General features: G+C 45.1%; 1 protein-coding gene across 2 annotated transcripts; it reads right to left on the bottom strand.

The window, feature by feature from the left end:
- Positions 1 to 1,571: 1,571 nt before the first annotated feature.
- LOC124031585 (CTTNBP2 N-terminal-like protein) lies at positions 1,572 to 37,099 on the bottom strand. Of its 2 annotated transcripts, none has more exons than XM_046343007.1 (5): positions 36,976 to 37,099; positions 19,807 to 19,914; positions 4,195 to 4,428; positions 3,738 to 3,845; positions 1,572 to 3,651 (listed from the first exon to the last, which is right to left on the bottom strand). In XM_046343007.1, exons 1-5 carry the CDS (start codon positions 37,006 to 37,008, stop codon positions 2,386 to 2,388), a joined length of 1,749 nt encoding a protein of 582 aa, XP_046198963.1. In that variant the 5' UTR covers positions 37,009 to 37,099; the 3' UTR covers positions 1,572 to 2,385. The 2 variants fall into 2 exon arrangements, with proteins under 2 accessions (XP_046198963.1, XP_046198964.1); XM_046343008.1 differs by having other exon boundaries at positions 19,807 to 19,934; positions 36,976 to 37,068.
- Between the last annotated feature and the right edge of the window lie 23,849 nt (positions 37,100 to 60,948).

The raw sequence follows: 60,948 nt of genomic DNA, 5'->3' as shown, positions 1-60,948 counted from the left end.
TACCTGCTGGCTGGGGGGGGGCTCTACAGCGGACATGAGAGACAGTGAGAGAACCTTCGACTGCCAGGTAATGAGACAGTGACACCTGGTGGACAGAACCACAAGCAGCAGGATTCAAGACATAAAAACCAGAAGAGAGCAACAGACAGACAGTAAAAACAGAAAAGCATGGTTGATTTGTAAATGTATATTTAAAACTACCGGGTCAGAGTAATTGATCGATAGATATACATGTATGAATAGATGGCAGCAAAGGTTGAGGAAGTGAGTGTTCTCCTTTTATATCCATCATGGATAATGCAGTAACAAATCACATGATAAGCAAGGTATAAAACAAATCAACATTCAATCATATGCATGGAAGTCAAAAAGGTTTTGCAATGCAATACAGCACATACTAATCTGTAAAATATGATTTTGGGAGCACCAAAAACAGCACGCAGAGCCTTTTCTCTTTTCCCTGTCTTTGACACACTACTGATTTCTTCCGACTTTTCTCACATTCAATCAAATGAACAGCAAACGCAAGCAGAAATCACTAAGCGATAATAATAAATATATGAGCATACGGTTTTCTAATATATAATACTTTATGATATCCCCCCCCCCCCACACACACACAACTACCCCCTCATCATTGCCAAAACAGCTATGGGGTAAATAACACAAGCTATGACAGTAAATTCTCTATAATACTTGATTATCTTACTAAACAATGGGATAATCTCAACTGCCTACTCCTCGCATCCTCTCTCCTCGCCTCCTCTCTCCTCGCCTCCTTCTCAAAACCCTTTGGATGAGAAAGCCAGAGGTCCCTCCTCTCTGACCTCCAATGGGTTTTGAGACGGAGGCGAGGAGAGAGGATGCGAGGAGTATGCAATTGAGATTCTCCCCGTTCAGCAGTGCTGATTACTAGGCCTGATAGCCAAGTGATATACTAAGGCAATATTTAATGTACCATATAAAAACATAATTAAATATTTATAAGTGCAGTATAGTAGATACAGTTGAAGTTGGAAGTTTACATACACCTTAGCCAAATACATTTAAACTCAGTTTTTTCACAATTTCTGACATTTAATCAATAAAAATTAATTAACATGTAATCAATAAAAATTCCCAGTCTAAGGTCAGGTAGGATCACCACTTTATTTGAAGAATGTGAAATGTCAGAATAATAGTAGAGAGAATGATTTATTTCAGCTTTTACTTCTTTCATCACATTGCTCCCAAGGATGAACCAGACTTGTGGAGGTCTACAATTGTTTTCTGAGGTCTTGGCTGATTTCTTTTGACATCCCATGATTTCAAGCAAAAAGGCACTGAGTTTGAAGGTAGGCCTTGAAATACATCCACAGATACACCTCCAATTGACTCAAATTATGTCAATATGCCTTTCAGAAGCTTCTAAAGCCATGACATAATTTTCTGGAATTTTCCAAGCTGTTTAAAGGCACAGTCAACTTAGTTTATGTAAACTTCTGACCCACTGGAATTGTGATACAGTGAATTATAAGTGAAGTAATCTGTCTGTAAACAATTGTTGGAAAAATTACTTGTGTCATGCACAAAGTAGATGTCCTAACTGACTTGCCGAAACTATAGTTTGTTAACAAGAAATTTGTGGAGTGGTTGAAAAAAAGTTTTAATGACTCCAACCTAAGTGTATGTAAACTTCCGACCTCAACTGTATATGACAAACCAATATGCGGGTGTAAAAGAGATATATTGTGCTCATGTAAAAATATACATTCTAAATGTTTGACCAGACGATTGGTATGAGAGCAAGTATTAATAATACTGCATATACACAGAATTCTGCACATACACAGAATGCTGCATATACACAGAATACTGCCAACTTATTAAGCCTTGAAGATATGGAATGTTATAATCATGTGCCATTTTAGGAAATATAACATTATAATAATGTGTTTGTAAGCGGCCTTGGTTCAGTATTAAACTCTGCAGTTTAAGATAAGCTCACTTATTTTGTTCAGTATTAGGCTAAATCCCAATCTTGATTTAGAGAAATGCTTATTTCCAAGCTCAAATTCAAAAGCTGCATTATAAGTAGCAACATTTGATTGTCCCATGAAATTACATGCTTTTCTTAGCAAACTTTTGAAAAATACCCAGCAACTAACATGCATGTTGGCCCATTACTCTTCATTACTGCTTATTCTCCTTATATTATATTACCAACAAACCCAAAATGCATAAATACAAATACATATATTGTGCTACAAGAAGAATGAAGCAGATGCATGTCAAAAATAAAATAAATACAGTTAACTTGACAGTGTTTTGCAGCGTGCCTCAGCACAGGAACGTGTGAGCGGTATAAAAGAACACAGCGCTAGTAGCACTCAGTAGGAGGCTAGGCTAACTGACGGAGGAAACCACCATGTCCAGCTCTTTAACATTCTCCTGGCCGCTGGTGAGACCACAGCTTCCTGACAGCTCAGGAAAGTGGCTGGCTCTGGTACCAGGGATGGATGGCGCTGGAGACTGGGCCAGGCCAGGCTTCTTAGAGGGGATGGGGGGCGGGTTGCCCCTGTCTGCTCGGGGGATGGTTGGGGAGCAGACCCCCAGAGGCAGAGCAGCACCAGAGGCCCTGGGGATGACCGGGGAGGAGGGGGTCAGGGCCAGGTTACGGTAGTCAGTGCCGAAGGGAGAGCTGTTGGGTGGCGGAGGTTTGGCCCCCTGCTGGACTGTGAAGCGGGACAGGACGTGGGTGACGGTGCTGCGGGCCAGATGCTTGGCCGGGCTGGGGACAGGGACGGGGATGCACTCAGGGGATGGGGACAGGTCTCTAGGGGAGTGGGGTAGGCTGCCACCTCCTCTTCCCTCCTGCTGTGGCTCTGGATCAGTGTGGCCCTGGAACTTGTGGCGAGCAGCGTGGAAGCGCTGGTTGATGCCTGCCTGGTAGGAGGACTGGTAGCTGGGACTGGTGGCCAGGGCCAGCCGTTTGGCCAGCTGAGGAGAGGAGCACGGGGAGGAGGTGAGGGAGGAAGACCCTGTGCTGCAGGGGGACAGGCTCTGGTTCAGGAGGGCAGGGGACAGCAGGACAGGGCTGCTGTTCTCACTCCGGTTGTCCAGGCCCAGTCTGTGTGGAAGGGCGTCCTCCCTGAGGCAGTCGTGACCGTTGACTTTAGGCTCTTCACCCCCCTCCACTGGTGGTGGTCGTAGTAGTGGTGACCCTCCACTGATATCCACAGGAGAGTCTCTCCTCTCATCCTCCTCCTCATCTCCCCTCTCTTCCTGAAGCTCTCTCCTCAGCGCCTCCACCTGCTCCTGCAGCAGGCCGCACTGGGCCTCCTCCCTCTTGAGCCGAGAGCGGAGCTGCTCCTTCTCCGTGTCAAACTCAGCCAGCCGCTCCTCCACCCTGGCCTCCATCTGCAGGGCCTTCCTCCTCTCCTTCTGTAGCTCAGCCCTCAGGGCCAAGATCTCCCGCTGCTCCTTCTCCAGCCTACGGTTTGCCTCAGCCAGGCGGTGGTCCACCTCCAGGGCCCGCTGGCTGGCCCACTTGCACTCCTTGGCCAGGGCAGAGGAGAGCTGCTTGTGCTGCACCCGCTCCTCCTCCAGCTGCTCCAGGACCCTCTTCTGTTCCTTCTCCAGACGACGCACCTGGCCCCGCTCAAACTCCAGCTACAGGCAGAATAGAGTACAATAGGTTCAATTGTAAAAACGAATTCCTATAGCAGTTTTTACTCAGATATTGATGTTAACTCTACCTGTTGCAAGAGGCGTTCCCTCTCCTTTTCCAGGATGCAAGTGACATCGTCGCCCTCAGCGGTGTCCTCTGCATGCCTTCTCCTCTCCTCCTCCAGATCTGCAATGACCTGACACAACCACAGGGGGGAGATAGAGACACATAAATGATAAGATCAAAGGTCAGGATAATCTGCTAATAATAATAATAATAATATAATAATATATGCCATTTAGCAGACGCTTTTATCCAAAGCGACTTACAGTCATGTGTGCATACATTCTACGTTTGGGTGGTCCCGGGGATCGAACCCACTACCCTGGCTTTACAAGCGCCATGCTCTACCAACTGAGCTACAGAAGGACAACTTCCCAGGTGGAAAAGAACCCCTTCGGGAGCAAGCTAGTTTAGTTAATCTTTAATCTAATCAAAAGTGGAGGGGTTGGCATCTAAGGCCCAGCTGCAACCCCCAGCCCTACCCTCTTGTGACTGCTCTCGGCTGCAGCTAGCTGGGCGAGCATCTTCTCCTGCATCCTCCTGCAGTGGGTGACCACCTGCTTGAGCACAGCCAGGGGGCTAGAGTAGGCTGAAGCCTGGTGGACCCCAGGGCTCTGCCCCCCCATCGCCTCACTGTCCCTCTGCAGAGCCAGGAACGGGTCGCTCAGGTTGTACTTCCCATAGCGCTTCTCCACATATGTGTCTCTGCACTGGGCCTGAGGGAGGAGAGGAGGCGAGGGTTGAAAAACACAGGGGTAGAGAACTGTATGTGTGTCAAAACGGGCTATATTGTGTAGAATGGTTATTGTTATTGTTCAATCTGCTTTTACTAACAGTCACTTAGGTTTCTAGCTGAATAAACAGACTCTGTCCCTGAGATATTTGACCGTTTTGTAAGTATATAAGAAAGTCAAATATCCTCGTCAGACAGTCACTGGTACTATGCAGCTACATGTACTATAAACAATCCATGTACTATGGACAAGTATAACCTGGTTTCCCAGCAACGTAAAAAAGAAAAAGCCATAATCTGTTTCTTTTTCAGTTTCTGCATGCTGCCCTTTCCCTTCCTTCAGGCCTGCTGCAATAATCTTCCTTCCACTGCCTGCTAAACAGGAAGTCAGCCACAGCGGCAAACATAACATGCCAAGAGAAACATCAACCATATGTTCTATGGGAGTGGGGATTCCCATCCCTACCAGGAAGATTGAGATAGGAGAGAGAAAGAGAGGGTGAGAGGGAAAGAGGTAGAGCAGGCAGAGGAGGAAGAAGTAGAGAGGGGGGGGAGAAGAGAGCGAGGGAGCAGGCAGAAGAGGAAAGAGCGGTAGAGAGAGAGAGAGAGAGAGAGAGAGAGAGAGAGAGAGAGAGAGAGAGAGAGAGAGAGAGAGAGAGAGAGGAAGAAGCAACAGATGTTTGTCTGTCTTCAGTCAGAGCGTTTGTAGGGTGGCTGCTCCTGCTGGTGTCTGGGCCAGGTCTAACTAGACCTTTACTCTGCCAGTGCAGGGGGAACAATGGTGACTTCAGCAACTTGCCTCTGAGCTGCCTAGTGGGGACTATTCAGTAGCCTGATGGTCTGGGGATAGAGACTATTGGCCAGACTATCTATCAGTTTTTGCCATGATGCTCATATACTGCCCATGTCTGAGTGACGGAAGCGGGGAAAACAGACCGTGGCTCAGGTGGCCCCTGATGACCTTCTTGGCCTTCCTGCAACACCTGGTGTTCTGGTAGGCAGGCATTGTGCGCCCTGAGCAGTTCGGCTGAGCAGTCGGCTAAGCATGTAAGAGTCCGGTGTGTCTCTGCTGGGCAGGAACAAAACAAATGCCAATGTCATATATAATATCTATCCATCGGTAAAGATATCGGGATACAGAGGCTGTGAAGTCTTGATCATGCTGTTATTTGAGCCGGTCCGTTGGGATATGAGAGAGCAGATCAAAAAGGATGGAAAATAAGGAGAGGCAGGAAAGCACAGTAGTCCTTCAAGACCTGAAACATTTTTCTGAAACACACAGTCTGGTGCATGACAGCTAGTCATTAGCCATTACCCAATACCCCGGTCCTGTATCTGACCTGTATGACCCAGGAGAGAGAGGGAACATTCCTTAGCCTCACACATCATAACACAACCATCTAGCGCAATGGTCCCCACACCAAGCACCAAGCCTGGTCCCAGATCTGTTTGTGCTACAGCCAACTCCTCTGACAATCGTTGTCAACCATCCAGGCCTCGAACGTTTCCAGCTCACACACACGTACATGCGCGTGCACACACACACGCACACGCACACACACACACACACACTGCAGCACAAAGGGAGGCTGTTTTGTGTTCCAGTGGTGTTTTCGAGAAGGGGGGAGTGTGAGGAGGAGGAGGACTGACATTAAACACATTCCTGATGTAGTTAATGTTTAACAACCAGGTCAACCAAAGCTTATTCACTCATTCCTGCGCTAATGTGGTGCTGATAACAGGCACGAAACGGTCCCAATTCTAAAATGGTGTACTTCCTATTTTCCCACACTAGTGTGTGCCAAATATGGGCATCGCTGGGCTCCAACTTTCTGCAGCATGCCACAGCTTAAGGAGAATCAGGTAAGATGAGCCATGGATGGATACTGGTTAACAGTGAGAATAGCTTCAGGCATTATCATCAAACATTGTATAAACAGAACACAGGAATATCTGTCATATTAACCCAACTTGATTTCCCAGCAAACCATGCTATTATAAGAAATTAGTTTTTTTTTAAGGGAAAATAACAAACTTAACCCTTTAGACTCATTGGAAAAAGGAAATCACCCAGTGACTGACAGTGACACACATACAGCACCACGTCAATGGCAGCTTGTGGCTGCTCTGTTCAGCCACATACTCAATAGTTCTCATGACATACTGAGGTGATTCAAAATTAGTAAGAGACTGAGCGCCTTGAGCAATAGGAATTGTTCACATCATCTGCCGCTCTAAATATTGGCGAGTTCATATGCTAGCTGACACATGGTTCTTTGTTTTGTAGCGAGAAATGAGAACATACACCTATTGAAAACCAAAAGAGGAAAAGTTGTTATAGTCCTCTAAGCCTTTCTCAATTTGAGTAACTATGGCATCCATAGTTGTAATCCTGTGCACTCTTCTTTCACGTGAGTGCTAGAAGAGATTCCATATTCCAGTGTATACTGTTTTGAGGTCATCTCTGCGTTACTCTGGACCCTGATCTCTCTTTTGAAGAACATATCAAGACCATTTCGAGGACAGCTTTTTTCCATCTACGTAACATTGCAAAAATCAAAAATTTGAGGACCTCTGCGTTACTCTGGACCCTGATCTCTCTTTTGAAGAACATATCAAGACCATTTCGAGGACAGCTTTTTTCCATCTACGTAACATTGCAAAAATCAGAAACTTTCTGTCCAAAAATGATGCAGAAAAATTAATCCATGCTTTTGTCACTTCTAGGTTAGACTACTGCAATGCTCTATTTTCCGGCTACCCGGATAAAGCACTAAATAAACTTCAGTTAGTGCTAAATACGGCTGCTAGAATCCTGACTAGAACCAAAAAATTTGATCATATTACTCCAGTGCTAGCCTCTCTACACTGGCTTCCTGTCAAAGCAAGGGCTGATTTCAAGGTTTTACTGCTAACCTACAAAGCATTACATGGGCTTGCTCCTACCTACCTCTCTGATTTGGTCCTGCCGTACATACCTACACGTACGCTACGGTCACAAGACGCAGGCCTCCTAATTGTCCCTAGAATTTCTAAGCAAACAGCTGGAGGCAGGGCTTTCTCCTATAGAGCTCCATTTTTATGGAACGGTCTGCCTACCCATGTCAGAGACGCAAACTCGGTCTCAACCTTTAAGTCTTTACTGAAGACTCATCTCTTCAGTGGGTCATATGATTGAGTGTAGTCTGGCCCAGGAGTGGGAAGGTGAACGGAAAGGCTCTGGAGCAACGAACCGCCCTTGCTGTCTCTGCCTGGCCGGTTCCCCTCTTTCCACTGGGATTCTCTGCCTCTAACCCTGTTACGGGGGCTGAGTCACTGGCTTGCTGGGGCTCTCTCGTGCCGTCTCTGGGGGTGGTGCGTCACCTGGGTGGGTTGATTCACTGTTGTGGTCGGCCTGTCTGGGTCCCCCCTTGGGTTGTACCGTGTCGGAGATCTTTGTGGGCTATACTCGGCCTTGTCTCAGGATGGTAAGTTGGTGGTTGAAGATTTCCCTCTAGTGGTGTGGGGGCTGTGCTTTGGCAAAGTGGGTGGGGTTATATCCTTCCTGTTTGGCCCTGTCCGGGGTGTCCTCGGATGGGGCCACAGTGTCTCCTGACCCCTCCTGTCTCAGCCTCCAGTATTTATGCTGCAGTAGTTTATGTGTCGGGGGCTAGGGTCAGTTTGTTTATCTGGAGTACTTCTCCTGTCCTATTCGGTGTCCTGTGTGAATCTAAGTGTGCGTTCTCTAATTCTCTCCTTCTCTCTTTCTTTCTCTCTCTCGGAGGACCTGAGTCCTAGGACCATGCCCCAGGACTACCTGACATGATGACTCCTTGCTGTCCCCAGTCCACCTGGCCATGCTGCTGCTCCAGTTTCAACTGGCCTGGGCCCTAGGACCATGTCCCAGGACTACCTGACATGAGGACTCCTTGCTGTCCCCAGTCCACCTGGCCATGCTCCTGCTCCAGTTTCAACTGTTCTGCCTTACTATTATTCAACCATGCTGGTCATTTATGAACATTTGAACATCTTGGCCACGTTCTGTTATAATCTCCACCCGGCACAGCCAGAAGAGGACTGGCCACCCCACATATGCTCTCTCTAATTCTCTCTTTCTTTCTCTCTCTCGGAGGACCTGAGCCCTAGGACCGTGCCCCAGGACTACCTGACATGATGACTCCTTGCTGTCCCCAGTCCACCTGACTGTGCTGCTGCTCCAGTTTCAACTGTTCTGCCTTATTATTATTTGACCATGCTGGTCATTTATGAACATTTGAACATCTTGGTCATGTTCTGTTATAATCTCTACCTGGCACAGCCAGAAGAGGACTGGCCACCCCACATAGCCCGGTTCCTCTCTAGGTTTCTTCCTAGGTTTTGGCCTTTCTAGGGAGTTTTTCCTAACCACCGTGCTTTTACACCTGCATTGTTTGCTGTTTGGGGTTTTAGGCTGGGTTTCTGTACAGCACTTTGAGATATCAGCTGATGTACGAAGGGCTATATAAATACATTTGATTTGATTTGATCTCTGAACCATTGCTGGCCACGAAAGACTACTGCTTAGGCAACCAAGGAGCGAGTTAACAGATCAGGGGGATTTAGTGTCAGTGAAGACACACAGTCAGCCACACATCCTGACCGCTCCAGTTAAGGCCTTTGTTTATTTGTTCATTCCAAGTCTCCCTGCTCACATAGTAATCTTCCACCCACTCAGCACGGTGCATTAAACTGCCTTGCCTTAGATGGCCAGCGCCCAGGAGATGTGTAGATTGTGGTCTAGACACAACACATGAATGATCTAGGGGGCCTTGATTTCTGTGGTTTGTTCACCTGGATACAGTTTGTTGTGCCACTCAGGTCACTTTGTGTTTTACTTGGTACTAATCAGCAGTCACGGTGATCAATTTAAACTCAACATGACTTGTCGAACATGCAACTAAATCATAACACGTTAGGATGAGCCTGCAGCATTTTTGGCATATTTGAATTATGCTGCTGTTGTTCTGTTCATTGTCGTTTTCTGTAAACCACATTGTGTATATGAATGTGATCTTCCCGAGTCTACCTTAAAAAGGATGAATGGAATATATGGGTTATCAGGCAGAGACAATCCTCAGACTGCAGACAGATAGGAGGGTAATCTTCCCACAGCCAGACAGTCTGACATCCCAGGTACATGGACAGTATGCATTTGCATAAGTGGCTAGCACCGTGGCTGTACACTGTGGCTACTAAAGTAGAGCTTTTCCCTGGTTGGCTAAAGGACATCCTATCAATTAAAGTCAGGTTAAATCATGAGAGGTCAGGTAATGGGTAGTCTGTTTCATCTCTAGCCGTGTCATGTATTGTCATATATTGTCATGTCTTGTCCCTGTGCTTTCTCTTCTATTCGTTTCCCCCTGCTGGTCTTATTAGGTTCTTTCCCTCTCTCTATCCCTTTCTCTCTCTATCGTTCCGTTCCTGCTCCCAGCTGTTCCTCATTCTCCTAACTACCTCGTTTACTCTTTCACACCTGTCCCCTATTTTGCCCTCTGATTAAGTCCCTATTTCTCTCTCTGTTTCTGCTTCTGTCCTTGTCGGATCCTTGTTTGCTGTGCTGTGTTCTTGTTCCGTCCTGTCGTGTTTTGCCTTCATCAGATGTTGCGTGTGAGCAGGTGTCTCTGTCAGCTACGGCCTGCGCCTACCCGAAGGGACCTGCAGTCTGTGGCCGCTTATCCTGTTATTCCCCTCTACAAACTAGAGGATTTCTGTTATCCCCGTTTGGACATTTCCTGTTAAGGATTCAGGATTTGTTATTTTCTGTTTGGACTTGAATAAACTCAGTTTCTGTTAAGTCGCTTTTGGGTCCTCACTCACCTGCATAACAGAAGGATCCGACCAAGAATGGACCCAGCGACTACGGATTCTCTCTACTCTGCCGTCGAGTTCCAGGGAGTGATGCTAGGCAGACACGAACAGGAATTGTCTGCTGCTCGACATGCCGTTGAGACCCTGGCCGCCCAAGTCTCCGGCCTCTCGGAGGAGATTCACAATCTCCGCCTCGATCCACCGGTTACCTCCTGGGCTTCCGGGTCTCCGGAGCCCAGAATTAATAACCCACCGTGTTACTCTGGGGAGCCCACTGAATGTCGCTCGTTCCTTACCCAGTGTGATATAGTGTTCTCTCTCCAGCCCCACACGTACTCCAGGGGTATTGCTCGTATCGCCTACGTCATATCTCTCCTTACTGGACGGGCTCGGGAGTGGGGCACGGCAATCTGGGAGGCAAGGGCTGAGTGTACTAACAATTATCTGAACTTTAAGGAGGAGATGATACGGGTTTTTGATCGTTCTGTTTTTGGGAAAGAAGCTTCCTGGTCCCTCTCTTCCCTATGTCAAGGTAATCGATCCATAACGGATTACTCTATAGAGTTTCGCACTCTTGCTGCCTCCAGTAACTGGAACGAGCCGGCGTTGCTCGCTCGTTTTCTGGAGGGACTCCACGCTGAGGTTAAGGATGAGATTCTCTCCCGGGAGGTTCCATCCAGCGTGGATTCTTTGATTGAACTCGCTATTCGCATAGAACGACGGGTAGATCTTCGTCACCGAGCTCATGGAAGAGAGCTCAGGTTAACAGTGTCCCCCCTCTCCCCGTCACTACCATCTTCCCCCACTGGCTCAGGTGTTGAGCCCATGCAGCTGGGGGGTATTCGCATCTCGACTAAGGAGAGGGAACGGAGAATCACCAACCGCCTCTGTCTCTATTGCGGTTCCGCTGGTCATTTTGTCATTTCATGTCCAGTAAAAGGCCAGAGCTCATCAGTAAGCGGAGGGCTACTGGTAAGCGCTACTACTCTGTCCTCTCCGTCAAGTTCCTGTACTACCTTGTCGGTCCATCTACGCTGGACCGATTCGGCAGCTTCCTGCAGTGCATTAATAGACTCTGGGGCGGAGGGCTGTTTTATGGACGAAGCCTGGGCTCGGGAACATGACATTCCTCTCAGGCAGTTAGGGAAGCCCACGGTTATGTTCGCCTTGCTTGGTAGTCCTCTCCCCAGGATTCAGCGTGAAACGCTACCTTTAACCCTCACTGTCTCTGGTAATCATAGTGAAACTATTTCTTTTTTGATTTTTTGTTCACCTTTTACACCTGTTGTTTTGGGCCATCCCTGGCTAGTGTGTCATAATCCTTCTATTAATTGGTCTAGTAATTCTATCCTCTCCTGGAACGTCTCTTGTCATGTTAAGTGTTTAGTGTCTGCTATTACTCCTGTTTCTTCTGCTCCCTCTTCACAGGAGGAGCCTGGTGATTTGACAGGAGTGCCGGAGGAATATCATGATCTGCGCACGGTCTTCAGTCGGTCCAGGGCCACCTCCCTTCCTCCTCACCGGTCGTATGATTGTTGTATTGATCTCCTTCCGGGTACTACCCCCCCACGGGGTAGACTAGACTCTCTGTCGGCTACCGAACGTAAGGCTCTCGAAGATTATTTGTCTGTAGCTCTCGACACCGGTACCGTGGTCCCTTCCTCCTCTCCCGCCGAAGCGGGGTTCTTTTTTGTTAAGGAGGAGGACGGGACCCTGCGCTCCTGCGTGGATTATCGAGGGCTGAATGACATAACGGTTAAGAATCGTTATCCGCTTCCCCTTATGTCTTCAGTTTTCGAGATTCTGCAGGGAGCCAGGTTCTTTACTAAGTTGGACCTTCGTAACGCTTACCATCTCGTGCGCATCAGGAATGGGGACGAGTGGAAAACGGCGTTTAACACTCCGTTAGGGCATTTTGAATACCGGGTTCTGCCGTTCGGTCTCGCTAATGCTCTAGCTGTCTTTCAGGCATTAGTGAATGATGTACTGAGTGACATGCTGAACATCTTTGTTTTTGTTTACCTTGACGAGATCCTGATTTTTTCACCGTCACTCCAGAGTCATGTTCAGCACGTTCGACGTGTCCTCCAGCGCCTTTTAGAGAATTGTCTTTATGTGAAGGCTGAGAAGTGCGCCTTTCATGTCTCCTCCGTCACTTTTCTCGGTTCTGTTATTTCCGCTGAAGGCATTCAGATGGATTCCGCTAGGGTCCATGCTGTCAGCGATTGGCCCGTCCCTAAGTCACGTGTCGAACTGCAGCGCTTTCTCGGTTTCGCGAATTTCTATCGGCGTTTCATTCGTAATTTCGGTCAAGTGGCAGCCCCTCTCACAGCCCTTACTTCTGTCAAGACGTGCTTTAAGTGGTCCGTTTCCGCCCAGGGAGTTTTTGATCTTCTCAAGAAGCGTTTTACATCCGCTCCTATCCTTGTTACTCCTGACGTCACTAAACAATTCATTGTCAAGGTTGACGCGTCAGAGGTGGGCGTGGGAGCCATTCTGTCCCAGCGCTCCCATTCTGATGATAAGGTCCATCCTTGCGCGTATTTTTCTCATCGCCTGTCGCCGTCGGAACGTAACTATGATGTGGGAAACCGCGAACTGCTCGCCATCCGCTTAGCCCTAGGCGAATGGCGACAGTGGTTGGAGTGGGCGACCGTTCCTTTTGTCGTTTGGACTGACCATAAGAACCTTGAGTACATCCGTTCTGCCAAACGACTCAATGCGCGTCAGGCTCGTTGGGCGTTGTTTTTCGCTCGTTTCGAGTTCGTTATTTCTTATCGTCCGGGCACTAAGAACACCAAGCCTGATGCTTTATCCCGTCTCTTCAGTTCTTCTGTAGCCTCTACCGACCCCGAGGGGATTCTCCCTGAGGGGCGTGTTGTCGGGTTGACTGTCTGGGGAATTGAGAGACAGGTAAAGCAAGCACTCACTCACACTCCGTCACCGCGCGCTTGTCCTAGGAACCTTCTTTTCGTTCCCGTTTCTACTCGTCTGGCCGTTCTTCAGTGGGCTCACTCTGCCAAGTTAGCTGGCCACCCCGGCGTTCGGGGTATGCTTGCTTCTTTTCGCCAGCGTTTTTGGTGGCCTACTCAGGAGCGTGACACGCGCCGTTTCGTGGCTGCTTGTTCAGACTGCGCGCAGACTAAGTCCGTTAACTCTCTTCCTGCTTCTGCTCCTGGCCTTGCTGGGTCTCAGTCTGTCCCCAGCCACCGCATCTCTCCTGCCCTTGCTGTGTCTCTGTCTGTCCCCTGCCACCGCATCTCTCCTGGTCCTGCTCCTGCACTTGCTGTGTCTCAGTGTGTCCACAGCCACCACCTCTCTCCTGTTCCTGGTCTTAGCCTTGCTGTGTCTCAGTCTGTCCATAGTTGTTTCTCTCCTGGCCTGTTTGGTCCTGATTGCTCAAACTCTTACAGTTCTCTACCCGTGTCTCATTTTTATAATAGTAATTGCACTAGATTCCCTCTTCATCGTTTCCCGTTACGGTCCTGAGGAGAGGAGTTGGGTTCCATCTCGGGACGTGCTGGACCGTTCGCTGATTGATGATTTCCTCCGTTGCCGCCAGGGTTCCTCCTCGAGTGCGCCAGGAGGCGCTCGGTGAGTGGGGGGGTACTGTCATGTATTGTCATATATTGTCATGTCTTGTCCCTGTGCTTTCTCTTCTATTCGTTTCCCCCTGCTGGTCTTATTAGGTTCTTTCCCTCTCTCTATCCCTTTCTCTCTCTATCGTTCCGTTCCTGCTCCCAGCTGTTCCTCATTCTCCTAACTACCTCGTTTACTCTTTCACACCTGTCCCCTATTTTGCCCTCTGATTAAGTCCCTATTTCTCTCTCTGTTTCTGCTTCTGTCCTTGTCGGATCCTTGTTTGCTGTGGTGTGTTCTTGTTCCGTCCTGTCGTGTTTTGCCTTCATCAGATGTTGCGTGTGAGCAGGTGTCTCTGTCAGCTACGGCCTGCGCCTACCCGAAGGGACCTGCAGTCTGTGGCCGCTTATCCTGTTATTCCCCTCTACAAACTAGAGGATTTCTGTTATCCCCGTTTGGACATTTCCTGTTAAGGATCCAGGATTTGTTATTTTCTGTTTGGACTTGAATAAACTCAGTTTCTGTTAAGTCGCTTTTGGGTCCTCACTCACCTGCATAACAAGCCGTCCCGTGTGTACAGTACAGTACCACTAGAATCATGATAAGGGTAATGGCTAACTCTGCTCTCAAACCCCTGTCCCAGTTTGTGGACCACTAACCTGGCTATCTTACATCCGCGACTCCTGTGAAGCATGAGCCGAAGGTGGTGGAGTGGAGAGTTAGGAGTCCGACAGGATGCTGATGGTTCACCTCAGTGAGAGGATTTTATTTACAATATTTACAGGTGCAGTATGACTTGGGCAGTAAAAAAAAAAGTACAAACTTGAAGATGACATAAACACTTGGATGAATCAAAGATATTCTCAGCAATAAAAATAAACTGTTCAGGCATTCAACTACACCACATGGTCAAAAGTATGTGGACACCGGCTCATTCCAAAATCATGGGCATTAATATGGAGTTGGTACCCCCACTTTGCTGCCATAACAGCATCCATTCTTCTAGGAAGGCTTTCCACTAGATATTGGAACTTTGCTGCAGAGCACTGATGTTGGGCGATTAGGCCTGGCTCGCAGTCGGCGTTTCAATTCATTCCAAAGGTCTTTGATGGGGTTGAGGTAAGGACTTTGTGCAGGCCAGTCAAGTTCTTCCACACCAATCTCAACAAACCACTTCTGTATGGACCTCGCTTTGTGCATGAGGGCATTGTCATGCTGAAACAGGAAAGGGCCTTCCCCAAACTGTTGCCACAAAGTTGGAAGCACAAAATTGTCTAGAAATTGTCTAGAATGTTTCCCTTCATTGGTACTAAGAGGCCTAGCCCGAACCATGAAAAACAGCCCAGACCATTATTCCTCCTCCAACAAACTTTCAATGCAATTGAAGAATCCATAGACTCTAACCACTTCTGGGAAAATTGGAAAACACTAAACAAACAACAACACAAAGAATTATCTATCCAAAATGGAGATGTATGGGTAAACCACTTCTCCAATCTTTTTGGTTCTATAACAAAGAACAAAGAGCAAAAACATATACATGATCAAATACAGATCTTAGAATCAACTATTAAAGACTACCAGAACCCACTGGATTCTCCAATTACATTGAATGAGTTACAGGACAAAATAAAAACCCTTCAACCCAAAAAGGCCTGTGGTGTCGATGGTATCCTCAATGAAATGATCAAATATACAGACAACAAATTCCAATTGGCTATACTAAAACTCTTTAACATCATACTTAGCTCTGGCATCTTCCCCAATATTTGGAACCAAGGACTGATCACCCCAATCCACAAAAGTGGAGACAAATTTGACCCCAATAACTACCGTGGAATATGTGTCAACAGTAACCTTGGGAAAATCCTCTGCATTATTATTAACAGCAGACTCGTACATTTCCTCAATGAAAACAATGTACTGAGCAAATGTCAAATTGGCTTTTTACCAAATTACCGTACAACAGACCATGTATTCACCCTGCACACCCTAATTGACAACCAAACAAAACAAAACAAAGGCAAAGTCTTCTCATGCTTTGTTGATTTCAAAAAAAACCTTCGACTCAATCTGGCATGAGGGTCTGCTATACAAACTGATGGAAAGTGGTGTTGGGGGTAAAACATACGACATTATAAAATCCATGTACACAAACAACAAGTGTGCTGTTAAAATTGGCAAAAAACACACACATTTCTTCACACAGGGTCGTGGGGTTAGACAGGGATGCAGCTTAAGCCCCACCCTCTTCAACATATATATCAACGAATTGGCGCGGGCACTAGAAAAGTCTGCAGCACCCGGCCTCCCCCTGCTAGAATCCGAAGTCAAATGTCTGCTGTTTGCTGATGATCTGGTGCTTCTGTCACCAACCAAGGAGGGCCTACAGCAGCACCTAGATCTTATGCACAGATTCTGTCAGACCTGGGCCCTGACAGTAAATCTCAGTAAGACCAAAATAATGGTGTTCCAAAAAAGGTCCAGTCAAAAAACTATACATACCTTGGCCTAAACATCAGCGCCACAGGTAACTTCCACAAAGCTGTGAACAATCTGAGAGACAAGGCAAGAAGGGCATTCTATGCCATCAAAAGAAACATAAATTTCAACATACCAATTAGGATTTGGCTAAAAATACTTGAATCAGTCATAGAGCCCATTGCCCTTTATGGTTGTGAGGTCTGGGGTCTGCTCACCAACCAAGACTTCACAAAATGGGACAAACACCAAATTGAGACTCTGCACGCAGAATTCTGCAAAAATATACTCCGTGTACAACGTAAAACACCAAATAATGCATGCAGAGCAGAATTAGGCCGATACCCACTAATTATCAAAATCCAGAAAAGAGCCGTTAAATTCTACAACCACCTAAAAGGAAGCGATTCACAAACCTTCCATAACAAATCCATCACCTACAGAGATGAACCTGGAGAAGAGTCCCCTAAGCAAGCTGGTCCTGGGGCTCTGTTCACAAACACAAACACACCCTACAGAGCCCCAGGACAACAGCACAATTAGACCCAACCAAATCATGAGAAAACAAAAAGATAATTACTTAACACATTGGAAAGAATTAACAAAAAAACAGAGCAAACTAGAATGCTATTTGGCCCTACACAGAGAGTACACAGCGGCAGAATACCTGACCACTGTGACTGACCCAAAATTAAGGAAAGCTTTGACTATGTACAAACTCAGTGAGCATAGCCTTGCTATTGAGAAAGGCCGCCGTAGGCAGACATGGCTCTCAAGAGAAGACAGGCTATGTGCTCACTGCCCACAAAATGAGGTGGAAACTGAGCTGCACTTCCTAACCTCCTGCCCAATGTATGACCATATTAGAGAGACATATTTCCCCCAGATTACACAGATCCACAAAGAATTCGAAAACAAATCCAATTTTGAAAAACTCCCATATCTTTTGGGTGAAATTCCACAGTGTGCCATCACAGCAGCAAGATTTGTGACCTGTTGCCACGAGAAAAGGGCAACCAGTGAAGAACAAACACCATTGTAAATACAACCCATATTTATGCTTATTAATTTTATCTTGTGTCATTTAACTATTTGTACATTGTATATATATATAATATGACATTTGTAATGTCTTTACTGTTTTTAAACTTCTGTATGTGTAATGTTTACTGTTAATTTTTGTTGTTTTTCACTTTATATATTCACTTTGTATGTTGTCTACCTCACTTGCTTTGGCAATGTTAACACATGTTTCCCATGCCAATAAAGCCCTTGAATTGAATTGAATTGAAACTTTACAGATGACACTATGCATTCAGGCAGGTAGCGTTCTCCTGGCATCCGCCAAACCCAACCGATGCTTGGCATTGCGCATGATCTTAGGCTTGTGTGCGGCTGCTCGGCCATGGAAACCCATTTCATGAAGCTCCTGACGAACAGTTCTCATGCTGACGTTGCTTCCAGAGGCCGTTTGGAACTCGGTAGTGAGTGTTGCAACCGAGGAGAGACGAGTTTTATGCGTTACGCGCTTCAGCACTTGGCGGTCCCATTCTGTGAGCTTGTGCGGTCTACCACTTCCCGGCTGAGTTGTTGATGCACCTAGATGTTTCCACTTCACAATAACAGCACTTGCAGTTTACCGGGGCAGCTCTTGCAGCATCCTATGATGGTGCCACGTTGAGCTCTTCAGTACGGGCCATTCCACTGCAAATGTTTGTCTATGGAGATTGCATGGCAGTCAGCAACGGGTGTGGCTGAAATTGCAGAATACAGGGGTGTCCACATACTTTTGGCCACGTCGTGTATAATGCCTATCACTGAACACAGGTATAGCTCCACTCTAGACACCTGTTACCTGCCCAACCTGCTATCTCACCGGCAAAGGCCAATCTGAGCATGTAGGCCTACTCTTTCCAGGAAACGTCCTTCGCTAGGAATGTTACAACATGATAGCTCAAAATACATTTCTACAATACATGCATTATTTACCACCATAGACATATCATCATCATCTCATTAACAACCGTTTTACATGAAGACCCACCCGTTAGCTTGTGTCATGGTGTCCTAGGTGGGTACAATGCAGAGCCCTGAAAATATTTATCAAACATTTTAAGGGGGGTTCTTGTTTCTGAAAATACTGTCACTGAATGCATATCTATAATCCGTAACTTCTTGTCAATCCGTCTGGATTTTATAACGCATAGCCTACCACTGTATACCACAAGCGAATTATACAGTGCCGATTTGGAGAAAAGTTTAGTTCAGACAGTTTCTATACAGATATCCACATATATACAATCTGGATGGACGGACAAGGAGTTACGGATTATAGATATGCATTCAGTAACAGGATTTTCGGGAAACAACTAACCCCCTAAAATATTTTGCCAAATATTTTCCGGCCTCCGGATTGTAGCACTGTAGGACACCATGCGTGGATGCGGAGCATCCTATATACAGTAGGGCTGGTCAACAGGGAAATAGCATGTGCTTCAAACAAACTCAAGGTAGGTTCAATTTGACAATAACCCATCAAACGTCAATCATTATTCAAATAATATATTTCACAGTGCTAAATTATGTACTTCAATGGGCAGCTTTATACAGGATAGAAATATGGTTACCGAGTTACATTGTTTGATTAATGGCGTGCACAACAAACAACTTGATTGGGTTGGGGTCAATTCTAACATTAGAAATGAATTTGAATTGGCCACATACCACAGGAAGCAGAATTAGAATTAGAATTAAAGGAAGTATAATTTAATTCAATCAAATTCTAATGGCTTATATATCTCCATATAAATGTTTATTTTGACATCGTGTATCATGTACCAATACCATGTAGCATAAGGTTGAAACATTTTAAAACTTATTCTCCTAATAATAATAAAAAATTATTACAGAGGTCTTGAAATATTATAAAATCATGTTGTGGATTGTCTATGGTTGTCTATGATAATTCATAATTTCCTTGTTTTTAAATATCAGAATACATTTCCCAGAATGCATTACATCAAACACTGCAGTATTGAAGGGAACAATCTAACACATAAAGGAAATCTGAGTTTTAATCAAACAAATATTTGAAATGGTATGTGTATTCTTTGCATTAATAAGTGGTGTATCCTTGATAAAGTATTTGTCAAATGAATAAGACTTTCATGTTTCATGTCTTAGTTGAACGAGTTTGAATTACGTTAAATTCAATTCCACTTCCTTCAATTAAAATGCTGCTTCCTGTGGGGTGTTGCCAGTTCAAATTCAATTCAAATTCATTGTTTAAATTGAATTCAATCCTGAAATTCCAAATTGAGCCCAACCCTGGTAACAACTCCTCAGACATAATTATAAATCATAGTTTTATCTTTATGCTTCAGACCTCATATTATGGGTAATGGTGGCATCATTGATGGGCTTTTGGGTCCTGGCTGTAAATTACACAAAGGGAAAGACGATGGATAGCTCTTACCCTGAGGGCCTCGATGACCAGGTCACGAGCCTCCAGCTCTCCCTCCAGGACACTGAAGAGCATCAGCAGCTCTGGCTTGCTCAGGCTCTCCATGTTCACCTGGGGCTCCTGTGGGCAGGGGACAGGGGCTGGATCATTACAAGAGGCACAATTCATTCTCTATTCTAATGTTCACTGTAAATACAATGTGCATGAAGTTGTGTCCTTTACTCATTGTTATAATATACCAAAATAGAAGTTATGTGAACACGTTTTTTGCTTTGTGTATTTATACATGATATTTGGATATGATTGGCCTATACTGCACTTAGTTTAAAGCATCCTTGAGTCCTGTGGTTCATTGTGGACCTATGATTTTTAAGATATATTTTACAGTGCAAAATGTAGTACAAATCTGGCAAAGACTTGGATATCAGGCAACATTTTAATCTAATAGCTAATAAAACACTAGATGCATTTACCAGGCCCTACTGAGCCTGGACGATCATTAATAAAAGCTAAAAGCTTTTGTAAACAGAGAAAATCCCTGGATTTTCCACTCACTCTCGTGGCTCATTTGTCTTTGTGAGGAACCTGTGAACATTGTACACGTGAAGACAAATGCCTCACACACACACACACACACACACACACACACACACACACACACACACACACACACACACACACACACACACACACACACACACACACACACACACACACACACACACACACACACACACACACACACACACACACACACACACACACACACACACACACACAGGCCAACATATGGGGAGCAGATTTTTCAAAAACTGTCCCAATCTGCATCCACATTGTCACAAAGTTGTCGACAAGATATTAAGTAAGTGACAATGAGCTGTTTGCCCTCATTCATTCCCCTTTGTTCATATCAAGACTCAACAAGTTGTGCTTTGCGATCCTCTCTCCCTCCAACATTTGGTTGGGCCTCTTGAGAGTTTGTGGTTCTGTTAAAAGGCAGGGTAGAGAATATTTAAGATCTGCTGTGGTGTCTTTGTAGGCGCCATGCACTCATTACTTAGTGCAGCTGCCCTGGGTCTGTTGACAACTCTGTGGTATCCACACCTCAAACATACAACCACATTCTGACCAGCCAACACATGCCGGCCAGGCTTTGGAATCAGTGTAGTTCATACAGCATCCCACTAAGTGATGGGATCCTTAAAATAGTAGAAAACTCACGGTGTGCTCTATGGGATATTATTAGTAGGTTGGAAAGAGACTGTCATATGAGACAAAATAATACAGTTTGACAAAATAATCAAGAGGGTGCTCTGTTGAACTCGGATGAACGAACAGGGCCAGGAGGGTTTCCAGACCAGGTGACCTGACCAGAAAATTTAAAAAAAATAAACCTGTGAGCATTACACTCTATTATGATGTCCTTGTACCTCCCCCAATCAGCACCCCCATATCGGATTATTCATGGCTATTACAGAAAATAAGAAACCAGCACACTGCTTTTGCTATTTTCACTGCTCTTTATTAAGCTTTTACGTATCGGCCTCAAGGCCTTCGTCAGAGCTCGAAAGCTCTGGTTAGTTCCCCATCCACCCAGTAGTCTGTTAGCCATGCTGCTCCAACCGCTAAGCATTCAGCAGGCCTTCCCCAATACGAGCTCTGTGGTCGCCCAGTTGAAGTTGCCACATCATGAAGTCATCAGGAGGGGCCGCAGGAGCTCTGAGCGTTGCATAATGAGATGGGAGCTTTTATTAGAGCTGCTACTGTACAGCATCATGGGGGGCTAAGCTCTCCCTGCATCTGTCATACAAATAACAAGACACTTAAAACATCTGAATGGATGTCTAGACGATGGGATATGAATCAATTAAATTAATTTTTCTGAGCTCTGAGACAATAGCAAAAGATACAGCAGCAGAAATAGAACAGAATAATATTAGGAAGCAAAATATTTGCTTCCTCTCGTCGAAATCTATTATTCCACTAAAGTTATTCCACTAATACATTATGGTTCTTTCTGGCAGTTTCATCCCAGATCCGAGAACACACTGTAGTGTGTAGCAGATCTATGATCTTTAAATGTATTTTCTTCCCTCTCCAGACCCTCATGGTTTGGTTTGTTGGCTGACCACATTGCTAGCATGCTAATTAAATTTCCCACTTCCTTCAGTCTGCTTTTACAGTCTCGCTGATTTCACAGCTGCTTGTATGACGGAATATACGCTCAGTAGTAATGTGTTATTCAAATAGAAAGCATGGGTAATGTTATTAAAAGAGATGGCATGCATGGGAAAATTCAAAATATTCCCACACTCATTCATTTCCGCTTCCTAAAGAAATGCCTGCGTCTATAATCCTTTTATCCTTGTTTGTTTGAAGCCTAGTCTGCCATGTGACCCTTGTAATGGTACGTTAAACAAACATTGCCTCATAACAAACTTCTAACTAAACCTGAGGCTCTCTCTCCGTGTGTCTCTTTCTCTGTCTATCTCTCCGTCTCTCTGTGTATCTCTCGTTCTCTGTCTCTCTCACTCTCTGTGTGTTCAAGCTTATGTAGGTTGCCAGATTTGTCATGCATTTGTCAGCTTTCTTAACTTGAACCCAGCTAGCACATATTGTTCTGAGAACCATATGTTTATTTGTGCTTGGTGAGTGCGTGGTTGTCCTATGGTTATTTCGCATACAACCTTCTCACAACTTTCTGGAAATGTTTTTTTCATTACTTTAACAGAGCGTTTCCTAAAAGTTCAAACATGGTTACATTTCATTTCAATTTTGGAAATGTTCTGTGAACATTCTCCAACTGGTTTGACATTGGGAATGTTCCCAAATAGTTCAGAGAAGGTTAAGAAACAACGTTCATCTGTGGGAAATTCAGTTCTTCAGCGTAACAACTCCTACAGGTTTCCTCGTGGTTCTATTTGAAGTCATGTTCTCAAGTCCAGAAAATCAACAGCGTAATGTTTGGATTCTGTCTTGTGTCAGGTGAACTGTTGTGTACTCACCTTTGGTATAATAATTTCCCCATTATCTCCAAACTGTTCCCTTTCAATTGCTGCCATGGTTTCAATTGCTGCCATACATATGCTTTTCATTTTCTTCTTTAAGAAACACTTCAATTTAGGCACAAGTATAAAAGGTTAAAGGGAAACGTCCCATGATGGTATTGACTGTCCATTACTGCTTATCAGTGGTGGATTTAGATACGGGCGACATGGGCAGCCGCCCAGGGCGGCCGCACAAAAACATTTGGAATGGTGACATTTGAGGCGATTGGTTTTCTATCACTCATTTGCATGTCAAGTCAATGATATCATGTCACCGTGTGGGACTGTGGGTCAATTAACCTTGTCGGAGTGTGTGCCCTGATTCAAGTTTGTGAGCTAGGCAGGCTACTGCCTGGGAAGGTCTCCCACTCAGAACTATAAGATGGGGAGGGGGACGGGGGTAGGTTGACCTCAGGTCTTCCCACTGGAAGCCCGAGGTAGTGGGAGTGGTGGAATCTATCAAATAGCGCACCTCTAACTTTGTACAGTACTAATGCAATTAGTAAAATCAGTCACACTATGAAATGCTACCAAATAAACCACAATTATTTCAAAATACAGTGAATATATACAGTTTCACAGACATATTGTTGCATTTTTTTCTAGTTTGTGTGAAATCGTTAAGAATAATATAAAAACAGTCTGCACACCACCAAGGTGAATTGGTTTCGTCTTGACTCTTGATTGACAGTGTTGGGGGATGGGTAATGTATTGATGCTCGAGTGCCAAATCAACACAAATAGATAAGAAAAGGTCTAAGCCATCAGGTTTAAAGTTTAGGAAAAAGAGGAAAGAAGAAGAGGAGAAATGCGCAAAAGATAAAGGTATGATAAAGGTATGTAGCTATGTCATCTCTTTATGAGTATAATATTATGCATGTAATGAAAGAGGCTAGTATAACACTTATGTTTGTTAGCCTATGTTGCTATGTCGCTTGCTATGCTATTCCACATAGGGCGACAATATTCAGTCCAACTAGCTTACATAACATTGAATATAATTTCACAGTTTCTTCATGATAATGTGTGTAGCCTGCAGCAAAACGATTACAACCTAACTAGCTGCCACACCCTGATCTGTTTCACCTGTCCTTGTGCTTGTCTCCACCCCTTCCAGGTGTCCATACTGCTTGCCCTGACCTCGAGCCTGCCTGCCAATCTGTACCTCCTGGACTCTGACCTTGTTATGATCTTGTGCCTGCCCACGACCATTCTCTTGCCTGCCCCTTGGATACGAATAAATATCAGAGACTTTCGAACCATCTGCCTCCTGTGTCGGCATCTGGGTCTCGCCCTGTGCCCTTATACTAGCACATTACTGATTTGGTTAACTTTCATTGAGGTGACATCATAAATGTGTTCTGTGATTGTATTGACTAGGTCCTGAGCTCAGTAAGGCAAATTTCCAATGCTGTTAGCTAACTTTAAATACATATATATTATGCTGATATTTTGTATCTTTTGTGATATATTGAGTTTTTTGGGGTGTCTTATGACTAGAATTAGCCAAGGAAGTTGTATGGTTCATTTGGTTCCTATTCTGAAAGTTTGTGTAAGGGGTGCGTAACTGGTGGCAGGGAAGTATGACGCAGGAGAGCAGAACTAGGTAATAGCCGGAGCAGTTTAATTGCAAAACCAACGGCATGAAGAAATAACCAACATGGGTACAAAAACCGACGCGCACCAGTAACCATGTGCGCAAGCACTTACAACAAACAATTTCACACAAAGACATGGGGGTACAGAGGGTTAAATGAGGAATGAGGAAACCATGAGGAAAATGAAAACCAGGTGTGTAGGAAAACAAGACAAAACAAATGGAAAATTAAAAGTGGATCGACGATGGCTAGAACCGACTTTGGTGGAAGTTGCCGACACCCCGGCCTCGGGGACGACCCGGAGGGCGAGGTGCAGGGCTATCCGGACGGAGACGGTGGAACTCCCGCAGGGTCCAACACGTCCTCCAACACGTACTCCACGTCCTCCACCGGAACCCAGCATCTCTCCTCCGGACCGTACCCCTCCCAGTCCACAAGGTACTGAAGGTCCCTCGCCCAACGCCTCGAATCCAGTATGGATCGAACGGAGTATGCCGGGGCCCCCTCGATGTCTAGAGGGGGCTGAGGAACCTACCACACCTCAGACTCCTGGAGCGGGCCAGCCACCACCGGCCTGAAGAGAGACATATGAAACGAGGGGTAAATACGGTAATCGGGGGGAAGCTGTAATCTGTAACTCACCTCGTTCAGTCTCCTCATGACTTTAAATGGCTCCACAAACCATGGACCCAGCTTCCAGGCAGGGCAGGCGCTGGTGCGAACAACGGGGCCGCACTGCGGTGACGGTTTGCGCTGGCTTTCTGGCACAGCACAGCGTGCTGAAGGTGAACATGAGCGGCATCCCATGTCTCCTCCCCGTGCCGGAACCAGTCGTCCACCGCAGGGGCCTCGATCTGACTCTGATGCCAAGGAGCCAGAACCAGCTGATACCCCAGTAAGCAATGGAAGGGGGAGAGGTTAGTTGAGGAGTGGCGGAGCGAGTTCTGTGTCATCTCTGCTCAGGGCACCACTGCCGCCCACTCCCCTGGCCAGTCCTGGCAATAAGACTACCTGTGGGTAGTAACCTACCCAAATCCTGGTTAACTCTCTACACCTGCCCGTTACTCTCGGGGTGAAAACCTGAGGTAAGGCTGATCGAGACCCCCAGACGTTCCATGAACGCCCTCCAGACCCTCAAAGTAAACTGGGTACCCCGATCAGACAATATGTCCTCAGGTACCCCGTAGTGCCGGAAGACGTGTGAAAACAAGGCCTCCGCAGTCTGTAGGGCCATAGGGAGACCGGGCAGATGCAGCAGATGGCAGGACTTAGAAAAACAGTCCACAACAACCAGGATCTTGGTGTTACCCTGTGAGGGACGAAGATCAGTAAGGAAATCCACCGACAGGTGCAACCATGGCCGTTGTGGAACGGGTAAGGGGTGTAGCTTACCCCTGGGCAGGGTGCCTAGGGGACTTACACTGGGCGCACACAGAGCAGGAGGAAACATAAACCTTCACGTCCTTAGCCAAAGTGGGCCACCAATACTTCCCACTCAGACAGCGCACCGTCCGACCGATGCCTGGATGACCAGAGGAGGTTGACGTGTGGGCCCAATAGATCAGCCAGTTACGGACAGCAGACGGAACGTACAGACACCCAACGGGACACTAAAGTGGGCTCTGCACGTAGTGCCTGCTCAATGTCTGCGTCCATCTCCCACACTACCGGCGCCACCAGGCAGGAGGCCGGGAGTATGGGGGTAGGATCCATGGGCTGCTCCTCTGTGTTATACAGCCGGGACAGTGCATCTGCCTTAGCATTCTGGGAACCTGGTCTGTACGAATGGGTGAAAACAAAATGGATGAAAAACATGGCCCACCTTGCCTGGCGAGGGTTAAGTCTCCTCGCCGCCCGGATGTACCCCAGATTGGGGTGGTTAGTCCAGATGATAAAAAGGGTGTTTAGCCCCCTCAAGCCAATGTCTCCACGCCTTCAAAGCCTTGATGACAGCCAACAGCTCCCGGTACCCTACATCATAGTTTCACTCCGCCGGGCTGAGCTTCCTCGAGAAGAAGGCACAGGGGCGGAGCTTTTGTGGTGTACCCGAGCGCTGAGAGAGCACGGCTCCTATCTCAGCCTTGGATGTGTCCACCTCCACTATGAACGCCAAAGAGGAATCCGGATGGGCCAGCATTTTCAGTCCCTGAAAATCTCGTCTACAAAGGCTTGGAAGACTGATGGAGCATTCATCAACCCGTACGGCATGATGAGGTACTCATAATGCCCGAGGTAGTACTAAAAGCCATCTTCCACTCGTCTCCCTTCCGGATACGCTCCTGAGATCTAGTTTGGTGAAGAAGCGCGCCCCATGCATTGATTCAATCACTGTGGCTATGAGAGGTAGCGGGTAACTGTACCTCACCGTGATCTGATTTAGACCTCTATAGTCAATGCACGGGCGCAGAACCCCTCCTTCTTCACAAAAACGAAACTCGAGGAGGCGGGTGAAGTGGAGGACCGAATGTACCCCTGATGCAGGGATTCGGAGACATATGTTTCCATAGCCGCCGTCTCCGCCTGTGACAGGGGATACACATGACTCCTGGGAAGTGCAGTGTCTACCAGGAGATTTATCGCACAAGCTACATACAAAAACATGTGTGCAACAGAAGGCTCTGGGTGAAAATGGTGCCGGCTCACCTGGGGTGACACCAGTGCCCTGCCTGCTGCCTCGATACCCAGAGGAACCAACCCGGCACCGACCGGCAGTGTGACCTCTGCGGCCACAGATGGTGCACGAGACGGAACCTCCTCGGACGTCCTCATGCAAACTGCAGTGATTGTGGTCGATCAGGGCCCTGTCGCTCGAAAGTCCATGGCGAACTCCTGGACACTCCTCGTCCCCTGACTCAGATGGTAGAGATGTTCACCTCTAAATGGTCCAGCGCCACGTCTCCTTCTCCCCACACGGTGTTGGCCAACTCCAGGGCTTTCCCTGAGAGGCACGAGATGAGTGCGGACACCCTCTCAAAAGTGGATCGACGATGGCTAGAAGACCGGTGGCGAATGCCACCCAAACAAGGAGAGGAACCGACTTCGGTGGAAGTCATGACAGTTTGATAAATTGTGCATAATGACATTTAATTGGGCAACAAATGTATTTAGGGTGTCAGACTCATATACTGTTTTTCAATGCAAATTCAGGGGGACTTCTGAAATATTTTGGAGCACCCTCTGGTACTGGCCAGGATGAGGAGCCATCTATCTCCTCAGCCAGACAGGCCTCTTCAGAAATTATCTCAGAGTCTCGGGATGTGGAGCTATCCACCTCAGTCAGGGGTCTTCATAAATGTTGTCTGAGCCTGAGGATGGGGATTAAGACCCATTTGCTTCCACTTTTCCCCAGCAGGATTCTTCAGGTGTGTTTATGGGTACACACACATGTGTCTGTGTGCATCCCTGCGTAACATAAACAAAATAAATAATTTCCCTTTTGCAAAGTTTTAAGTTTCAGTTCTGACTGACAGAATTAGGACACAACTAGTTTGCAGAGGACGAAGTGAGGTACCACTTAACTTTGTTTTCCCAAGGAATGAGAGTGATGGAAGAAGTTGCTGTATTCTGAAAGAAACAGCCTCTTCTGCTTCTGCTGCAAACTCTTTTCTTATAAGAAAATTTAGCAAACTCAGGACTGACAGACTGGAAACATGCAAGTTATTTGCTGACTTCACACTCCTTTTAAAAAAGGGGAAACAATTGATAAGCACGAGATGGCACTTATGGAGGCTGAGAGGATAAGATGGAGAGAGGTGTTGACACGTCTGACTGTTATTGTGCAGTCTCTGGCAATTAGAAATCTGGCACTAAGGGGACACACAGAAACACTGTACTCTCCATCAAATGGACATTTTCTCAAAGAGGTTGAACTGATGGCACAATTTGATCGAGTCATGAAAGAGCACCTTAACCTTGTCCATAAAGGGACCTCAAGTCCCTTTTTGAACTCATTGATTTGAACACATTGATTTGTTGAGCAGCAAGGTCATTTCAATAATGGTGAGTGACGTCAAGCTGGAAAAATTCCTCTCTATCATTCTAGATTGCACCTCAGATGTCAGCCACACTGAACAGTTGTCAGTTGTGACTAGAATTGTGTCGCTGGAGGAGTTCCACATAAAGGAACATTTTATGGGGGTTTTGGAGGCAGAGGAGTCCACGGGCCAACATTTGGCATCCCTGATTCTCAAAAGATTAGAGGAGCTACAAATTCCTTTTGAGGACTGCAGAGAACAGTCTTTTGATAATGGGGCCAACATGAGAGGAAAAGACAAAGGTGTCCAAGTCAGACTCCTGGAAATGAATCCAAAAGCTCTATTTGCGCCATGTGGGGCTCACACATTGAACCTGGTTGTGGCTAATGCAGCTAAAAGTTATGTTGATGCCACAGGTTACTTTGGCATCTTACACAAACTGTACACCTTGTTCTCAGCCTCCACACAGCGATGGGCCATCCTGAAAAAACTGATGGACATCACTTTGAAGATGTGGACTGAGACAAGGTGAGAGTAGAGTTAAGGGTGTCGAGCCACTGAGGTATCAGGCAGCAGCGGTGAGAGAGGCACTGATTGAGGTGAGGGATCAAACCAAAGACTCTGTGATAAAGATTGAGGCCCAGTCCTGGTCAGAGGTGGTGGGATCATACCGCTTCAGCATCTGGTGTGGTATGACATCTGGAGCCAGATCCAACATGTGAGCAATCTGATGCAGTCTCCCAGTATGCATGTGGATGTTGCAGTCAGTCCTCTCAGAAAGACAGAGAGAAGACTCAGCAACTATAGGGCATCATGCTTTATGACTGCACAAACGCCAAACAAGGACATTTGCGAGGGTATGAATGTTAGAGGCCGTTCTACAACAACAAAAAAGGCTGAGGTCTACAAAGCGGCACTTTTCATACTAATAATTTGATGAGCCTTTCAAGTGAAGCCCTGAAAAAGCTGGAGGTGACATTTTTCAATATCGTTGTTGATTCTGCAACCTCAGCCCTTTAGGAAATATTTTACACATTGGAAAATGTGGGAGAGAAGTTTGGAGTGCTGTCAACCGTCGAAAGTCTCTCAAATGAGGAGCTAACAGAACAGTGTGAGGCCCTTAATATGACACTGCACTATAAAGAACACTCATACTTGGATGGCAGAGAGCTTGCACAGGAACTGAAGAACTTGCCTGACTTGCCATCGAAGACCATGACCCTGCTTGAGCTGCTGATATTTATACACGAAAGGGAGCTCTCTGAAATGTATGAAGGGGGGTTCGCCCAGGGAGTCATACAAGCTAGAACCGCCACTGCTGCTTATCAGATATTAACCATAACCGAAATGTTTTGCATTGACCTCGTTTAAAAAAAAATACAAAATGGAATGAAAATGATTCAACCAATGTAATTTAGTTGTTTAAAACATGAAAAATAACCTAAATGTTGGTTAATCGCTCAGCACTACTAGCTAGCAACAGCCAATTAGCTAAATGTCCACAAATGATTCATGCGTGTTTTGACCTGCCACGAAATTGATATAGTGATTCACAGTTCATTTTGTTATTTTAAACTGCATGTCATGATCGCGTCTAGTGGGGATAGACAAAATCAACATGCGCATAATGGCGCACTCACGTGGCTGGCGAAGGCAGCATGTAAGAATGGTATTTAAAAACATACATTCTGGGGGTCTCCTTGCCTCCCCAGCAATCAAATCAAACGTATTGTGACATATTATTGAAAACGACCTATTGGCCACAACTGATCTTAATAAAACCTCCCAGGAACACTTTCAAGGATCCAGAGTAAAACATTCTCAGAACCTCACTGCAACCTACAAATAAACGTTCCCAGAACAGGAAAAATGTTCACTTTTGTTCTCAGAACGTTTAAAAAACATTCAGTTTTACCAGTCAGGAAAAGTATGGCTTCTTTCCTACAAACAATTTTAAACCTTAAACCAATTTTAAAACATACGTTCTGACAATTTCCAAGGAACGAAATGTGATAGCTGGGGAAGATGGCGCCCGGAGAAGAGAGGCAGACGTAATTACGTGTCCTCAACTGATTGTGTTTTTTTGTTTGCTTATTAGCGTTTTTGTAACTTATTTTGTAGATAATTTTGCCGCTACCGTCTCTTATGACCAAAAATAACTTCTGGACATCAGGACGGCAGAATCCTTTTTTCTTTTAAAAAGTCTCACGAGCCCGACGCGAACAATATACTGCTTTCTCAGGAACAGGCCCAAATAACAACTGGTGCACGATATCTAAGGAAGTATCAAGCTATTGCTCGCCTGAGGTAGAGTGTCTCATGATAAGCTGTAGACCACACTATCTACAGTTGAAGTCGAAAGTTTACATACAGTTAGGTTGGAGTCATTAAAACTAGTTTTTCAACCACTCCACAAATGTCTTGTTAACAAACGATAGTTTTGGCAAGTTGGTTAGGACATCTGCTTTGTGCATGACACAAGTAATTTTTCCAACAATTATTTACATACAGATTATTTCACTTATAATTTACTGTACCACAATTCCAGTGGGTCAGAAGTTTACATACACTAAGTTGACTGAGCCTTTAAACAGATTGGAAAATTCCAGAAAATAATGTTATGGCTTTAGAAGATTCTGATAGGCTAATTGACATAATTTGAGTCAATTGGAGGTGTACCTGTGGATGTATTTCAAGGCCTACCTTCAAACTCAGTGCCCCTGTGCTTGACATCATGGGAAAATCAAAATAAATCAGCCAAGACCTCAGAAAACAATTGTAGAACTCCACAAGTCTGGTTCATCCTTGGGAGCAATTTCCAAACACCTGAAGGTACCACGTTCATCTGTACAAACAATAGTACGCAAGTATAAACACCATGGGACCACACAGCCATCATACCGCTCAGGAAGGAGACGCATTTTGTCTCCTAGAGATGAATGTACTTTAGTGTGAAAAGTGCAAATCAATCCCAGAACAACAGCAAAGGACCTTGTGAAGATGTTGGAGGAAACAGGTACAAAAGTATCTATATCCACAGTAAAATGAGTCCTATATCGACATAACCTGAAAGGCCGCTCAGCAAGGAAGAAGCCACTGCTCCAAAACCGCCATAAAAAAGCCAGACTACGGTATGCAACTGCATATCGGGACAAAGATCGTACTTTTTGGAGAAATGTCCTCTGGTCTGTTGAAACAAAAATAACTGTTTGGCCATAATGACAATCAATTTTGAAGGACAAAGGGGGACACCATCCCAACCATGAAGCACGGTGGTGGCAGCATCATGTTGTGGGGGGTGCAATATATCATGTTGTGGATATATTGAAGAAACATCTCAAGACATCAGTCAGGAAGTTAAAGCTTAGTCACAAATGGGTTTTCCAAACGGACAATGACCCCAACCATACATCCAAAGTTGTGGCAAAATGGCTTCAGGACAACAAAGTCAAGGTATTGGAGTGGCCATCACAAAGCCCTGACCTCAATCCCATTTATGGGCAGAACTGAAAAAGCATGTGCGAGCAAGGAGGCCTACAAAGCTGACTCAGTTACACCAGCTCTGTCAGGAGGAATGGGCCAAAATTCACCCAACTTATTGTGGGAAGCTTGTGGAAGGCTACCCAAAATGTTTGATCCAAGTTAAACAATTTAGAGGCAATGCTACCAAATACTAATTGAGTGTATGTAAACCTCTAACCCAATGGGAATGTGATGAAATAAATAAAAGCTGAAATAAATAATTCTCCCAATCCATTATTCTGACATTTTACATTCTTAAAATAAAGTGGTGATCCTAACTGAACTAAGACAGAGAATATTTTTAGTTGGATGAAATGTCAGGAATTGTGAAAAACTGAGTTTAAATGTATTTGGCTAAGGTGTATGTAAACTTCTGACTTCAACCATACCTAGAGAGTTTTCATCTGTATTTTTCGTAGCTGTTTTACATACCACCACAGTCAGAGGCTGGCACTAAGACAGCCTTGAATGAGCTGTATTCTGCCGTAAGCAAACAAGAAAACGCTCACCCAGATGCAGCGTTCCTAGTAGCTGGGGATTTAATGCAGGGAAACTTAAATCCGTTTTACCAAATTTCTGTCAGCATGTTAAATGTGGAACCAGAGCAAAAAAACACTGAACCACCTTTACTCCACATACAAAGACGCATACAAAGTCTCCCTCGCTCTCCATTTGGCAAATCTGACCATAATTATATCCTCCTGATTCCTGCTTACAAGCAAAAATCAAAGCAGGAAGCACCAGTGACTAGATCAATAAAAAAGTGGTCAGAAGAAACAGATGCTAAGCTACAGGACTGTTTTTCTAGCACAGACTGGAATATGTTCCGGGATTCCTCCGATGGCATTGAGGAGTACACCACATCCGTCATTGACATCATCAATAAGTGCATCGATGATGTTGTCCCTACAATGGCCGTGCATACATACCCCAACCAGAAGTCATGGATTACAGGCAACATCCGCACTGAGCTAATGGCTAGAGCTGCTGCTGTCAAGGAGCGAGACTCTAACCCGGAATCTTATTAGAAATCCCGCTATACCCTCCGAAGAACCCTGAAACAGGCAATGTGTCAATATAGGACTAAGATTGAATCGTACAACACCGTTTCTGATGCTCGTCAGATTGTGACAAGGCTTGCAAACCATTGCAGACTACAAAGGGAAGCACAGCCTAAAGTTGCCCAGTGACACAAGCCTACCAGACGAGCTAAACTAGTTGTATGATCGCTTCAGGGCAAATGGCACTGAAACATGCATGAGAGCGTCAGCTGTTCCGGGAAGACTTTGAGTTCACGCTCTCCGCAGCCGATGTGAGTAAGACCTTTAAACAGGTCAACATTCCCAAGGCTGCAGGGCCAGATGGATTACCAGGACATGTACTGCGAGCATGCGTTGACCAACTGGCAAGTGTCTTCACTGACATCAACAGATCCACAGATGATGCTATCTCTATTGCACTCCACAATGCTCTTTCCCACCTGGACAAAAGGAACACCTATGTGTGAATGCTATTGTCTACAGCTCAGCGTTCAACACCATAGTGCCCTCAAAGCTCATAAATAAGCTAAGGACCCTGGGACTAAACACCTCCCTCTGCAACTGGATCCTGGACATCCTGACGGCTGCCCCTAGGTGGTAATGGTAGGTAACAACACATCCGCCACACACGACTCCAACACCATCATTAAGTTTGCCGATGACACAACAGTGGTAGGCCTGCTACTCTCTGTTGTTATCATCTATGCATAGTCACTTTAATAACTCTATTCACATGTACAGTGGGGGGAAAAAGTATTTAGTCAGCCACCAACTGTGCAAGTTCTTCCACTTAAAAAGATGAGAGAGGCAGAAACAGAAAATCACATTGTAGGATTTTTCATGAATTTATTTGCAAATTATGGTGAAAAATAAGTATTTGGTCACCTTCAAACAAGCAAGATTAGTGGCTCTCACAGACCTGTAACTTCTTCTTTAAGAGGCTCCTCTGTCCTTCACTCGTTACCTGTATAAAAGACACCTGTCCACAACCTCAAACAGTCACACTCCAAACTCCACTATGGCCAAGACCAAAGAGTGGTCAAAGGACACCAGAAACAAAATTGTAGACCTGCACCAGGCTGGGAAGACTGAATCTGCAATAGATAAGCAGCTTGGTTTGAAGAAATCAACCGTGGGAGCAATTTTTAGGAAATGGAAGACATACAAGACCACTGATAATCTCCCTCGATCTGGGGCTGCACGCAAGATCTCACCCCGTGGGGTCAAAATGATCACAAGAACAGTGAGCAAAAATCCTAGAACCACACGAGAGGACCTAGTGAATGACCTCCAGAGAGCTGGGACCAAAGTAACAAAGCCTACCATCAGTAACACACTACGCCGTCAGGGACTCAAATCCTGCAGTGCCAGACGTGTCCCCCCTGCTTAAGCCAGTACATGTCCATGCCCGTCCAAAGTTTGCTAGAGAGCATTTGGATGATCCAGAAGAAGATTGGGATATGTCATATGGTCCGATTAAACCAAAATATAACTTTTTGGTAAAAACTCAACTCGTCGTGTTTGGAGGACAAAGAATGATGAGTTGCATCCAAAGAACACCATACCTACTGTGAAGCATGGGGGTGGAAACATCATGCTTTGGGGCTATTTTTCTGCAAAGGGACCAGGATGACTGATCCGTGTAAAGGAAAGAATGAATGGGGCCATGTATCGTGAGATGTTGAGTGAAAACCTCCTTCCATCAGCAAGGGCATTGAAGATGAAACATGGCTGGGTCTTTCAGCATGACAATGATCCCAAACACACCGCCCGGGCAATGAAGGAGTGGCTTCGTAAGAAGCATTTCAAGGTCCTGGAGTGGCCTAGCCAGTCTCCAGATCTAAACCCCATAGATAATCTTTGGAGGGTGTTGAAAGTCCGTGTTGCCCAGCAACAGCACCAAAACATCATTGCTCTAGAGGAGATTTGCATGGAGGAAGGGGCCAAAATACCAGCAACAGTGTGTGAAAACCTTGTGAAGACTGACAGAAAACATTTGACCTCTGTCATTGCCAACAAAGGGTATATAACAAAGTATTGAGATAAACTTTTGTTATTGACCAAATACTTATTTTCCACCATAATTTGCAATTAAATTCATTAAAAATCCTACAATGTGATTTTCTGGATTTTTTTCTAATTTTCTCTGTCATATTTGAAGTGTACCTATGATGAAAATTACAGGCCTCTCTCATCTTTTTAAGTGGGAGAACTTGCACAATTGGTGGCTGACTAAATACTTTTTTGCCCCATTGTACATATTACTTCAACTAACTGGTGCCCATGCACATTGACTCTGTACCAGTACCCCCCTGTATATAGTCTCGCTATTGTTATTTTACTGCTGCTCTTTAATGACTTGTTTCTTTTACTTCTTATTCTTATCCATATATATATATATATCTACATTGTTGGTTAGGGGCTCGTAAGTAAGCATTTCACTGTAAGGTGTTGTATTTGGCGCATGTGACTAACACAATTTGATTTGACCAACATACTTTTTTCTCTGGCTAAGCCAATCAGTACTGTCCATGAGTCACAGCTCAGAAGTAGCAGATGCATTTGGCCTGCTGCAGGATGACTGACTGACTAACTGGCTCAGTCTCTGCAGGTCATAGCCCAAAGACCGGCAGATGGCGATATTGAGTTCCTTTTACCTCCAAACATGTTGTATGCAGCCGGCAATACTCATATCCCCCATGGACCGGATCATATCTAAAACATTCTCCTCTATTCAGACTGCAAAAGCTTCGATTTTCTACTTAACTTTAAGAAGGTGGGGGGAAAAAATAGAAAAATATACATTATTCCTTATGAAACACAATCTTCCACCACAATGCTAGAGCGGCTAAATACTAATCCCAGAGTTGCGTATCGCGTTCGGCCAATCAGGTTGCAGCTGTCTGTTGTTTACCCCTGCCTGAACGCGGGGCGCAACATCAGGAAGTAGTATTCCTAGGCATTAGCCATTCTATCGTGTTGGTGGAAAATTGTGTTTCATAAAGAAAGTACGCGTATTCTGCCCGTTTTTTTCCAACATTATCACCATTAAATAAAGTTAAGGAGGTAATCGAAGCCTTTGCATCTTGAATTGATAATGTTTTAGATACAAACGGTCCACGAGGGATATGAGTGTATTACCGGCTGTATGACAATTCGTTTGGACGGTAAAATGAACTCAATATCGCCACCTGCCAGCCTTTGGGCTAAGCAGGTCACAACAGACAACTCTTTGTGTCAAGAGACGGGATCAGATCAAAGTAACAACTGACATTCCTTTTCAAAGTCAGTAGCATATTGTAGCTACCTAAATGTGTGTTCTCATGCATGTCTGTGTGCAATAATTCGAATTTCAGTATCATGTCAGTGCTATTACAAAAACAAAATCCCTTTTGTAAAGCCATTATAATTAATTGACGTCCTGGTTAATTTAAATGACCTGACCTCACATTAACAGCTTTAGGAAATACTAGCTAAACGTCTCAATGATACTAGTGGATAAACTACTCATGTAGTCTTGTCTATTTGTTGCAACAATGTTACAATGTAAAATGCTATTGAGTGAGGTTATATTTTTATGACAGAGGTAGAAAACACAACACTAGACAATAAATAGACAATTTATAACGTTTGTCAGTCACATGATATAGTCCGGTTTCACATCACTAAATTAAAGACAGACTTTGATTATAAACATGTCTACCAAATCAGGATAAGTAAAACAGAGAAACAAGCACAACACATAAATAATATATATTTCTATAGTATTAGCCAACCTCTTATCTGGACATTGAAGATCCTACAAAACCCCTCTAAATTTACTTGAGTTAATGAGCAACAATGTTTCATGTATGTTTCACTTCTCTAAATTTTCTTGAATAGGCTACTGCTGATAATCCAATAATTTAAGAATAAACAATTGTATTACGACAGCTGTGTGTGATTCGAGTGTCTGGCTATTCATAATTGTATAAAAGTTCATCCTCGACAATTAACATACCTTCATATGTCTTTTCAATGCCTTTGTAAACATCAACTTTGCCAATTGTTAAAGATTGTCTTGTCTTGCGTCTTCAGTTTCCGATACGGAAGAAATTAGTTCAAATGTGACAAGTCCATCAGCCTATAGGCAAGTCCGAATTCAAAGTTTTGACCTATAAGATTAGTCTACCTCAGACGCAGGAGGCAGTGAAAGGAAGCTGTTGCATGGGTTAGGATGGACTCCTTTGTTTAGAAATTTCCCCCTAAATATTTGCCTCTTTCAAAGATCTGTATTCGTTAATTTCTTATACGATACGTTATTTTGCCTTATCTCTTTGCCTTATCTCTTATAAACTGTGCTTACTTGAAATGTTCATGTACATTTTGTGTTCTATGGTCAAGGTGGTTTAGTTTTAAAGGAGACGTTTTCAGGTCGCATTGCCAGCTCATAAAATATGAGGAGCGTATAAGATCTTGACGTTATGTTGTGATTTCTATCAAATCTGCCGGGATCATGGAACATTCACGTTTCCTGAGTAGCCACGCTACTGTATCTGTGACTTTTACTCACTTCAAATAGGCTACTCTAATAATGATAACGTCATGACACTTTATTTTTCACTGTTCCAAATTATGCACTTTGGATAGGCTACTCAAATAATCACAGACATATGGAAATGTAAACAAACGAAATCATCATCATTTTATAAAGTGATCAAATCAATTCAATTAAAGTTGGACGAATCACGTGAGTTTAAATCTCATGACTACCTGACTTTATAAACCAGTTGATCATTAGGGCTATACCCCCACACACTCATTTGTTTCCCAGACACATTTAACATAAAAATCCCTGGGATTGTTAGCATGATTAGGGGGGATTACAGTTCTCTCCTATAAAATAATCCAATCTGTTATTACTACACACCGCAAGGTGGGTAGAGACAACACAAATATTGTTTGTAAGACACTGAGAAGGTGAAACAGTCTCTCTCCTTGAGCTTTCATGTAAGTATCTTTACTGAACTTAAAATGCTTGGCTGTGGTTCAGACTCCAGTCAAAATCTGCCATCCTGTCTTGTGTTGTGGTTTCTCTCAAATGGTCCATATCCCAGTAGAACAAAGCACAGTCAACATAGCAGTCACCCAAATGCAGGTGTTGACTTGCCCGTGGCTAGAGATGCATTCTTCTCTGTGACTTCAGACAGGATTGTCTCACATCATCCCATGTGTGATGTTTTACTCATCACCACCTGGCTAGTACCCATGCATTCTCTGTTTATTAGAATGCAGTTTCCTCAGAAAGCTTTTGAGTAGGGATTAGGAATGCTTCTTACCTTTAGGAAAACAATACAGTGGTGTAATATATGAACAGCAGGGAGTTTATACCGCATAACACAATGAATTCTATTAAAAAAACGTTAATCCTTGATTTGTTTGCCTCATGAACCCGTTGCCTATTGCAAATGCAATACACCATATTTGCCAGTAGAGGGCAGTGCTGGGTTATTCAAGCCAAGCTAATAAATGGCCTTAATGCCAATGGGCCTCTTCCATAGAACTCAGTAGACTCTTCTACCCATCACCAGTAGAAACACAATTTACAGTACTCCACAAAATTTGATAATCACAGGGAAGTAACATTGATAGTGATTGGTAGCCTATTTTCAAACATATAATTCATAATATAAGGGAAGTGTAAGAGAGCAATGAATGAAGTTAGTCATTAGTCTGCGATAATAGATGTTTTTGTGTAGCGGTGGTGGTTCAGTGAACAACACCTACATGATGATGAATACATTTCCATGAATAGGTTCAACTCCCGGTCACGTTGGTGCAGCATTTTAATGGATGGTCTTTATCTGCAGGGTTCTGTGGGACGAGAGGCAGATAAAGTCAAAGTGTAATAACAAGGATGAGAGTAGATTGTGTTCTTTCAAATGGAATGTTGTTTTCATGGACTCACCTTGAATAGATGTGGTGTTTGCATTTTGATGGATAGCTCTGGGGATCAAGTGCTGTGTGATTAAACTGTGTTCTGATTGTTTTGATTGTCTCTAGAATTGTATAAACATTTACAATCAGGTAAAGCATCCACAGAATGGTCTATAATTACGTGATAGAAGATCATGGTAAGAACAAATTGTATATAGTTGAAAAATATGTTCTATCATGTAGCTTTTCTCTGTCAACATTCTCTACACATTTAAGGAACTTGACAAAAATGTTTAACAGAACGTTTACCAAAAGTTCAAACATGGTTACATTTCATTAAAATGCTGGTGTTGTTCTAGGAACGTTCTCCAACTGGTTTGGCATTGGCAATTTTCTCTAATAGTTCAGCGGGTGTTAAGAAACAATGTTCTTCTGTGGGAATTTCAGTACTTCAGCATAACGTTTCCTATAGGTTTCCTCAGAGTTCTATTTAAAGTCATTTTCTCAAATTGTTCAGAGAACTTTAAGAAACAACCTTCTTCTGTGGGAATTTCAGTGCTTCCACAGAACATTTCACACAAGTCCTGGAAAGTAGTTCTCAGAATATTCTGGGAATGTTTCAAAACCTTTAATTGTACACAACATCAATAAGCCCTAAATTCCATTCTCAGAACATAAAGAAAACTTTCAATAAACACCATAGGAAAACTTTAGTAACGCTCTAAGAATGTTATTTAATGAAAAACATATACACCGAGTGTACAAAACATTAAGAACACCTTCCTAATATTGAGTTTCACATGCTTTTGCCCCCAGAACAGCCTCAATTCGTCGGGGCATGGACTCTAGAAGGTGTCAAAAGCCTTCCACAGGGATGCTGGCCCGTGTTGACTCCAATTCTTCCCAAAGTTGTGTCAAGTTGGCTGGATGTCCTTTGGGTGGTGAACCATTCTTGAAAAATGGGAAACTGTTGACACAAACCGGTGCGCCTGGCATCTACTATCATACCCCTGAGGCACTTAAATCTTTTGTCTTGTCCATTCGGAAAGTATTCAGACCCCTTCAATTTTTTCACATTTTGTTACTTTACAGCTTCATTCTAAAATGTATTAAATTCACTTTTTTCCTCACCAATCTACACACAATATCCCATAATGACAAAGCAAAAACAGGTTTAGACGTTTTTGCAAATGTATTACAAATTAACAACATAAATACCTTATTTACTTAAGTATTCAGACCCTTTGCTATGAAACTCTACATTTTGCTCAGGTGCATCCTGTTTCCATTGATCATCCTTGAGATGTTTCTACAACTTGATTGGAGTCCACCTGTGGTAAATTAAAATTAAATGAAATCTATATAAGGTCCCACAGTTGACAGTGCATGTCAGAGCAAAAACCAAGCCATGAGGTCGAAGGAATTGTCCGTAGAGCTCAGGATGGTGTCAAGGCACAGATCTGGGGAAGGGTACCAAAACGTTTCTGCAGCATTGAAGGTACCTAAGAACACAGTGGACAACATCATTCTAAAATGGAAGAAGTTTGGAACCACCAAGACTCTTTCTAGAGCTGGCTGCCCGGCCAAACTGAGCTATCGGGGGAGATGGGCCTTGGTCAGGGAGGTGACCAAAAACCCAATGGTCACGCTGACAGAGCTCCAGAGTTCCTCTGTAGAGATGGGAACACCTTCCAGAAGGACAACCATTTCTGCAGCACTCCACCAATTAAGCCTTTATCGTAGAGTGGCCAGATGGAAGCCACTCCTCAGTAAAAGGCACATGGCGGCAGCATCATGCTGTGGGTATGTTTTTCAGTGGCAGGTACTGGGAGACTAGTCCGGATTGAGGGAAAGATGAACGGTGCAAAGTACAGAGAGATCCTTCATGGAAACCTGCTCCAGAGCGCTCATGACCTCAGACTGGTTCTCCTTCCAACAGGACAACGGCCCTAAGCACACAGCCAAGACAACGCAGCAGTGACTTCGGGAAAAGTCTCTGAATGTCCTTGAGTGGCCCAGCCAGAGCCCGGACTGGAACCCAATAAAGCATCTCTGGATTGACCTGAAAATAGCTGTGCAGGGACGCTCCCCATCCAACCTGACAGAGTTTGAGAGGATCTTCAGAGAAGAATGGGAGAAACTCCTCAAATACAGGTGTGTCAAGCTTGTAACATCATACCCAAGAAGACTTGGGTCTGTAATCATTACCAAAAGTGTGTCAACAAAGTTCTGAGTAAATGGTCTGAATACTTATTTTGTGATATCTCATACATTTACAAAAATGTCTAAAAACATGTTTTTGCTTTGTCATTTTGGGGTATTGTGTGTTGATTTATTAGGGGAAAAAACAATTTAATACATTTTAGAATAAGGCTGTAACGTAACTAATTGTGGAAAAAGTCAAGGTGTCTGAATACTTTCCAAATGCACTGTACACAATCCATGTCTCAATTGTCTCAAGGCTTAAAACTCTTTCGTTATCCTGTTTCCTCCCCTTCATCTACACTGATTCAAGTGGATTTAACATGTGACATCAATAAGGGGACACAGCTTTCACCTGAATTCACCTGGTCAGTCATGTCCAGATGAATTCCCACAACTTCTAAGGAACCAAATGTGCTGGCTGGGATAGCTTTTTATTTTTGTATTTGTCTTCTTTCATTTGAAATTCTGAAACTTGTCCTCCTCTCTACTTATTGCCACTGGCATAATTGCTGAGAGGAATGTTTTTAATGTTCAATAAACATTCTCCTCAAGGTGTGCTGGCTGCTTTCAGTCCTGCCCCGAAGCAAATTTTACATAGAAAATTCACTGTCGATTTCAGGTGTCATATTTGGCTGAAAAATACATTTTGATTCCAACAATGTTTGAGGATCCTTGGATCCTCAAGTGTGGATGGACAAATGTATTTGGGGTGCATGAGCATAATGTAATGGATGTACAATCAGCTAGACTAAACAAACTAGTGAATGGTTCTGATCCTTACAATATCATCAATGTGATATTATGACCTTAAATCAGAATAAGGATAAAATACACATAACCCCTTGTTAACTCTATAAAGGCTTTCTAATATCACATTATGTCAAGTTGAAAACCTGCATTCCACACAGGAATAAGCTCCCTCTATTTTCCACCTCTGCCTTGCCCTACTTATCAAAAGCCTGCATTCTTTCTACCTCTTAAATTAATATTTCATGTACACTTCACACTCGGTGCTCCATGCAATGTGGCAAAACCCAATGACCCCCTCACACACAGCACAGGCAGCGATGATATAGGAGGGGAGGCGAAGGGGGTAAATATAGCCATCTTGGTGAGATCCGTCACCAATCTAAGACTTAATCTGTGGCTGCTATCGGCATCTGTTGCCCGACACCCAGATCTGTAGGGGGTTTAGTTATTCATCAACAGTCTATATATGTCATGGTGTCTTTCTGACTCGCCGTAGAGAGGACACAATGGCATAGGAACATTTTACCCCTCAGCAACTCCTCCTGAGTCACAATTAGACAGCCACACCTCAAACCACACACACCTGCATGGGATGCTTGGTAATTATAATAAGATATTTAGGTGGGTGCTTACATTTGTCCTATTTCACATGTATGAATTGGAAATTTGTTTTTTTGCATATCCCACTCCCCCTGAGACACCTTCAGAGAGTGGGGTCAGAGCCAGGGATCAGCCATTATTGACAGCGACACTGGAGCAATTAGGGTTAAGTGCCTTGCTCAAGGGCACATCAACAGATTTTTCACCTAGTCGGCTCAGGAATTTTAACCATCAAACTTTCGGTTACTGGCTACTTGCCGCCCTAATTCATATGTTTTAGCTGTACAGTCACGTGGTGTGCTAATTCTCGCAGGTTGACCTTTGAGAGTGAAAGTGCACTGATGAATATATTTGCACACCTCTTGAGAGCTTATTTGTCACTGTAAACAAAGTACAAATGCTGCCAATACCTTTTTACCCCCTTTCTGGCTTATCATTGAAATATACTGTAAAGCATTGTAGAAGTTATTATATGCCTGTCATGTTTTGTCTTATATTGTCTTGTCATTTTGCTTTTCCTTCTGTTCGTTTTTCCCCCTGCTGGTCTTTTTAGGTTCGTTCCCCTTTTTCTCTCTCCCTCCCTCTCTCTCTTCTCTCTGTCGTTCCGTTCCTGCTCCCAGCTGTTCCTATTCCCCTAATCAATCATTTAGTCTTCCCACACCTGTTCCCTATCTTTTCCCCTGATTAGAGTCCCTATTTCTCCCCTTGTTTTCCGTTTCTGCCCTGTCGGATCCTTGTATATTGTTCACCGTGCTGTGTCTTTGTATCGCCCTGTCGTGTCGTGTTTCCCTCAGATGCTGCGTGGTGAGCAGGTGTCTGAGTCTGCTACGGTCAAGTGCCTTCCCGAGGCAACCTGCAGTTTATTATCGAGTCTCCAGTCAGTTCTCGTGATTACGAGTGAAATTGTTTTTATGCTTTATTTACCGCTCCGATTTGTCTAGGAGTATTGCTATTTCCTTAAACTGGATTAAAGACTCTGTTTTCGCCAAGTCGCTTTTGGGTCCTCATTCACCTGCATAACAATGCCTGTAATGTCAATATATATATTTTTTCTATTACAAAATGTCACAAAACAAAGCAACAAAACACAAGTGTCCTCAATACTGTTGTAAAGTACAGTAGTCTGATAAAGAAAAGTTGGTGCTGAAACTACTGTATAATTCCAAAACCCATATCAAAACCAAATCCATAGCAGCATAGCTGGCATTTCCAACACATAGAAACAAACAACAAATCATGAACTAATAAGAAAGCTATGACAAATGGAGCCTTTGATTAGATTTGTAAACACCCTGGGTGACATTTGGGTTGGCATATATGGCCCTGTTTAACCATTTGAAAAAGGTGTTTTCCCTGGCCTACTCAAATAAACCTGCCCTATCAATTGTATGTTGTCTGCTACCTGTAATAATAGCGGGCAAGGAACAAATATGCCAATGTGGAGCCAGTAAAATAGAGGGCAGGGAGATTTAAATGAGTTGGATTTGTATTATATTACTATTGCTTTTTTTTGCGTATCCAGCTTTGCCATGTGCTTTTACCTGAAACCTTTCAAGGCACTAAATGAAGTCAGGGATTTTTGGTCAGCTTCCAGGAATGGAGTAGAATACATCAGAGCGGCTGGTGTGATATTGTCATGTTCTGACCTTAGTTCCTTTTTTATGTCTTTATTTTAGTTTGTCAGGGCGTGAGTTGGGGTTGGCATTCTATGTTGTTTTTCTATGTTTTGTTCTGTTGTTACATTTCTATGTGTTTGGCCTAGTATGGTTCTCAATCAGAGGCAGGTGTCAGTCATCGTCTCTGATTGGGAGCCATATTTAGGTAGCCTGTTTTCTATTGTGTTTTGTGGGTGGTTGTATCCCGTGTTAGTGTTTTCACCAGACGGGACTGTTTTGGTTGTTTGTACTTTTGTTATTTTGTTCAGTGTTCTGTTGATTTAATAAATATAGCATTATGGACACTTAACACGCTGCACATTGGTCTGATCCTTGCTACTCCTCCTCTGAAGAAGAGGAATTCCGTTACAGATAGCCTACTCTGAGTATATGTGGATCACAGCTCATGTCTAGGTTCAGGGCAGACAGCCAAGTAGAGGATGATGGACAAAAGTTACACAGGCAGTGTTGGCCAGATAAAGACCTCTTGGGTGCAATGTTTATCATAGCCAAGATAATAACTGTAGTCTAGGGACATTGTGAAACGCTACAGCAACACCTTACAGTCGTTAAAAAGAATGTCATTGCAAACTGGTGAACAAATGCACATACAAATGGACACAGAGAATCCGGAAATTGAGGCTGCATTCAACCGAATCCACCATAGCACTGTTTGATCAATGTTTCTGTTTACAGACTCTTGCCCATTCAAACACACTTCTTATTCTAAAATCAGAAAGCAGTTACCTGTGAGGGGAATCTATAGGCCAGTATCTAGTAGTGGGTTTTTAGACTACCCAAAACCGTCTGATGATTTTATTTGACCATGGAGAAAAAGAGCTACCATGTAAATACTGCATTGCGGTTCGGATGTAATGGAAGCCTTGAGGCTCAGGTCTTCCCCAGTAAAACGCAAAGTACCTATTCAGTAATATTTGGGAAAACAATGCGAGGAAGCCATGTCCACACAGACCAACATTGAGAGACCATCAGGCAAATGGTTCTGCTAAGTATCATAACGCAAAATTATGAATGGGAATTTTATCACATAATGGCTCTGACTCCTTCCAAATTTCTGGTGATGCACATGTCAGGGAAGTAAAATATTTTGTTCCATTTTATTCATACAGCTCAACTTTGCCTGATAAAAAACAATCCTGGACACAAAGGGGTTGATATGTACAGTGAGTTAGTGTAATGAAAACACAGGCTTAAGGTAGAAAGTTGGCTGTCAGAGCGTCTGCTAAATGACTTAAATGTAAATGTAAATGTATTACAATGTAAACTTACTTTGATTCCGTCTGTCTGCATTTTTCAAGACAAGGCACAATGGGGTGTAACGAGATACCCGGGGGTTGGACAATTCGATCTCGCTTTAAATGAAGTGCAGCTTATAAAGGCTTCATAAAGACCTGTTATTGATAATTACCTGTCACGCCCTAATCTGTTTCACCTGTCTTTGTGCTTGTCTCCAACCCCCTCCGGGTGTCGCCCATCTTCCCCATTATCCCATGTGTACTTATACCTATGTTTTCTGTCTGTCTGTTGCAAGTTTGTCTTGTTTGTCAAGCTTACCAGCGATTGTCCTGTCAGCTCCTGTCTTTTCCCAGCCTCTCTTTTTCTCGCCCTCCTGATTTTTGACCCTTGCCTGTCCTGACCCTGAACCCGCCCGCCTGCCCCTGACCCTGAGCCTGCTTGTCGTCCTGTACCGATGCCCCATCTGGATTTCCAACCACTGCCTGACCTGACCCTGAGCCTGCCTGCCATCCTTTACCTTTGCCTCTGTTGCTGTAATAAACATTTTTACTTCGAAATGATCTGCATCTGGGTCTTACCTAATCCTGATAATTACCTAAGTGTTAATACATTTGTGTTTGCATCATTAAGCCTTTATTTATTTGTTATGAATGGCCGAAGGTGTTTGACTTTATAGTAAGTACAGCGTCATATTGTCAGGGTGGTGTATTGGAGGCGAAGTCATGTGCAGGAGAGCAGATACAATGAACAGGCACACTTTTATTATAGTTCCAAAGACGAGAGCACTACATGAAACAAACACACTCAAAAAACGGAACATAAAAGTAGGAACATAACACGAAACAATTACACACAAAAACATGATGGGAAACAGAGGGTTAAATACAAGTAGCTTAATTGGGGAAATGTAAACCAGGTGTGTATGGAAACAAGACAAGACAAATGGATATATGAAAAATGGAGCGGCGATGGCTAGAAAGACGGTGACATCGATCGCTGAACGTTGCCCGAACAAGGAGAGGGGCTGACTTCAGTAGAAGTCGTGACAGTACCCCCCCTTGACATGCGGCTACAGCGGTGCGCCGACACCGCTGTAGCCGCAATCCAGGATGGAACGAACGATGTACGCCGGGGCCCACTTCATGTCCAAAGGGGGCGGAGGGACCTCCCACACCTCAGATTCCTGGGGCGGACCAGCCACCACCGGCCTGAGGAAAGACACATGGAACGAGGGGTTAATAAGATAATCAGAGGGAAGCTGTAATCTATAACATACCTCGTTCACCTTCCTCAGGACTTTAAATGGCCCCACAAACCACGGACCCAGCTTCTGGCAGGGCAGGCGGAGTGGCAGGTTATGGGTCGAGAGCCAGACCAGATCCCCCGGTATGAACACCAGGGTCTCACTGCGGTGATGGTCCGCACTGGCTTTCTGGCAACGTGCGGCTCGCTGGAGATGTCTCCTTCGCGTGCCTAAACCAGTCATCCACCGCAGGAGTCTCGGTCTGACCCTGATGCCACGGTGCCAGAACCGGCTGGTACCCCAATACGCACTGAAAGGGGGAGAGGTTAGTGGAGGAGTGGTGAAGCGAGTTTTGTGCCATCTCGGCCCAGGGCACAAAAGCTGCCCACTCCCCCGGCCGGTCCTGGCAATAGGACCGCAGAAACCTGCCCACATCCTGGTTGACTCTCTCTACCTGCCCGTTACTCTCGGGGTGAAAACCTGAGGTAAGGCTAATAGAGACCCCCAGATGTTCCATGAATGCCTTCCAAACTCTCGATGTGAACTAGGGACCCCAATCAGACACTATATCCTCAGGCACCCCGTAGTGCCGGAAGACATGTGTAAACAAGGCCTCCGCAGTCTGTAGGGCCGTAGGGAGACCAGGCAGAGGGAGGAGATGACAGGACTTAGAAAAACGATCCACAACAACCAGGATCGTGGTATTTCCCTGTGAGAGGGGAAGATCCGTTAGGAAATCCACTGACAGATGTGACCAAGGTCATTGTGGAACGGGTAAGGGATGTAACTTACCTCTGGGCAGGTGTCTCGGAGCCTTACACTGGGCGAACACCGAGCAGGAGCCAAAGTGAGCCACCATTACTTCCCAGTCAGACAGCATACCGTCCGACCGATCCCCGGATGACCAGAGGAGGGAGACGTGTGGGCCCAAGAGATAAACTGGTCACGGACACACGCCTAACGGGACACTGGAGGGGAGCGGGCTCTGTATGTAACGCTTGCTCAATGCCCGCATCCAGGTCCCACACGACCGGCGCTACCAGGCAGGAGGCAGGGAGTATGGGAGTTTGATCCATGCGCCGCTCCTCTGTGTCATACAGCCAGGGCAATGCGTCTGCCTTCTTATTCTAAGAACCTGGACTGTAAGACAGGGTAAACACAAAACGGGTAAAGAACATGGCCCACCTTGCCTGACGAGGATTCAGTCTCCTCGCTGCCCAGATGTACTCCAGGTTGCGGTGGTCAGTCCAGTGAGAAAAGGGTGTTTAGCCCCCTCAAGCCAATGTCTCCACGCTTTCAACGCTTTAACCACAGCCAACAACTCCCGGTCCCCCCACATCATTGTTACGCTCCGCCGGGCTAAGCTTCTTCGAGAAGAAAGCACAGGGGCGGAGTTTCGGTGGCATACCCGAGTGCAGTGAGAGCACGGCTCCTATCCCAGCCTCGGACTCGTCCACCTCCACTATGAATTCCAAATAGGGATCCAGATGGGCCAGCACTGGAGCCGAAGTAAACAGAGCTCTTAGTTGCCCAAAAGCCCTGTCCGCCTCAGCCGACCAACGCAACCGTTACAGGACCCCCCCTTCAGCAATGAGATAATGGGCGCAGCAACCTGGCCAAAACCCCGGAGATCCGGTAGTAATGGGCGAACCCTAAAAATCGCTGCACTTCCTTTACCATGGTGGGAGTCGGCCAATTACGCACGGCTGCAATGCGGTCACTCTCCATCTCCACCCCTGATGTGGAAATGCGATACCCTCGGAAGGAGACAACCTGCTGAAAGAATAGACATTTTTCAGCCTTGACGTACAGGTCATGCTCCAACAGTCGTCCAAGTACCTTGCGCACCAAGGACACATGCACGGTGTGTATCCTCAGAATGTCATCAATATACACCACTACACTCTGCCCGTGCAGGTCCCTGAAAATCTCGTCTACAAAGGATTGGAAAACTGATGGAGCATTCATCAACCCGTACGGCATGACTAGGTACTCATAATGTCCTGTGGTGATACTGAACGCTGTCTTCCACTCGTCTCCCTCCCAGATACGCACCAGGTTATACACACTCCTGAGATCCAGTTTCTTGAAGCGCATAAGAGGTAGCGGGTAACTATACTTCACTGTGATTTGATTGAGACCTCTATAGTCAATGCACGGGCGTAAACCTCTATCCTTCACAAAAAAGAAACTCGAGGAGGCGGGTGAAGTAGAGGGCCGAATGTACCCCTGACGCAGGAATTCAGAGACATATGTATTCATAGCCACTGTCTCTGCTTGCGACAGGGAATACCCGTGACTCCTGGGAAGCGCAGTGTCTGCCAGGAGATTCATCGCACAATCCCCCCGTCGATGAGGTGATAATTTAGTCGCCTAATTCTTACAGAAGGTGTGAGCCAAATCGGCATATTCTGGGGGGTTGTGCACGGTGGAGACCTGGTCTGGACTTTCCACCGTGGTAGCACCAACGTAAACCCCTACACACCTCGCTAAGCACTCTCGCGACCACACCGTGAGAGCCCTCTGTTGCCAGGAAATAGTGGGGTTATGTAGAGCTAACCAAGGAAGGCCGAGTACCACAGGTAACGCAGGAGAGTTAATGAGAAAGAGACTGATTCTCTCCTCATGATTCCCCTGCATAACCATGGCCAAGGAGATAGTGGCCTCCTTGATTAGCCCGGACCCTAAAGGTCGACTATCTACAGCGTGTACCGGGAAGGGTCTAACTATGGGAAAATAGGGATCCCTAACCTAATGGCTAATGCTCTGTCGATAAAACTCCCAGCTGCGCCTGAATTTACGAGCGCATTATGCTGGGAATGTGGGGAAAACTCAGGTAAACAAACAGGCACAAACAGTTGATCAACAGAGGACTGTAAGAGTGTGGTGCAAACTCACCTGAGGTGACGCCAGAGTGCCCTGCCTGTTGCCTCGACTCCCAGAGGAACCAACACGGCTCCTCCTCCAGTCTCCCTATGAGCAGCCCCTCCTAACTCCATGGGCACCGGAGCAGGAGTGCTGGATGATGGACCTGACAAAGCCCCCTCTGGACATCTGTGGGTAACCAGCAGGTTATCCAACTGGATGGACAAATCCACCAGTTGGTCGAAGGTAATGGTGGCATCCCTGCGGACCAGTTCACGTCGGATGTCCTCTCGTAGACTGCATCGATAATGTCATCGACCCTGTCATTCCAGCCTCCTCCTGCAGCCAACGTCCGGAATTCCAGTGCAAAGTCCTGGCCGCTCCTCGTCCCCTGTCTCAGATGGAAGAGCCTCTCCCCCACCGCTCTGCCCTCAGGTGGATGGTCGAAGACGGCCCTGAAGCGACGGGTGAACTCCTCGAAGTGGTCTCCTTCTCTCCACACGGTGTTTGCCCACTCCAGCGCTATTCCTGTGAGACAGGAGACGAGGGCAGCCAGTCTCTCCCCTCCTGAGGGACCTGGGTGCACAGTGGCCTGGTAGAGGTCCACTTGTAACAAGAATCCCTGGCACTGTGCTGCTGTTCCATCATACTCCCTAGGAAGGGAGAGATGCATCCCACTGGAACTCTCTCCGGTTGGAAGGATGGAGATAACCCCAGTTGTACTGTTCGAGGCACTGAATAGACTTCCGGTCTCTCCATGGTCTGGTCCATGGTCTGGTCAACGCGATCCATCAGGGCACCAAGATGTTTTAACATGACCAAATTTTCCTGGATGCGCTCCTCGACTCCTCTTACCAGGGTACCTGCTCCTGCCTACTCCATTGAAGGTATGTAATTCTGTCAGGGTGGTGTATTGGAGGCGAAGTCAAGTGCAGGAGAGCAGATACAATGAACAGGGCACTTTTATTATAGTCCCAAAAATGAGAGCACTCCATGAAACAAACGTGCTCAAAAAACGGAACACAAAGGTAGTGTCACACCCTGACCATAGTTTGCTTTGTATGTTTCTATGTTTCGTTTGGTCAGGGTGTGATCTGAGTGGGCATTCTATGTTGTGTGTTTAGTTTGTCTGTTTCTGTGTTTGGCCTGATATGGCTCAATCAGAGGCAGGTGTTAGTCATTGTCTCTGATTGGGAACCATATTTAGGTAGCCTGTTTGGAGTTGGGGTTTGTGGGTGATTGTTCCTATCTTTGTGTTTGTTACACCAGATAGGGCTGTTTTCGGTTTTTCACGTTTCTTGTTTTTGTATATTGTTCTATTTTCATCTTTATTAAAGATGTATCTAAATAACCACGTTGCGTTTTGGTCCGCCTCTCCTTCAACAGAAGAAAGCCGTTACAGGTAGAGCGCGTAAAGTAACACTACCTAACATGAAAACAACTACATACAAAACATGATGGGAAACAGAGGGTTAAAAACAAGTAGCTTAATTGGGGAAATGTAAACCAGGTGTGTATGGAAACAAGACAAGACAAATGGATATATGAAAAATGGAGTGGAGATGGCTAGAAATCCGGTGATGTCGATCTCCAAACTTCGCCAGAACAAGGAGAAGGGCTGACTTCTGCAGAAGTCGTGAACCATATGATACAAGGCAGTTGAGTGTTATATATATCCAAAGGGGTCTGACTTTAAATTAAGTACAGTGTCATGCGAAATAGAGTCTTTATGGATGTGTTGTGAATAACCGATGGTATCTCACTTCAAACTAAGTATAACAGGATACTACATGAAGTGACAATAAATAGATTATTAATGTTCTGCTGATTAATGAAGGTTCTCTCATGATCCACAGGTCACTGTAGGGTGTGAGACCTATTTAAAGGGGTTGATGGACCTGCAAAGCTTGTGTGTGTGTGTGTGCCAAAGCCAAGATGATTTGGAGTAGTCCTAGCTGAGACCACTGCACCAGGCATTCCTCTTCTTTTCCCATGCTGGAGACCAGGGCTTGATTACTACCTGTAACAATGGTGCCAGCATTTTGTGGATGATCTTTCAGCGGTGGAGTGGGTGAATGTGTCAAAGACCTGATGGGCCTGAAAGTGACTTACAGTCTTGCGTGAATAGATTTTGACATGGGTTCTGGGAACCGAACCCACTATCCTGGCGTTGCAATGCTCTACCAAAATGCATGACAGGGTTAAACATGCTTTGTGAAGTCAAAATGTAATATGTTTTATAAAGCCTTTATTAAGCGGTGCTTATGCCACCCTTTATAAAGCACAGGTTTATGTCCTATTTGACATAGTGGGTTATGTCACATTTGACATTGGTGGTTGTCACACAGTTATGCCACATTTATGAACCCTTAAGCATGACATACGGTTATAGATGATTTGTAACTAGGGTTGCGCATTTGGAGGAATATGCAGAGGTGTAAACTTTCCATGGGAATTCATGGAAATATATGGGAATTAACGGGAATATATGCAAATTAATATTAATACAATTTAAATGTAGATGTTTTTTGAATTGGAAATATTTACCATATATGGAGACAGAAACATAAACCTTTTACCTTATCGTAAGTAGACATATTAGCAAATTATTAAATCCTTCCAATAGAACATTTTTAAATGATTGTTACGAATTGAACTTGAATTAAATCAGTTGACTCTTCGCATGGGATGATTTCACTGAACAACAAAAGAAAGGGAATATTGAATGATCCTCAATGATCCATCACATCTCCCAAAAACGTTTTCAACATATAGTATCTGTAAAATGATATTCTAGAAACAAAGCTTTTGTTGTCTTCCTCTCAGGCTTCCATGTCTTCTCCCTGGACCTCCTCAATGTCCACCACTTAAATGTCAGACTCTGACTCTCTTCACTGTCATTTTCCAACCTTGTTGAGGATAGTTCGTTGTCAGGATCAAAAAAAATCTAATTTGCCAGGATAGCCAACCCTTATGTTGGTCAGCCTGTTGCGTGCTTTGGTTTGTGTGTTCCCCAAACAAGGACCAGTTGCACTCTGAGGCGGCTGATGTTGGTGGGATTTGGAGGATAATGGAGGCAACAGGGGAAAGAGCCTCAGATCCACAAAGTCCCTTCCACCAGGTGGCTGATGAGATATGTTGGCACGACTACCATATTGCATCATCCAGGCCCAGGTGACAAGACACGGTAGTGATGACACCATAGGCCTTGTTGATCTCTGCACCAAACAGGATGCTCTTGCCAGCATACTCGGGGTCCAACATGTACGCTGCGGGGTGTATGGCTTTCAGGCAGAAGTCTTCACACTTTTTGATGTATTTCAGAACTGCAGTTTCCTCTGCTTGGAGCATCACTGAAGTGGGCAGGGCAATACGGATTTCTTCTCTTACATCTGTAAGCAGAGGCTGAACATCAGACAGGATGGCATTGTCCCTCTCAATCCGTGCAATGGCTACCGCTATAGGATTCAGGAGTTTCAGGCTGCTTACCACTCTCTCCCAAAATATGTCACCCAAGAGGATCCTCTTGACGGGGCTGTCCATATCGGAAGACTGTGATATAGCCATTTCTTGGAGAGACTCCTTCCCCTCCAGGAGACTGTCAAACATGATGACAACACCACCCCAAGGGGTGTTGCTGGGCAGCTTCAATGTGGTGATCTTATTCTTCTCACTTTGCTTGGTGAGGTAGATTGCTGCTATAACTTGATGCCCCTTCACATACCTAATCATTTCCTTGGCTCTCTTGTAGTGTATCCATTGTTTTCAGTGCCATGATGTCCTTGAGGAGCAGATTTAATGCATGAGCAGCACAGCCAATGGGTGTGATGTGAGGGTAGGACTCCACCACTTTAGACCAAGCAGCCTCATGTTTGCAGCATTGTCTGTCACCAGTGCAAATACCTTCTGTGGTTCAAGGTCATTGATGACTGCCTTCAGCTCCTCTGCAATGCAGAGACCGGTGTGTCTGTTGTCCCTTGTGTCTGTGCTCTTGTAGAATACTGATGGAGATGATGTAGTTAACCTCTCTGGTATCATTGGTACGCTAGCGTCCCACCTCAACAACAGCCAGTGAAATTGCAGGGCGCCAAATTCAAACAGAAATCCCAAAATTAAAATTCCTCAAACATACAAGTATTATACACCATTTTAAAGATAAACTTCTTCTTCAGGGGCAGAACGACAGATTTGTACCTTGTCAGCTCGGGGGTTTGAACTTGCAACCTTCCGGTTACTAGTCCAACGCTCTAACCACTAGGCTACGCTGCCACACCATGTGATTATGTTAGGACAGCGCCTAGCCACAAGAAACCATTCAGACATTTCACAGCCAAGGAGAGGACTCACAAAAGTCAGAAATAGCGATTAAATGAATCACTAACCTTTGATGATCCTCATCTGGTGGCACTCCCAGGACTCCATGTGACACAATAAATGTTTGTTTTGTTCGATAATGTTCCTTTTTATGTCCAAAAACCTCAATTTTATTGGTGCATTCAGTTCAGTAACGAAAAGTCAAAGTACAATAAAAGTTCATAGAACCATGTCAAACGATGTTTAACCTTTTTGGGGATAGGGGGCAGCATTTTCACTTTTGGATTAATAGCGTGCCCAGAGTGAACTGCCTCCTACTCTGTCCCAGATGCTAATATATGCATATTATTATTAGTATTGGATAGAAAACATTCTGAAGTTTCTAAAACTGTTTAAATGATGTCTCTGAGTATAACAGAACTCATATGGCAGGCAAAAACCTGAGAAAAATCCAACTAGGAAGTGGGAAATCTGAGGTTTGTAGTTTTTCAAAGCTTGGCCTACTGAAAACACATCAAGAAGTGAAAGAGTTACACAAGTCAGAACTTGAGATAAAATGAATCCCTTACCTTTGATGATCTTCATATGGTTGCACTCAAAGACATTAATTTATTCAATAAATGTTCCTTTTGTTCGATAAAGTCTCTCTTTGAAATCCAGCCCAGTCACGGACCAGGATGTCTTGCTCCCAGGCAGACTAAATAACTTTTTTGCCCGCTTTGAGGACAATACAGTGCCACTGACACGGCCTGCAACGGAAACATGCGGTCTCTCCTTCACTGCAGCCGAGGTGAGTAAGACATTTAAACGTGTTAACCCTCGCAAGGCTGCAGGCCCAGACGGCATCCCCAGCCGCGCCCTCAGAGCATGCGCAGACCAGCTGGCCGGTGTGTTTACGGACATATTCAATCAATCCCTATACCAGTCTGCTGTTCCAACATGCTTCAAGAGGGCCACCATTGTTCCTGTTCCCAAGAAAGCTAAGGTAACTGAGCTAAACGACTACCGCCCGTAGCACTCACTTCCGTCATCATGAAGTGCTTTGAGAGACTAGTCAAGGACCATATCACCTCCACCCTACCTGACACCCTAGACCCACTCCAATTTGCTTACCGCCCAAATAGGTCCACAGACGATGCAATCTCAACCACACTGCACACTGCCCTAACCCACCTGGACAAGAGGAATACCTATGTGAGAATGCTGTTCATCGACTACAGCTCAGCATTCAACACCATAGTACCCTCCAAGCTCGTCATCAAGCTCGAGACCCTGGGTCTCGACCCCGCCCTGTGCAACTGGGTACTGGACTTCCTGACGGGCCGCCCCCAGGTGGTGAGGGTAGGCAACAACATCTTCTCCCCGCTGATCCTCAACACGGGGCCCCACAAGGGTGCGTTCTGAGCCCTCTCCTGTACTCCCTGTTCACCCACGACTGCGTGGCCACGCACGCCCAACTCAATCATCAAGTTTGCGGACGACACAACAGTGGTAGGCTTGATTACCAACAACGACGAGACGGCCTACAGGGAGGAGGTGAGGGCCCTCGGAGTGTGGTGTCAGGAAAATAACCTCACACTCAACGTCAACAAAACTAAGGAGATGATTGTGGACTTCAGGAAACAGCAGAGGGAACACCCCCTATCCACATCGATGGAACAGTAGTGGAGAGGGTAGCTAGTTTTAAGTTCCTCGGCATACACATCACAGACAAACTGAATTGGTCCACTCACACTGACAGCGTCGTGAAGAAGGCGCAGCAGCGCCTATTCAACCTCAGGAGGCTGAAGAAATTTGGCTTGTCACCAAAAGCACTCACAAACTTCTACAGATGCACAATCGAGAGCATCCTGGCGGGCTGTATCACCGCCTGGTACGGCAACTGCTCCGCCCTCAACCGTAAGGCTCTCCAGAGGGTAGTGAGGACTGCACAACGCATCACCGGGGCAAACTACCTGCCCTCCAGGACACCTACACCACCCGTTGTTACAGGAAGGCCATAAAGATCATCAAGGACATCAACCACCCGAACCACTGCCTGTTCACCCCGCTATCATCCAGAAGGCGAGGTCAGTACAGGTGCATCAAAGCTGGGACCGAGAGACTGAAAAACAGCTTCTATCTCAAGGCCATCAGACTGTTAAACAGCCACCACTAACACTGAGTGGCTGCTGCCAACACACTGTCATTGACACTGACCCAACTCCAGCCATTTTAATAATGGGAATTGATGGGAAATGATGTAAATATATCACTAGCCACTTTAAACAATGCTACCTTATATAATGTTACTTACCCTACATTATTCATCTCATATGCATATGTATATACTGTACTCTACATCATCGACTGCATCCTTATGTAACACATGTATCACTAGCCACTTTAACTATGCCACTTTGTTTACTTTGTCTACACACTCATCTCATATGTATATACTGTACTCGATACCATCTACTGTATGCTGCTCTGTACCATCACTCATTCATATATCCTTATGTACATGTTCCTTATCCCCTTACACTGTGTATAAGACAGTAGTTTTGGAATTGTTAGTTAGATTACTTGTTGGTTATCACTGCATTGTCGGAACTAGAAGCACAAGCATTTCGCTACACTCGCATTAACATCTGCTAACCATGTGTATGTGACAAATAAATTTTGATTTGATTTGATTTGATTTGATTTATATCCAAAAACCTCAGTTTTGTTCGCGTGTTTTCTTCAGTAATCCACAGGCACAAACGCAGACAAAACATTCCAAATTGTATCCGTAAAGTTCATAGAAACATGTCAAATGATGTTTGTATTCAAACCTCAGGTTGTTTCTAGCCTAAATAATCTATAATATTTCAACCGGACAATAACGTCGTCAATATAAAAGGTAAACAAGAAAGGCACTCTCTCTGGTCGCACGCATGAAAAAGCTCTGTGACACGGCAGGGTCCACTTCAGACTGCTCTTAATCCCTCCATTGTTCTGCCAAATCATTTCGGTTATATTCACAGACATTATTGTAACAGTTTTGGAAACTTTAGAGTGTTTTCTATCCAAATCTACTAATTATATGCATATCCTAACTTCTTGGCCTGAGTAGAAAGCTGTTTAATTTGGGCATGCTTTTCATCCAAAATTCCAAATGCTGCCCCCTACCCTAGAGAAGTTAAAAATTAAGTAAACACACTTTGCTGTATGCTACTATTTACTAGTTAACAAAAAATCATGTATGTCAAATAAAATATATTCACCCCACCCAGTACTGTAATCAAAACTTACCAGAAAGCATGCAGTCCTTGGCTCAGACAGTGTAGTAGTATGGGATCAATAGCATCTCGTTAGTGTGCAAGACCGTGAGAATCAGCTGTACAGTACATGTGATGTAAGAGTGCACTGTACATGTTCATGAAGATCGAATCGTACTACACCAAATCGTACTACACCGGCTCCAACGCTGGTCAGATGTGGCAGGGCTTGCAAACTATTACATACTACAAAGGGAAGCACAACCGAGAGCTGTCCAGTGACACGAGCCTACCAGACAAGCTAAATAACTTCTATGCTCGCTTCAGGGCAAATGGCACTGAAACATGCATGAGAGCTTCAGCTGTTCTGGATGACTGTGTGATCACACTCTCTGCAGCCGATGTGAGTAAGACCTTTAAACAATTTAACATTCACAAGGCCGCTGGGTCAGACAGATTACCAGGACGCGTGTACTCCGAGCATGCGCTGACCAACTGGCAAGTGTCTTCACATAGTCTCTGTGCCCAAGAACACTAAGGTAACCTGCATAAATGACTACCGACCAGTAGCACTTATGTCTGTAGCCATGAAATGCTCTGAAAGGCTGGTCATGGCTCACATCAACACTATTATCCCAGAAACACTAGATCCACTCCAAATTGCATAGCGCACGAACAGACCCACAGATGATGCATTCTCCATAGCACTCCACACTGCCCTTTCCCAGCTGGACAATTCATTGACTACAGCTCAGTGTTCAACAACATAGTGCTCTCAAAGCTCATCACTAAGCTAAGGGCCCTGGGACTAAACACTTCCCTCTGCAACTGCATCCTATACTTCCTGACGGCTGCCCCCAGGTGATAAGGGTAGGTAACAACACATCCGCCATGCTGATCCTCAACACGGGGGCCCTTCAGGGGTGTGTGCCCAGTCCCCTCCAGTACTCCCTGTTCACTCATGACTGCACGGCCAGGCACAACTCCAACACCATCATTAAGACACAACAGTGGTAGGCCTGATCACCGACAACAATGAGACAGCCGATATGGAGGAGGTCAGAGACTAGATCTATCGGCTGCCTTCGATACTGTGAACCATCAGATCCTCCTCTCCACCCTCTCCGAGTTGGGCATCTCCGGCGCGGCCCACGCTTGGATTGCGTCCTACCTGACAGGTCGCTCCTACCAGGTGGCGTGGCGAGAATCTGTCTCCTCACCACGCGCTCTCACCACTGGTGTCCCCCAGGGCTCTGTTCTTGGCCCTCTCCTATTCTCGCTATACACCAAGTCACTTGGCTCTGTCATAACCTCACATGGTCTCTCTTATCATTGCTATGCAGACGACACACAATTAATCTTCTCCTTTCCTCCTTCTGATGACCAGGTGGCGAATCGCATCTCTGCATGTCTGGCAGACATATCAGTGTGGATGACGGATCACCACCTCAAGCTGAACCTCGGCAAGACGGAGCTGCTCTTCCTCCCGGGGAAGGACTGCCCGTTCCATGATCTCGCCATCACGGTTGACAACTCCATTGTGTCCTCCTCCCAGAGCGCCAAGAACCTTGGCGTGATCCTGGACAACACCCTGTCGTTCTCAACTAACATCAAGGCGGTGGCCCGTTCCTGTAGGTTCATGCTCTACAACATCCGCAGAGTACGACCCTGCCTCACACAGGAAGCGGCGCAGGTCCTAATCCAGGCACTTGTCATCTCCCGTCTGGATTACTGCAACTCGCTGTTGGCTGGGATCCCTGCCTGTGCCATTAAACCCCTTCAACTCATCCAGAACGCCGCAGCCCGTCTGGTGTTCAACCTTCCCAAGTTCTCTCACGTCACCCCGCTCCTCCGTTCTCTCCACTGGCTTCCAGTTGAAGCTCGCATCCGCTACAAGACCATGGTGCTTGCCTACGGAGCTGTGAGGGGAACGGCACCTCAGTACCTCCAGGCTCTGATCAGGCCCTACACCCAAACAAGGGCACTGCGTTCATCCACCTCTGGCCTGCTCGCCTCCCTACCACTGAGGAAGTACAGCTCCCGCTCAGCCCAGTCAAAACTGTTCGCTGCCCTGGCCCCCCAATGGTGGAACAAACTCCCTCACGACGCCAGGACAGCGGAGTCAATCACCACCTTCCGGAGACACCTGAAACCCCACCTCTTTAAGGAATACCTAGGATAGGTTAAGTAATCCCTCTCACCCCACCCCCCCTAAGTTTTAGATGCACTATTGTTAAGTGACTGTCCCACTGGATGTCATAAGGTGATTGCACCAATTTGTAAGTCGCTCTGGATAAGAGCGTCTGCTAAATGACTTAAATGTAAATGTAAATGTACCTGACCGTGTGGTGCAAGGACAGCAATCTCTCCCTCAACGTGATCAAGACAAAGGAGATGAGTGTGGACTACAGTAAAAGGAGGGCCGTAGTGGAGCAGGTTGAGTGCATCAAGTTCCTTGGCATCCAGATCACCAACAAACCAACATGGTCCAAGCACACCAAGACAGTCGTGAAGAGGGCAGACTGAAAAGATTTGGCAAGGGTCCTCAGATCCTCAAAAGGTTCTACAGCTGCACCATTGAGAGCATCCTGACGGGTTGCATCACTGCCTGGTATGGCAACTGCTCGGCCTCCGACCACAAGTCACTACAGAGGGTAGTGCATACGGCCCAGTACATCACCGGGGCCAAGCCTCCTGCCATCCAGGACCTCTATACCAGGCGGTGTCAGAGGAAGGCCCTAAAAATTGTCAAAGACTCCAGCCACCCTAGTCATAGAATGTTCTCTCTGCTACCTCATGGTAAGCGGTACCGGAGCGCCAAGTCTAGGTCCAAGAGGCTTCTAAACAACTTCTACCCCCAAGCCATGAGACTCCTTAACAGCTAATCAAATGGCTACCCAGACTATTTGCACCCTTCTACTCTGCTGCTACACTGTGTTATCATCTATGCATAGCCACTTTAATAACCCTAACTGCATGTACATAATTACCTCAACTACCTCGACACTGGTGCCCCCGCACATTGACTCTGTACCGGTATCCCTGTATATAATAGCCCTGCTGTTGTTATTTACTGCTGCTCTTTAATTATTTGTTTTTCTTATCTTTTTTTGTGTGTTTTCTTAAAACTGCGTTGTTGGTTAAGGGCTTGTAAGTAAGCATTTCACTGTAAGGTCTGTTGTATTCGGCGCATGTGACAAATACAATTTGATTTGATGTGGTGGAAGAGTGCACTGTGCATGCAGAGGGTTGCAATTCCATTGAATTGGGGATAGTTTAACCAAAATATGCCACAAGACCTAGAATTTCCTTAAGCGTATCCCACAAAAAAAGGTTCACTGTTATAAGCAAATATCTTTGATGAATTTAAGCAAAATTCCCCAAATTCCCGGACTTAACTTCCCATGGAAAATTTCCGAAAAAATTACAGAAAATTTCCGACCCTTTGCAACCCTATTTGTAACACATTTATGTAGTGTTTATGAAGGCTTTATAAAGCTTTTATAAGCTGTACGTAATTTAAAGCGGGAATGACCATTCTCGTCACATTACTCATGTTGAAAATAAAGTACACAAAAATGTTGGAAATCAATCAATCCGCTATCATTAACACAATTTATTATTTAAATATTGAAAGTGCGTGGGCTACGGGAAGAAACAAAATGGTGAGGTTTCAGGCCATGTGGTGGGAAGTGTTGCAGGCGTTAGAGATGGGGGTGTGTGTGCTAGTGGGTCTGGCCACGTGTGATGTAGTTGATGTTTATATGACGTTGTCGTTTGTATGTGTATGTTTTGTATTGTTTATTAAATATAAAATTCAATCTTACAATAAAGCAAACACAGGCTCAAGGCTTGACATGCCAGACTCCATATATTGAAATATCAAAATAAACAATATATAACCATCATAACCATAGGCCTATTAG

This window comes from Oncorhynchus gorbuscha, linkage group LG03 (assembly GCF_021184085.1).
Source record: "Oncorhynchus gorbuscha isolate QuinsamMale2020 ecotype Even-year linkage group LG03, OgorEven_v1.0, whole genome shotgun sequence".
Taxonomy (NCBI): domain Eukaryota; kingdom Metazoa; phylum Chordata; class Actinopteri; order Salmoniformes; family Salmonidae; genus Oncorhynchus; species Oncorhynchus gorbuscha.
Note: the sequence above shows the minus strand (reverse complement) of the source record. Positions and strands in the feature narration are given on the sequence as shown.

Excerpts from the sequence above, each read along its gene's own strand:
- LOC124031585 (XM_046343007.1), bottom strand. The coding sequence starts at position 37,008 with ATGTTTACAAAGGCATTGAAAAGACATATGAAG. Across the intron at positions 4,429-19,806 it reads TGGTCATCGAGGCCCTCAGG|GCCCAGTGCAGAGACACATA; the intron begins GTAAGAGCTATC and ends CTCCTCCCTCAG. Across the intron at positions 3,846-4,194 it reads CCGAGAGCAGTCACAAGAGG|GTCATTGCAGATCTGGAGGA; the intron begins GTAGGGCTGGGG and ends TGGTTGTGTCAG.